The sequence below is a fragment of the Nicotiana tabacum genome, chromosome 7 (assembly GCF_000715075.1).
Source record: "Nicotiana tabacum cultivar K326 chromosome 7, ASM71507v2, whole genome shotgun sequence".
NCBI lineage: Eukaryota > Viridiplantae > Streptophyta > Magnoliopsida > Solanales > Solanaceae > Nicotiana > Nicotiana tabacum.
Window position 1 is genome coordinate 36,514,608 of NC_134086.1, and position 72,034 is coordinate 36,586,641.

Genomic DNA, 72,034 nt, shown 5'->3' on the forward strand with positions numbered 1-72,034 from the left:
AAGTCAAACGTTAGTTCAAGGGGCAATTTTGATACTAAAGAAAACGTTAGTGGCATTTTTGGATCAAAAGGTGGATGTGGGGCATTTTTTAGCCATTTTTAATAAGTTAGGGGCATTTTTGGCCCCTTTCCGTTAGTTTAATAGGTAGCCAGTGAACTGCTTCTGCCGTTAATTTATGAGTAGATTAAATTGTGAAATCAAAAGCTAATTAGGGAGATTTCAGTCATGTTTTCACCAGCGGATAAACATAGAATATACTTGGATTCACGATACTATTTCTTGAAGTTTTTATGTATGTTTAATGTCGATAAAAACTTCATACGTCGATTTCGAAATCTTGCTATCATACTAATCTAACATAATAGTAAAAGAAATTATCACGATGCTATTTCTTGGAGTTTTATATGTATGTTTAATGCCGATGAAAAATTTATACGTCGATTTCGTTTAGAAATCTTGCTAGCATACTAATTAACAATTTAACATACTAGTAATAGTAAAAGAAATTATTTAAAATAGTGGATTAGCTTAAGATTGATTGGGGAATAGCACTTCTATAGAACTTGTAATTGAAAAAATTGTAAATTAAAAGTTTATTCTTTAGAACAAATAATTTGTACATGTTAATAGGTGTTCATTGCCCTGTGACACATATGAAATCACAATATTGATAAACAAATGTCTACAATTTTGAAAAAAGAAAAAGAAAATTGTAAATTCTTTTGGTTCAAGACACTTTGTACTGCGGTTTTATTTGTGTTTAAACAAATCAAAATTTTCCATAAAAATAAATTCAATATCTCATTGAAAATTAAATTATTTCTCTCTGGTATTCTATACATTTTCACGGAATTGAGTAGTATTAGATATATATATCTATATTATTATAAAAGCACGAATAAAATATTGGATTACAAAAATAATCTTTTAATATTAAGCATAATAACTCACAATAAAAGGACATAATCAGAATTCTTGACATTAGTCTTGTAATCCTATTAGTTTTAGGACATAATATACTACACATTAGGAATCCTTCATGATTACCTTTAGGAATTCTATTAGTATAATTAATTTCGGTCATAGATATATAATACTACATGTTAGATTTTCAATTAGTATAATTACTTTCCGTATATGGACATATCATTAGTCATGTAATCCTATGACTTTTAGTATATACTTCTGAAAAAATTCATATTACTAATTTGATTTGAAAACGTATTATATTGTCCAAATCCATTTAGAAACATGAGAGCCTATATCTATCTATACTATATTAAAAGTACGAAAGCCTTTAGCGAAATATCGTTCGCCTTTTTTACCCTTTAAAATAGATTTCATAGTGAACAAAGTTGTCATTTAACATAATTCCCTAATATTTAGGACTTTGAAATCAATATGAAATCCTAAAATTTAGGAAGTCAAAATCAATTAAAATTTTACCTCTTAACTACTTTCTTATTCGAATAATGTAACATACCGTTAGATTAATTTTCTTAATTTCTGCATCTAATAAAATACCTATAGCAGGCTAACAGACCATAATTTAAAAGTTAACTAACACTTTCTTTTGTCGTTTCCAAATATCATTATAAAAAATTATTTTCTTAAATCCTTAAATAACATGTTAATTGCTATGAGAAATATTTCACTTGATTCTCATTGTACACTTCTTTTATTATTCTAATTTTAAAAAGTTGTTTCTATTAAACTAATTCTAACAAAATGCAAAGAAACATGAACATATTTTATCCCAGGATGAAAGGAAGAAGTACTTGACTAACACAAATTATAAAATAAAAAAACAAACAAACTATGTTTAGTTTTACAGTTATTGCATAATTATAGTCTTAAAGAAAAATTCCTAAATATAAGTAGGATCTTTATAGCCAAAATTTTAGTTAATTCTAAATTCCTAAATCTTGTGGACTATATGATAGTTTTGTCCATTGTAAAATCTATTTTTAAAAAGTAAAAAGGTTGGATAACATTTCCTAAAATCTATTTTTATCGATCCTCCAACATAAAACGTTAGTTGATTTTTTTATCCTTTAAAAATATGTCATCTTAAATAAAAATAATATTTAATTACTTTTTTAATATTTAGTAGTTTGAAATAAATTAATTTTTTTATTTATTTAATCTTTTCTTATTTTAGATATATAGTCAGCCCTACTATTTACTCCATCTATCCCAACTTATGTGATAATGTTTGACTGACCATAAAATTTAAGTAAAAAAGATAATTTATGGTCTAAAGCAAATTATAAATATTTGTGTGGCTATAAACAATCTCAATCCAAAGTAAATTGAGAAGCTTAAAAGTTAAGTATTTTTAAATAAGAAAGTATAATGTTCTTTTCGGTACAAACTAGGCGAGAAAAGTGGCATATATATTGGGGTAGAGACAGTATAATTTTAAAATCAATTTAGATTTTATCTTATATTAAATTATTCATTAAATGAACTAAGGTAATATAACTATAATTCTTTTTAAAATAATATAGTAAGCCAAAGCATATAAACTTCTTATCTAAAAATCATTAGAAATTTATGGGTGCAATATATATTTTCCTAATTGCCTTCACACACAACTAAATCATACAATTTTCTATAGCATTAACGAACAAAGATAACCACTAAAATTAAGTTTCTAATTTTATGACAAAGCAAATACCATAGACAGAAGAAATTATTATTCATTTAATTAAATATGATCAACATTCATCGTTTTCAAGAATTTACACTTTTTCACAATTTTTTATTTCATAACTCTATTATATTTATTTCTAATAATTATATAATTTTAATAAATCTCTATTCTTATTAATATAGGTACACGCGCATCGCGCGTACCCTAAAGACTAGTACTATATTAAAACTCTTAGCAAATTACTGTTCGTCTTTTTTACCCCTTTAAAATAGAGTTCACACTAGACAAAATAGTCATTTGATTATTTTTCTAATATTTAAAAATAGTCATTTAATTAATTTCCTACTATTTAGGAATTATCATTTAATTATTCTCTCAAATTTAGAACTTTTATATTTAGTTCCTTTTAGATCTAAATTTCAAGCACTTTCAACTAAAACTAGGAAAGTTTTATGTCATTCAACTAAAACTAGAAAAAATACGTCTTTCAACTAAACTAGAAAAATTTTATTCACTTTCAAAGAAAAGTGTTGTAGGATTTTTCTTTAGTTAATACTTAATAAACTTTTGAAAAATTAATTCTTCATCAAATACTAGGTAAAAGCGAGCAATTCAATTTTTTTGTTTTGGTTTATGAGTTTTTATTATCTAATAAACTATTAAACTATAAATAAATTTACTTCGCATAAATTATTTTCTGTTTCAAATTATATACCCAAAAATTTCTATAAAAGAAGTTACAATTCCACGTTTTCATCATAAAAAATATGCCTTATTCGAGTAGTAATTATAAATTAAGGATTTTTAGGTTCTTCTTTGAGCAAAAATATTTTATAGCAGTTGAATTTTGCATTCACATATTTATATTAATAGTTAAATTTTGCAATCACGTATTCAACAAATACATTTTTACTTTGGTGTTCATAACTGTGAACCTTGATTGAGCATGGCAATCGTTAATACAACTCAAATAGTTTATAATTATTTCAAATTATATGGTTGAAGATATAGTTTGCACTATGATCATATTTGTTTCTAACACAAACCAATCTAAATATTTATAAAACTTAAAGCGAAAACGACAAAGCCAAAATTTTTAAAATAATGAGGATTTTATCTTTGGAAGCATTGGTTAGTGTGGTTTCGAAGAATTATTTTTTTAAATTACCTATTTGGTTATTAATTATATGTTAATTTTGAAAAAACATAATTACTGAAGTTCTTGAAATAAACCTCACAAAAATAGAATTACTTAAGGTATCTAACTGTTAGGGATATAGTAGATATGCCCTAGATCCAATATCATATTTGATGTTTTGAACATATTTTTATAAAATATATATGACATTTGATATTCTTTTATCATTGTTATTAATTGCTTGATTAATTTGATAAGGTCCTTGATTAAATTTTGAGACTTAACATTGTGATGAAGATCATGATAATGAGAGTAAAGTTTCTTATAATTTAATCTAAATTTGTTCTTGATCGTAGGATTATTAATTTGGACATTAGTAATCCGATTAGATCAATATTTATGTGATCGTCTTTATGGGATAAAGATTAGTTGATCTCATTAACTAAATTACATAGATAGATGATGCATATAGAGATATGATCATTGAACCGACTCATTGGATAATTCCTAATGGTTAGAATTACCATAAACTGTCAATAGGATATTCTCTTGAAGAATGTGATGTAACTGTTTCCTTTGACCTGAGATCGTCATAGTAATTGACAAGTTATTTATTGTGTTTTGATACTAGACACCTATGGCCCTAGGGCGATAGTTGAAAGGATATTGGGTATGATTAAATACTTGTAGAATTAGTGATTGTTCAAGATGGAATCTGTCAACTCTTGGTAATGAGTTTAAGCTCCATGTTGTCATGAATTATAAACGACCAAATTAAGACCTTGGCCAGGGCAATTGAATGAAAGAAGAAATGAGTTTCTTAGGTCATTCAATGGTCGATTATATTTGACATGAGCACATAGTTGGTCGCCTATTAGGATTTGACAGTTGAACCATATCCTAGGGTGATCCAGAGCTATAAGGACAGAAGGAATTACTACATTATTCTTCTACTGGTTCTTGAGAGTAAATTGTATACTTCATATTATCCAGTCGTTAAGGAGTGTTGCTAGACGCCACCCTTGATTAGTATATTGATGTGATCAATTTACTACCGGTTTAGTATTGAACCTATGGGGTCGCACACTAACGAGTGTTGTGATCTTTGCTAAAGGAAATTAACTTATTATTTGATAACTAAATTAAAGAATTTAATTAGTCAAATAAATTTAGTTAGTTAGTCCAAATGAAATATTATTATATTCTTTGCTAGCACAGAGGATATAATTAATATTGTGAACGAATTGAAGTTTTCTATTTGGAATAGAAAATTAATTTATATCTCTTGGTTGAAATATATATATATATATATATATATATATATTTCTATTTGGAATAGAAAATTAATTTATATCTCTTGGTTGAAATATATATATGTGATATATATAATTAATATTTATTTGTACAAAGTATACATAAAATATATTAATGAAAACTTATTTGGTAAATCCAATATAGAATTGGACTGAAACAAAAGTCCAAAAAGGACGTGAGACTAATTCAAACCCATTAAGAATGGGATTGATATTATATAAAATATACTAACTAATTCTCATAATCCAATTCAACTGGAATTGAATTGGAACGTCCTAGCTAATGGCGGCAGATGTTATCTCATTAGGAATGGGATACGTTTTCCCAATCGGAAAAATTCGAAAAGTTTATTTTGGAATAAATTTTTGCCCTAAATAAATTATGACCTCAACCAAATAGGAAAAGGGTTTATAGGTGATGCTATATAAAGGGTGATGGAACAAAAATTTGCACAATTTTTTTTTCTTGAGAAGAAAACCCACTTTGTGAAAGTGAGAGTGCAATACAAAGCCAAGAGAGAAAATACAATTGCAAGAAAAGTGTTTCTTGTTCTTCTAACATTGAGTTGAGATTTTTGTGAAAAATTTCAATACAATATTTCGTTCAATTCATTGATCAAAGAGTTGATAGCAAGGGTCGGTCTCGGTGTGGATACGCATAGAGTCTTCGCACTATCGAAGAATTTAAACGAGACTTTCTTCACCAGGTACTTCTTAGATCCGATCTATTGACATGTAAATAAATTTTAAACATAAAAAGATCTGCCTAGGATTGTTATTGTCTTCCGCTGCGTGTTACGAACACCTATACGCAATCCTTCACTAACAACCAAATCTAAATTTATAAAACAACGAGGATTTTAGCTTGGGAAGCATTAGTTAGTATGATTTTGAAGAATTGTTTTTGAAAACTACCTATTTAGTTATTTATTATATGTTAATTTTGAAATAGAAATAATCTATATTAAAAAAACTACTGAAGTTCTAGAAATAAACCTCAAAAAAAGTAAAATAATTAAGTTACCTAACAATTTAAAAATTTATGAAATAATTTATATGAAGTTAATTGCAACAAAGTTGAAGTTGGTCGACATATTCACTTTTATACCCTTAAAAACTAAACTATTCCTTAGACAAATAAATCAATGTTAAAAAATTAAATTAATATTTAAAATTTCTTTTAATATTTAAAACTCTAATTCAAGTAATTAAATATTACCATAAATTTGATGGAATGTGATTTAAGGATCAATATCAGCATCGATTTTTTTTGATAGATGAGTCTAATGTATCTATCTATTTATATTTGTACTATTTAGCATATGAAATTCTAATAAAATGTTGATCAATTTTTGGATAAAATCAAAGCTACAATTAATAGTTTATTTTTAGCAGAATTAAAATTTAGATTTTTGAGGACTTCTATAGGGTAGAGCTTCTTCCTTTATTCAACAACAACAACAACAACAACAACCTAGTTTTCCAAATAGACTCCGGCATTCTTCCCTCCAATAACTTCTCACCTTACTCTTGGGGAGACTCGAACTTCCCACCTTCCAACCTAGTTTTACTCTAAATTTATAAAACAACGAGGATTTTAGCTTGGGAAGCATTAGTTAGTATGATTTTGAAGAATTGTTTTTGAAAACTACCTATTTAGTTATTTATTATATGTTAATTTTGAAATAGAAATAATCTATATTAAAAAAACTACTGAAGTTCTAGAAATAAACCTCAAAAAAAGTAAAATAATTAAGTTACCTAACAATTTAAAAATTTATGAAATAATTTATATGAAGTTAATTGCAACAAAGTTGAAGTTGGTCGACATATTCACTTTTATACCCTTAAAAACTAAACTATTCCTTAGACAAATAAATCAATGTTAAAAAATTAAATTAATATTTAAAATTTCTTTTAATATTTAAAACTCTAATTCAAGTAATTAAATATTACCATAAATTTGATGGAATGTGATTTAAGGATCAATATCAGCATCGATTTTTTTTGATAGATGAGTCTAATGTATCTATCTATTTATATTTGTACTATTTAGCATATGAAATTCTAATAAAATGTTGATCAATTTTTGGATAAAATCAAAGCTACCATTAATAGTTTATTTTTAGCAGAATTAAAATTTAGATTTTTGAGGATTTCTATAGGGTAGAGCTTCTTCCTTTATTCAACAACAACAACAACAACAACCTAGTTTTCCAAATAGACTCCAGCATCCTTACCTCCAAGAACTTCCACCTTACTCTTGGGGAGACTCGAACTCACAACCTCTTGGTTGGAAGTGGAGGTTGATTACCATCAGAGCAACTCCTCTTGTCTAGCTTCTTCCTTTATTGAGTTAACTAAAGAGGGTCAACAATTGTTAGTTTTATGATTTATAGTTTTTATTTAACTTTAATTTAATAACTTAAATATTATTTTTTTTTAGAGAAATTCATAATTTAATTATTTTTCTAATATTTAAGACTTTAAAATCAACTAAATATTTATTATTAAATATTTTCTAATTTAAATTATGCCAAAAGTCCTAACGTTTAAAATTCTAGAATAAATATTATTCGGGAGAAATAAGAGTATTACGTATTCTTTTTCGTATATTTTTGCTAACGACAATTTCCATAGTTTGACATTCATTCTTCTTATAGGCTCTTATCTAAGGGGATGTTTTTATATTGTTACTATTAGGTTAGAGGTTTGTACTTAATTAAATACTTATTCTGATTATTCGATGTAGTTTCAAATATTACACAAAAAATCGATGAAGAGAAAAACATTCTTCGATGACAAAGAAGTTCAAAATTATCTAAATCTTCTATATTATTATAAAATCACGAAGCCCGAAAGCAAGATTTTTTAAGTATTAAGAAAAAATAATTAAATATTTGAATTAACTAAGAATTAAATTCATTTTTTTTCAAATCTTCATATAAGTAAAATTATTTTTCAAAATGATAAAACTTGGATACATAAATTTGTTTCCACAAGAAAAGTATTTGCAATGACAGAAATACAAAAACTAAGCAAAACCAATTACAACATAGCATTAAAAGTTAAAGTGCTAAAAATGCAAACTTGAAGCTATAAGAATATGACAAATAATACAAAAAAGTACTAAAAATATATTACTACTACTACTACTACTACTACTATTATTATTATTATTATTATTATTATTATTATTCTTTTCTTTATAATTAACCATTTCAATATAACAGACCCCTATGCTTATGTTATTCTTTATAAAGTATTAACTCATATTAGTTTTCTAAAGATTTTACTTTATTATTTATTTATCGAGATATAAATGGGATTAACCTCCTACATGTTTAATAACTTATATATTTTGTTGTTGTTCAATAATTCAATACAACAACAATAATAATATATCAAAAGTGATTTTACAAGTGGGGTCTGCGAAAGATAGTGTATGTAGACCTTATATCTATCTCGTGTGAAGTAGATAAGTTGCTTCTGATGGATCCACGACTCTCAATAACTCTAATACATTTTTAATGATATATACGTATTTTTTCAAATTATATACTCACCAATTTAGGGTACACGCGCAAAGCGCGTACCCTTAAACTAGTTATATTAAAAGTATGAACGCCCTTAGCGAAATGTCGTTCGTCTTTTTTACCCTTTAAAAACATATTTTGCACAAGACAAAATAGTCATTTAATTATTTTTTTTCTTATTTAGGAATAGTTATTGAATTTATTTTCCTAATGTTTCAGAATTCGAAATGGACTAAATATTTTTATATAAAATCTTTCCTTATTTGAATTATTTAATTTAACAAATATGTTAAAAAAGGCTAATAACAATTTCAATCACGTAAGTCTTTTTTACATATTTTAGGTAAAAGTTTGAGTACTTCAATTAATATGAAGAAGAAAAAGATTGAAACTGAGGTATAAATTGATATGATAATTATTTTATAGGCATCAATTAATGTGTATCCATTTATAGATTAAACACAAAGTCCTAAATATTTTTGGTTAAAATTTCGATAACTTTTCAACCCCTTTTAGGTCTAGGAGTTGATTATTCCAATTCGCCTTCACCGGTAGATACTTGATCATTCCTCAAATTTTCTCCTTTTAATGTACATTTAATTTGTTTTGGTTTTCAATTTATGAGTTTTTTGCGTTTTATATTAGATTAATTGTTGTTTGATACTTTTATTGTTTCTTGAAAAAAAACTGATTTTGTTCTTTAGTGTCCAAACAGATATATTTTAATTGTCGGGTTATGTTCGTTGTTTAGGTAGACAGAATGCCTTATTGTTTCTTTCTTTGAAACTTTATTTGGATCATAATTATGAATTTCAAATTGCTAATTCTATGTTTATGTATGTTTTCTTGAAAGTGATCGGTCGGAAACTATTCTGGATAGCAAGACGAATTATAGAGCAGTAAGTCTCTCTAGTTGGTCTAATTTATTTCATATATATTTTTTACTTTCAGTCTCTGCCGCCACGATACATTATGTCATTTATCTACTAATTGATAATTATATTGTTATAAATATTATTTTTCATAATTAGTGACAATCAATAGGAGGTTTCGTGTTACTTCAATGTTGAAGTCTATGTTTATGTTATGTGGCTCCTCAATTCACTGTCATTCTTAAAGTAATATGCAAGGAAGAAGTGATCATCAAAGTCTTGAAATAATAAAAATAACATGAGATAAGGGGCACTGAAAGTTTCAACATTTGCTATTTGCCGATATTTGTGAAGCAAAAAGCTTTAATGGGGTGAAAATTCTAATTTTCTTGATTTTTCGAATATATGTATATATTTGTGAGGTAAAATCATAAAAGTGATAGAAAAATAGAAAATAAAAGTATACTCAACATTGTAGAAAATAGAAACTAAACGAGATACTAAAGGACAAAGAAGCTAGACCAACAACAACAACAACCCAGTGGAATCCCACAAGTAAAATCTGGGGAGGTTAGTGTGTATGCATACCTTACCCCTACTCCGGAGGAGTAGAAAAGCTGTTTTAGATATACCCTCGGCACAAGAAGATGAAAAGAGACACAAATATATAAGCTATACCATTATTGTAAAAAGTATTTACCAATGAAAGAATTAAAAAAAAAAAAAAAATTTAGTAGCTATTTCAATTTATTTATGGTGTTTGTAACCCGATGATCATATTTTTTTGTTGTTGTTGTTGTATTTAGAATAGAATTTACAATAGGATCTGTTGGTGTCAACATGTCATGTTTATTTTTGATGTTGCATCTCGATTTTTCAATAGCGAGAACAATTTGGGCTAAGTGATTGTTGGCATAATACTTTATCTCTCTCTCTCTCAATATTTTCATGTAATGGATAATAGTTTGAGGTGTTACATATAAAAAAAGTCATCCCTAATTTACTCCTGACATTTTGTTTCGATGGATGATTTTAATTTTTTTTCTTTTTTGGTTCTTTATATTAAGATTTTAGAACATAACAACTTCTTAGGACATATATGCTAAGCGAGCAAAGTTCAAAATCACTACAGAATTCTTTCTTTATTTGGGTAAATTAAATTTTTTTGACAAGATTTTAAGTGTTTTTAGAGTGAAAAAATCATTTGTCGTTGAAAAATATCGAAAAACCATTTTTAAAAAATGACCAAAACTTCTTAAAAGAAATTTAAACAGACACGCCTTCTCAAAAAAGGGGAAATTTAAATAAAAACATTAATTCGAGCTACAAAGATATATAAAAGTTATTCACATATTTATGAGATAGCTGACATTTTGCTTTGTTGTCAGTATTTCCTATGGTTGCTTCTAAACCTCTATATCATTGTAGTGTCATATATATTTAAGTCATCATTCTCTTTGTTGAGTTTGGTGTAATTTGTATTTAAATGGTGTGTTATTTGTTTTCATATTTTGAACTTGAGATGATTTATTATAATAGTTTTGTTTCCCGACCTTCCAATCCGAAATTTTGATTTTGACAGTAATAACATTTAACAAGTTGTGATAGCACAACACGTAATATTGAGTTCATATTTTGCTAATTCATCTTACATTTTTAACCTTCAATCTTTATATATACTTCATACACATGCTTTATTAAAATTTATGTATTTTTTTAAAAATTTGTACTATAAAATATAACTAGTATTAGAACTCGCACGATATGCGGATACTATTGTAATCCCATAAAATTTTATAAATTTTATATACATAAATGAATAACTATTGGCTGAAACTCAAATATTATAACCTCACATATATGGAGTAATATTATATGGAGTAATAGTTAAAAAAAATATTTAGTAATAACTTAATTTAAATTATAAAAAATATATTCTATTGTTGTCGCAACATAAGTACCTCTCACCACAACATCAACTTCTACCAACCTAAGTCACACAATTTATTACCTTTAGGGTTCGTATGATAGGAAGTATAAGAATAATGTTGAATAGGGTGTATTAGTAATGCCGAGATTAGTTATGCTGACATTATTTCTTATCCACTTTTGGTTTGGTATACTAAAACATTGCATAATTTTTTTAAAAAAATTGATTGTTTACAAAAATACCTTTCACATTCTTTAACTTTGTACACTATTTATATTGCAACATTTTTATTACCCTCTTCATTCTTTACTCCCTCTAAAGTCATCTTCGTTTATACGAGAGCAAAATTAAAATAGAAAACTAATTTAAATATTGGAGTTAAAAGAGAAGAAAAATTTAATTGCTATGACATATAATACAACATAACAATTATTAAAAAATGGGTAGCTTTTAACAAATAAAAAAAAACGTCAGTTTATACTTTGAACGAATTCAAAATCAAATGTAGGATTACATATGATATTATTTTGATTATAGTAGAATACTAAAAAAAATTAATTAAAAGATTACAATATAAAAATATACAAAATATATATACAAAGAATTTGGAGGGGTAATTACATCTTTAACCATTTTTATGCAAGTATAAAATTCTTGCATTGCTAATATCATAATTTGCTATGTATTAGTTATACATAGAATAATACCATATAGGATATATAATTAATATTTGTATTAGTTATACATACGTTGACAAAATATAGTACCAAATAAATGATTAGTAATACACAAAGCTAATGTTTGTAATACACAAGTAGCTTCATTTTTTAAAATATTATTCCCATAAAATACATTGACGTATAGCTTGATAGACCTTCCTGTCCGAAATATTGATTTTGACAGTAATAACATTTAATAATTTTTTTTGGTTCAAAAGATAAACATATATTATGATTAAGTGATGCGTACAGAGGGTGAATGTGTATACTGCATCCTATTACACGATAACCTACTAATACTGGATACCAAACTATTATACAGACCCACAGTAATACTATTATCTACTATGTTACTATTGCATCTACTAGGAATAGCATCAGACGTCGTTGAATCAGTCCTAAAATCCTCCAAAACATGTCCTTGCACTGTAGTTTGAGCTTGCATGCCATTCTTATCTCCTTCAAAAACTTGCCATGCAAAATCTAGGATGTTTACCAAAATACGCACCGCTGAGTTATGTCCAAAATTACATCCTACCTTTGCTAGGTGATCTGCAACCCTATTCTGCTCTCTGTACGCATGTTGTACTACTGGCTTATCTAACCTGTCCAGGAAGTACCTACAGTCAGTTAACAAATTATCAAATGATGAGGCATTATTAGATAGGAGCAGTCTGATAATCTCTTGTGCATCCACTTCCACCTCTAGTGGAGTGAAATTGTAGTCATATGCCATCCTAAGACCCTGTAACAAAGCATGCAATTCTGCTAAAGTAGATGAATCTCTTGGGACTACTGCTGTAAAACCCAACATCCATTCAGCCTTTGAGTTTCAAATTATTCCACAAATGCCAAGAGTTGTTGCTGTATGAGCTCCATCTGTATTTAGTTTATAAAAATTTTCTTTTGGAGGTTTCCATTTTAGATTTTATTGTCTTTTTTAACACATTTGTGTTTTTTATCTACTAGGTAGGTGTATTCCGCCGCTTGCTGAGTGGTATGTTTGACTGAAGCAGTATCCCTAGTATGCTTATAAATATTATTATTGCGAGCTAGCCAGATATTCCATAGGCTTAGAGGTAAGTATGTGGCTGTGTTCATATGATAAGGAAGCTGAAAATCCTTACAAGTTATGAGGTCCTGTAACCAATTGATTGTGTTTATGTTAGGTATTTTTTGGTTAATAAACTGCAGTATTTCCAGTTCCTGCCGACATGTTTTAGCGTTTGTGCAATCAAGAAACAAGTGTCTTATAGTTTCATCCTCTTGGTGGCAATATTGACGAATAACATCTTGAATTAGATTAATATGCTTAAGGAATTCTTTGGTAGGGAGCCTTTTCCGATGTAAAAGCCAAATGAACCTTTTGATTTTGGGTTGTACTCCAGATCCAATTATATTTTGTATAGCTATTAGTAGGTTCAGTTAACTGAGCTTCCAAAGCCGTATACATAGATCTAGTTGTGAAGTGACCCATTGGAGTTAGACCCCAGTAAATATTATCTTCCTTATTATCATATTTGGAGATATATGTAGCTAGAATTATTTGGGTAATATTGGTTGGTAATTCAAATGGGAAACTATTCCAATCCCATCTGATATCATTTACTAGAGAAGATATTGTGATATTATGATGGCCTAATGGAAGTGGTCCTTGAATTTGAGATCTAATCGTTGTGCCAGGCCTAATCCAGGGATCTTCCCAAAATTTGATATGTGAGCCTTCTCCTACTTTCCATTCTATTCTTAGCTAACAGTGATGCCAACCATTGATAATATTAGTCCAGATTTTTGAGTGAGAATATTTGGGGGATATATTGAGATATTTGTTAAGAAGGATGTGAGCCCACATTGCTTGTGGTGATTTAAAGATTCTCCAAGCTAGACTTGCTAGTAAAGCGAAGTTCTTTTGACGTAGTTTTTGAATTCATAATCCTCCTACTTCCTTTGAAATAGTTATCTCATTACATCTAACAAGGTGTAATTTCTTCCTTTCTGAAGTAGTACCCCATAAAAAATTTCATTGATATTGTTCCATTTTATTAATTATGTAGGCAGGAATACGTGTGTACTGCATAATATGGTTTGCTTGGAACATAGAAAATCCCAACTATTTACCGAAAGAGGTTCCTTCTTTAATATTGAAAGAGCTGATTGCAAAAGCTTTGTCAGAAGAGTTACAGTTATTAGAGAAGAAAATTTTTTATTTTTCAAAATTGATTTTTTGTCCCGAGTGTTGTGAAAAGTTATTCAAAACATCAATAATAGTATGACAACTTTTGATAGTAATCTTGGAGAATAGGATAATATCATCTGCAAAAAAGAGGTGTGAAAGATCTGGACCCTTCTTAGACAGTCTTTTCCACCTTAGATAGTCTATAGAGAGGGATATACTAAGTAAAAATAATTCTATGCACATTATAAACAAGTAGGGTAATAGTGGATCTCCCTGACGAATGCCTCTTGCTGGTGAAAAATACTGTATTTTTGAACCGTTGATTAATATAAAAATGAAAGTTGTTGTAACGCATGACATTATTAAGGAAATCATAGAGGGAGGTATGTTAAAATAAAACAAGGTTTGCCTTATGAAAGACCATTCCAACCTATTGAAGGCTTTTTCGAGATCAAGTTTTAATAACATTGATGAACATTTGCCTTTCATTTTAGCAAAGTAATTTAAGGTTTCTTGCACTATTATAGCATTATCAGAGGCTCTTTTACCTTGTTGGAAACTAGTTTGTGTAGGACCTATAACTTTACTAATGATTGGCTTGAGCCTATTAATAATTATCTTTGTAATAAGCTTATAAACTATATTACAAAGACTAATAGGTTTGAATTGTAGTAGGATGCTTCACTTTAGGAACAAGGCATATAAGAGTTTTATTTAGTTCCGGAGGAATGATCTTTGAATAAAAGATATCTTCACAGAAGGAAGTGACTTTGTCACCTACATTCGACCAATATTTTTGGTAGAAGAATGGGTGTAACCGATCTGGGCCTAGAGCCTTAAATGGTTTAAAACTCTGTAACGCAAAAATAATTTCATCTTGATGTAGAGGTGAATCTATCCTAAGTATATCATTGGAAGAGTGCTGACAACTATATGAATCCTTGCTAGTTTTGCTCGAAATCAACTGATCAGTTTCAAAAAGCTTATTGTAGTAATTAAGAATTAGGTTTTGTAGTTCAGTAGGGCTTGAAATCCAGTTGCCTACATTATCTTGTAAGGCATTTATTCTATTTCTACGATGTCTATGAAGTGTAGACAAGTGATAGAATTTAGTATTAGCGTCCCAGTCATTTAACCAATTTATTCGAGATTTTAGTTGCCAAAATTCTTCTTCCATACTCAGTATGTGACTGTATTCTAAGGTCAATTGTGTTTCTAAATTTTGAAGAAACATACTAGTAGGATAATGGATAGAAGATTGTATTCTTGTCAGTCTAGCCAAAATCTTTCTTTTTTTGGAATATATTACCAAAAGTATTTTGGTTCCATCTTATGGCAACTTTGTTAATAGTAGATAAAAAAGGAAGCTCATCCGACCAAGTGTCATGGACAATTTGTTGAAACTGTGGATGAGATGCCCACATAGATTCAAATCTAAATATCTTATGTCATATAAATTGAGGAGGTTCTAAGCTGATTAAGATCAGGCAGTGATCTGAATGAGTACGAGGTAGATGCGTCATAGTTGTTTCTGGATATAGACTTAGCCAATCATAATTAGCTAGAAAACGATCAAGCCGTTCTAATATTGTACGACCATGCCTTTGTTTATTAGTCCATGTAAAACGACTACCTTGATAACCAAAATGAATAAGTTTACAGTAATGCAGGCAATTTGCAAATTTATCGACTCTATTATTTTTTATAGGTAGTCCGCCAAATATTTCCCTAGATTCTAAAACCTCATTAAAATCTCCCCTATTAACCAGGGCATACTGGTAGTATCATACAAATTAGTTAAGTTTTGCCAAAGAACATCACGTAACTAATAATGACGACTAGTATATACTGCAGATAATATCCAAGGAGGTTTAGTGGGACAAACTTGGACCATGCAGTGTATCTCCTGGCCAGAGATCCTCATTCTCGTCACGTTAATACAATCTGCATTCCACAGTACTACTAAACCACCTATAAGACCATTTGCAGGGGCTTGTGACATATTACCAAAATTAAAGTCTTCACACAAACTTGTATGATGTTATATGTGTGTTTCAAGTAAGATAGTGTCACGATCTCATAACCAACCCGGTCATGATGACGCCTATCATGGAACTAGGCCAGTCGACACAATCCCAAAACCCATCAATATTCTCATTCTTAGGGCAAACCAAGCTATTTAACAATAAACCTTTATAAAGTATTTAAACAAAGCAACTGTGCAGAAAGAAAGCCTGACATCGGGGTATCACTAATCATGAGCATCTACTACAACTGTCTGACATATCAAGACCAACATGGCCGGGAAATCACAAAAAAATACACTAAGGAAGAATAAGGAGGGAGAAAAGTAGGGCTGCGATCGCCAGGCAACTACCTTGCTAACTCTGATGAACCTTCCACTGAGTAATCAACACCCGCCACCGGGTTCAGAAATACCTAAATTTGCACACAAGGTGCAGGGAGTAATGTGAGTACACCAACTCAGTAATTAATAAAAGTAAATAAAGACTGAGCAGTAAGAAATCATGTAATCCACGTCATAGCACCACAGTAGGTACAATATGCTTCCAAAATAGGATAAAAATCAAATCATCTCATTAACTCCAATTTCAGCAAAATCCTTTGAAAAATATCTTTCTAACAATTTCAATAGAGGTTCAATGTAGTTTATAGTGAAAGTGATGAAAATCGTAATCGGTCCCTCGAGCAAAATATAGTTGTATGCAGCCCCTCGGGCAAACATAAATCATAAACAGCCCTTCGGGCTAACCTCTCGGTCATCTATGTATATCACATAACATGAAAATCTCAGTGAAAATAACAAAACCAAATCAGTAATTTAATTCCAAACATCTCGTAAAAACTCCAGTTTTAATGAAAGTTGTTCAAAATATTTGTTTAACATTTTCAATAGAGGCTCAGGATAAAGATGAGTGAAAACAGTAATTTCACAAAACAAGCCCCTCGGGCAAAGCATCACTCGTATGTATGTATATATAGCCCCTCGGGCAAGCCTCTTAATCACTCATGACTCAACTCTTATCAATCAACACTCACACTCCGCACTCACGCTCAACAGGTACCTTACAATAACCGTTGCGGCATGTAGCCCGATCCATATATTGCTGCAGCGTGCAGCCCGATCCATATATATAGTCAACTGTGCTCACTTGGGGTGTGCAGACTCTGGAGGGGCTCCTACATCCCAAGCGCTATATTGCTGCGGCGTACAACCCGATCCAATATTGTTGCGGCGTGCAGCCCGATCCATATATATACTGCTGCGGTGTGCAACCCGATCCATAAATATATAATCAGCCCAAAGGCTCATTGCGGCGTGCAACCCAATCCATATAAACTCACATAGCTCACTGCTCGACACTTAGGCCCTATCTCAATCATCAATCTCACAAGCCACTCGGGCTATTAGTAAAACAGGGTGCTCAACCCAAAATATTATTTTATGCACAAAAAAAGAGTAATAGAGACTGAGTTATGAAATCAGTAAAACGTAGCATGATTGAGTGTAGATATTACACCAAAACGGTGAGGAAAACAGTAGTATAAAGCCCCTAAGGGTCCAAACAGTTGGCACAAGGCCCAAATATGGCATTCAACCCAAAACATAATAATATTTTCCAAAATACAATGATATCAAACAATTTTCAATCAAATACGCGACTTAACAGTCGCACGGGACAGACCAAGTCACAATCTCCAACAGGGCACGACCCCACGCTCCTCATCTAGCGTGTGTGTCACCTCAAAGTAGCACCACAAAGTGAAATCCGGGGTTTCATACCCTCAGGACAAGATTTACAATCATTACTTACCTCAATCCGAGCAAAATCCTACTCCGTAATGTCTTTGCCTCTCAAATTAGACTCCATACATCCTGAATCTAGTCACAATTAATTTGTTTTAGTCAATACAATTTATAGGAAATAATTCCCTATGAAATTCTATATTTTTCAATAAAAATATGAAATTTAACTAAAAAATTACCCGTGTGGCCCATGTCTTGGAGCCCGACAAAAATCACAGAATATCAACCCACATCCAACCACGAGTCCAACCATACCAATTTTGCTAAATTCCGAAATCAACTCGACCCTCAAATCTTCAATTAAAATCTTGAAAGATTTCTACTATTTTCAACCCAAAAATAAGTAATCTAGTCAGAATATTCGATGATAATACCATATTATTGACTAACAATGACCACAAGTAACGTATCTCAAGTTTCTCATGAAATCTTGCTAAAAAATCATCCAAAAACGAAATTGAAGACTAAGGTATAGAACCTTATCTCTTTGATGAAAAACTTGTGATTGAGTTCTTTGATTCTTGAAGATTGATGTAAGATTGGATGATTTAAATGTCGAGTTCCTCCTTTTCTCTCTAATATGATCTCACATCTCTTTAAAATGTTCAGAAAATCACCCCAAAATGAACCCCAAAGCCTATTTATCAAATATGGGTCGGGTTATGAAAATTGAAAGATTGAACCTCCGAAACAAGGTTTGCGATCACATAATGCATTGCAAAATGGGTATGCGGGCCACAAACCCATCGCAAACTCAGTACCCAAAACTGGGCAGTTCTGGTCCATTTTGCGACCTATTTTGTGGTCGCATATCAAGTATGCGGACCGCATAATTGATATGCTATCGCTTAAAATTTCCCACAGGATCGCATTTTTCCAGTCTTAGGTAATTTGTTCATAACTTTGTGTAGGAATGTTCAAATAATGAACGGTTTGAAGCGTTGAAAACTAGACTTAAAGATCTTTAATTTGATAAGTTTCGCACCACACAACACCATATATATATATGTAGATATGCTCGTCCAAAGTAGGGTCTTGTGCACATTCTTTTGAAATTTTAGCCTATTATGAAATTTTCCAACTTGGTTTAGACTTAGGACTTTCCTTAGACCTCATATATCTTGTAATATGCCTCGTACACTTATTATCATATTCAATTGATATCCATCATATTAATAGTCCTTATATGCACTCAAAATAATATAATTAGAACGCACCGACTTCTTATTGATGCTTAATGAAACTAAGAACTTCCAACTTCTATATCCGATGCCGAAACCTATCAAATCAAGTCCGATTGACCTCAAATTTTGCACACAAGTCATTAGGATATAATGGAGCTATTCAAATTTTCAGAATCAGATTTTGATCCCGATATCAAAAAGTCAACCTCTCGGTTAAACTTATAAACTTAAATTTCCATTTTTAGCCATTTCAAGCCTAAATTTACCACGGACCTCCAAAATACATTCCAAACACGCTCCTAATTCCAAAATCACCCAACGGAGCTAATCAAATCATAAAAATTCAAAGTCGAGATCGAGTACTAAAAGTCAAATACTTGGTCAAACCTCTCAAATTTTAAGCCTTAAGCTGAGAACCATTCTTCCATATCTGTTCTGTTCCACCTGAAAACCAAAATCGACGATTTACACAAGTCATAATATCTCGTACGAAGTTATTCAAGACTACAAATAGTTGAAAGGAGCGTAAATGCTCAAAATGACCGGTCGGGTCGTTACAATCTCCCTCACTTAAACATAAGTTCATCCTCGAACGTGCCAAGAGTTGTTCTTAACCTTCAAATCTCTATTCCACCTTACCACGCACATACCCGGGGGTGATCTCACATCACCCTATTCTATATAGGCCTCACAACATAACATAACTTAAAGTCATTAATTTAACCTTAGCCCAAAATCTTTAGAATCAAATTTCCACTTCCGAAATCATCTATAGGATCAGAATCTCATATCTATACACCGTATAAGTTTGATAAGATGTATTAAACCATATCTGCAACTCAAGATGAAATCACATTATATACCACACAACTCAAACGTTCATAGCGATAACTTCTAATCAAACAGCTGCCCATACAACCCAATACCGGTAATAAACCTCTTATCCAATAAAACCTCATCTCAACACTTTCGTATATTGCCAATGATGAAAGAAACACGCAGAAATCATAACCATTCCTCATATCAACCACTCATAGAGCTCCCTCTCCTTCGGCAAGGACTATAGTGAATTGCTTGAGTCGGGCTTCGATATTATCCTTCTAACATGATGAAATCTAATACGATAATATACATTCTAGGCCCAATGATCTTATCTCATCCAACACGACTACTCTGGTGACATGACACATCAATACAATCTAAATCCACAACCCGTGCAATCCGCGCACCAATAAGCAAGCATTCAAATGTACTCAAATCATGAAAAAATGGACTCAAACGAGAGAGTTGTACCGCAAACTCACCAGTACCACCACAACACGATGCTAAGAACCCATCACACACCGTAGAACTAGAACACACGAATCTAACCCGAAGGATCATACCTCTACTTAACTTTGCTGCAATGAGCACTGGCCACACAAAACACCTCAAGTCACCATGCTCAAAATCAATAACCACGCACAATTTGATGTCTGGTAGCAAGAGTGAATCACCGTAACCACGGAGAAGAAAATTACGCAATGCCATACCGACCCGAAAGAACATAACCAATGCGAAATCAATCGTGCAATACCCAGATACCCATCACACTCAGATTCCGCTATAAGCCCAAATAAAACCCTATCATTTGTGCATGTAACCAACGAATCCCAATCCCGCATAGCATATAAGAGTAGCTCACAAATAACTCATAACACTAATAAGCTCAAGGACAACCGAATGACACCTCCCTCAATAATAGTAGTTCAGAGTTAACATATCCAACTCGATGCAGAACACATACCCATGTTGGGCCTACCAATGAACCCCAAATTAACTTTAGTCACCCACAATAGATGAATAATTCTTCGAAAGTTCATAATGGCTAGCACAACTATCATCTGACTAGGTTTCCCACATCTTCACAGTCCACAACCACGAAATAACTTGCTTATGAGACCTCCCATTCTCCAGATCCATAAAGCACACTAATCATCATATCCGATCCCAACTCCACCGCCCAAATATCTAACACATTTCTAATACTCGATCATTCCACGAGGGGTAATTCTAAAAAATCTTTTGTGCCACCAAGCAAACTTTGAATATCAGCAGTTGATTAGACAAGATAGTGCCGCAATACCAATGAAGCATCCATAACTCAAAAATATTGCCTTTTCTGAAATGTATACCCTCATCAATTCACACCAATCAATGATCTCATTTATCTAGTTATCTAAATCTGTCCATGCTGCCTAAGAATTTATAACCTTCCTTTCAAAACTGAACCATGACCTTACACCTGCAATTCTCAACCTCACACAACATACCACATCTACCACACCATCCTATGATAAATGTGAGAACTTCATAATCCACTCCGAGCTACAAACAACTACATACTCAACTAGCCAAGAACTTTCCATTGATCCCATCTAGAAGAAAATTGCTATACATCACATGCTCCTCGTGCCAGTAGAAATGTACGCCTCCAACCATGGTAGAAATCATCAAGAACTCCCTGGATCCCCTTTGCACAAAACCGAATCCTCAAGACTGAATCCTTTTATCTCAACCAAGCTACGCAAGTCATCAAAACCTAAGAGCTTTTCCACAAAACACCTGTAGAAACTCATTATCTCATCAACACCCAAAGAACTAATCATATTCCTTACTATGTCGATCTGACCTACTACCAAGCTATCCTATTTGTCCAAGTTCCTTCCGAATTACCTTCAATTTGATACTTCTCCTTGCCATAATACCGCAAATCCTCAAGTCAGACTCACCACACAAGACCTAAGCATAAGACTACACCGCCCTAAGGCTCATAAACTGTTGTGATCTTCTGAACCACCCCCAAGAGTACCACAACCGAGATACCCGCTATGAAGATACCTTCTGCGAATCTAAAGTCATTACCTTCACTTTCCTTATACTGGTATGTAGAATCTATGATGATACAAAAATGCCACAAGTCTTGAAATCCTCCCACAGAAATCTCAATTTCTAGCCTACACACATCCTGAAGATTCCCAATTGCCATGTATAAATCTTGAATTCATTAGAACCGTTCTCGAGAGTCATCCACTCTGCTCAAACCTCAATTAGACTAATCAAATAGACCGAACGTCATGTGCCCCATTAGAACTCTAACACCCAAGGAATTAACCCTACTTTAATGCATCCAGATAAACTCTTGCCCCACGCACATTACATTCTTTACCAATAACAACTCAATTCATTCCATGTTTCTCATATACCCATAAAGCATAATATAACCCTTATCCTGAATTTCCTTCACTCAAGTCATCCTCGATTTTAGCCTCTATAAGCCATAACTGATTCACTAGTATGCCTCAAATTGAAGCCAATCACAACACATAACTATGCAATCGACTGATCAATAGCAGACTCCCTCACTTGGCTCAAAGCCATAGATCAAAACACAAAATAACTCACAATGCCCATAATTTATCACTTCCATAATACCATAGTGAGACTCAACTAAACCCCTTCATAAGCTCGTGCAACACAAACCATCTAGTACTTCTAATCATCTACAAAAATCTCGCATTCACCCTCGTAACAGTCAAGCCTATTCTCATAAGCGATCCAAACTCAAATTGTACTACATATGGTTCACTGGTAAAAGAAAACTCACTACTAAACAACATAGGGATCACACACCCTCAGGACACCCTACAGGAGATAACCCACTTGCATAGCCTTGAACCGGTATCTCTCTATACTCTTTCATAATCATAACTATTACACAATCACTTAATCTTTCTAAGTCTGAACTAATATCACAACATGAAATTTACTTCACTTCCCAACTAAACAACATGAAAAGGTCGTCCTTCAACACACACACAACTCGGGGCTATGCGTCAAAATACGATGGAATTCAAGCACCAGATAGTTCTTTCTACCCTCAAGCAGACTCTTCTCGTCACATTCAAATTATTTATTAACATATCTCGCAGTTACATAATACTCACCACGTAGCTATCCAGACATCATTTTCCCTAATAGGGACACTATCGAACATTTAAATCCAAAAACACGTGCTCACACAATCAACACATCAGTGCTCAAGCTACAAGCAAAACCCGACCTCAAGTCCTCAAGACTGGCCCAACATCAATACACAGAAATTACATCTCGCTCCTCGATCAGGGAATCACAAGTCGTCGATGCACAACTGATATCGAGCGCTCATGTGCGCATACGAACGTGTGGAAGCAATTCAAAGAGTTACACTTCATGCTGACTCAATGACGGATGATAAGAATTCAAGAATGTGGAATTTTTCTAAAGGTTCTGCAGCCTCTCGAAGATAAGTACAGACGTCTCCGTACCGATCCGCAAGACTCTACTAAACCCGCTCATGACTCATGAGACCTATGTAACCTAGGCTCTGATACCAACTTGTCACGACCCAAAATCTAACCAGGTTGTGATGGCGCCTATCATGGAACTATGCCAGACAACACAATACCAAAACCCATCAATATTCTCATTCTTAGGGCAAAACCAAGCCATTTAACAATAAACCTTTATAAAGTGTTTAAACAAAACAACTATGCAGAAAGAAAGCCAGACATCAGGAAGTCACTAGTCATGAAAATTTACTACAAATGTCTGACACATCAAGACCAACATAGCCGGGAAATCACACACAAAAAAATATATTAAGGAAGAATAAGAAGGGAGAAAAGCAGGGCTGTGATCGCTAGGCAGCTACCTTGCTAACTCCGATGAACCTGCCACTGTACCCGCCATCGTGTTCAGAAATACCTGAATCTTCACACAAGGTGCAGGGAGTAATGTGAGTATGTTAACTCAGTAAGTAATAAAAGTAAATAAAGACTGAGAAGTAAGAAATCATGTAATCCACGTCATAGCACCACAGTGGGTACAATATGCTTCCAAAACAGGATACAAATCAAATCATCTCGTTAACTCCAATTTCAGTAAACTCCTTTGAAAAATATCTTTCTGACAGTTTCAATAGAGGTTCAATGTAGTTTATAGTGAAAGTGATAAAAATCGTAATCGGCCCCTCGGGCAAAACATAGTTCTTATACAGCTCCTCGGGCAAATATAAATCATAAACAGCCATTTGGGCTAACCTCTCGGTCATCCATGTACATCACATAACATGAAAATTTCAGTGGAAATAACAAAACCAAATCAGTAATTTAATTCCAAACTTCTCGTAAAAACTCCAGTTTCAATAAAAGTTGTTCAAAACATTTGTTTAACATTTTCAATAGAGGCTCAATATAAAGATGAGTGATAACTGTAATTTCACAAAATAAGCCCCTCGAGCAAAGCATCACTCGTATATATGTATATATAGCCCCTTAGGCAAGCCTTTTAATCACTCATGACTCAACTCTCATCAATCAACATTCACACTCAACACTCACACTCAACATGTACCTTACAATAACCGCTGCGACATGTGGCCTGATCCATATATCGCTGCGGCGTGTAGTTCGATCCATATATATAGTCGACTGCGCTCACTGGGGGTGTACAGACTCCGGAGGGGCTCCTACAGCCCAAGTTCCCGATCTATATATATATATATATATATATATACCGTTGCGGCATGCAGCCCGATCCATAAATATATAATCAGCCCAAAGGCTTGTTGCGACATGCAACCTGGTCCATATAATCTCACATAGCTCACAGCTCGGCACTTAGGCCCTATCTCAGTCATCAACCTCATAAGCCACTCGGGCTATCAGTAAAACAGGGTGCTCGACCCAAAATATCATTTTATGCATAAAAATAGAGTAATAGAGACTGAGTTATGAAATCAGTAAAACGTAGCATGACTGAGTGTAGATATTACACCAAAACAGTAAGGAAAACAGTAGTAAAAAGCCCCTAAGGATCCAAACAGTTGGCACAAGGCCCAAATATGGCATTCAGCCCAAAACATAATACTCCTTCCGCTTCAATTTATGTGAACCCATTTGACTGGGCACGGAGTTTAAGAAAATAGAGAATACTTTTGAACTTGTGGTGTAAAATGAAGCACATATATTTTGTGTAGCTATAAGTCATTGCATAAAGGTAAATTATTTCCAAATCGGAAAATAGGTCATTCTTTTTGGCACAGACTAAAAAGAAAATAGGTTCACATAAATTGAAATGGAGGGAGTAATATTTTCCAAAACACAATGATATCAAACAGTTTTCAATCAAATACGTGACTTAAGAGTCGCACGGGATGGACCAAGTCACAATCTCCAACAGGGCATGTCCCCACGCTCGTCATCTAGCATGTGTGTCACCTCAGAGTAGCACCACGAAGTGAAATCCGGGATTTCATACCCTCAGGATAAGATTTACAATCATTACTTACCTCTATCCGAGTAAAATCCTACTCCGTAATGTTTTTGCCTCTCAAATCGGCCTCCAAACGTCCCGAATCTAGTCACAATTAATTCGTTTAGTCAATACAATTTATAGGAATTAATTCCCTATGAAATTCTACATTTTTCAATAAAAATCCGAAATTTAACCCAAAAATCGCCCGTGGGGCCCACGTCTCGAAGCCCGACAAAAATCACAGAATGTCAACCCCCATCCAACCACGAGTCCAACCATACCAATTTTGCTAAATTACGACATCAACTCGACCCTCAAATCTTCAATTAAAGTCTTGAAAGATTTTTACTATTTTTAACCCAAAAATAAGTAATCTAGTCGGAATATTCGATGATAATCCCATATTATTGACTAACAATGACCACAAGTGACTTATCTCAAGTTTTCCATGAATTCTTGCTTAAAAGTCATCCAAAAACGAAATTGAAAACTAGGGTGTAGAACCTTACCTCTTTGATGAAGAACTTGTGATTAGGTTCTTTGATTCTTGAAGATTGATGCAAGATTGGATGATTTGAATTTTGGGTTCCTCTTTCTCTCTCTAATATGCTCTCACCTCTATCTAAAATTCTCAAAAAATCACCCCAAAATGAACCCCAAAGCCTATTTATCAAAAAAGGGGTCGGGTTATGAAAATTGGAAGATTGAGCCTCCGAAACAAGGTCTGCGATCGCATAATGTGTCGCAAAATGGGTATGCAGGCCTCAAACCCATCGCATAACTCGGTGCCCAAAATTGGGCAGTTATGGTCCATTCTGCGACCTGTTTTGCGGTCACATATCAAGTATGCGGACCGCATAATTGATATGCTATCGCATAAAATTCCCCACAGGATCGCATTTTTCCAGCCTTTGGTAATTTGATCACAACTTTGTGTAGGAATCTTCAAATAATGAACGGTTTGAAGAGTTGGAAACTAGACTCAAAGATCTTTAATTTGATAAGTTTTGCACCAGCGTTGAAAACTAGACTTAAAGATCTTTAATTTGATAAGTTTCGCACCACACAACACCATATATATATATGTAGATATGCTCGTCCAAAGTAGGGTCTTGTGCACATTCTTTTGAAATTTTAGCCTATTATGAAATTTTCCAACTTGGTTTAGACTTAGGACTTTCCTTAGACCCATATATCTTGTAATGTGCCTTGTACACTTATTATCATACCCAATTGATATCCATCATATTAATAGTCCTTATATGCACTCAAAATAATATAATTAGAATGCGCTGACTTCTTATTGACGCTTAATGAAACTAAGAACTTTCAACTTCTATATCCGATGCCGAAACCTATCAAATCAAGTCCGATTGGCCTCAAATTTTGCACACAAGTCATAAGTAACATAATGGAGCTATTCAGATTTTCGGAATCAGATTTTGATCCCGATATCAAAAAGTCAACCTCTCGGTCAAACTTACAAACTTAAATTTTCGTTTTTAGCCATTTCAAGTCTAAATTTACTACGGACCTCCAAAATACATTCCGAACACGATCCTAAGTCCAAAATCACCCAACGGAGCTAATCAAATCATAAAAATTCAAATCCGAGATTGAGTACTAAAAGTCAATGACTTGGCCAAACCTCTCAAATTTTAAGTCTTAAGGTGAGAACCATTTTCCATATCTGTTCTGTTCCACCTGAAAACCAAAACCAACAATTTACATAAGTCATAATACATCATACGAGGCTAGTCATGTTGAGAACTGGCGAGCGAAATACAAATGCTCAAAACGACCGGTCGGGTCGTTACAGATAGCTAGAGTTAGCCTGTGATTATCCAATAAAGACCTAAAGTGCCTTCTAAATTCTGGATTATGAGAGCCTCTATAGTTCTAGACTAGGAAATTTATATATGAATTAGGGTTTTTGGCTGCACTATAGGAACTTGAGTCATTGGATGGACAACTTGAAATATCGTCGGATCCAGACTTATGAGAAGCTGAAGAAACGTCGGAATGATCACCATAGCATATTTCCCTAACTCTGGATTGGTGGTTTGGTAAAAATTGAGACTGTATGTTACCATTTTCGGTGGACACCTTAGAATAAACTTTTTTTCGAACTGTTCTTTGAGGTTGTAGAATTGAATGCCCTTTAACCACCAAAATTCCGTTTGTGTCTCCCTCATCTCTGCAAGTATTGCTGCCCGCTCTTCTCTTGTGTCCATGTCTAGTTTGTGTGAAGATTGAGGAGGTGATTGTGGTGTACTTTCCTGTAAAGTGAAAATCTCTAGAGGACTCAGTGGACTCGAGTAGGGGGTTTGTCGATTGAAGGTATCTAGTAATTGGAACCAAGGTGCATAAACCAGACCCATGTGATAAGGTGCGTAGAAAGGAAGGAGGTTGACTGTTTGGTCCCAAGTCGGGCTCATCTGAGTCATTGGATAGGGCCACTGCTGATGAGTGGAACTGGATGCATGTTGCTCCAAAGGAAGGGGTGTCTGAGACATATACCATTATTGTTGATTGTAAGCTTCCATTCCTAGTCTCATTCCTTCTGTCACTATTTCTGCTAAGTGAGTTGGATTTTGGACTAGTAAGACCACCTCTTGGTTGTTCAATTGCAGATTGAATATTAGAGCATACCCCTGTAATCTCATCTCCAACCAAGATTGGAGTGGGAGGTCGTAGACATCAGTTGGGATGTGTAAATTAGGGGTTATGAGAAATTAGGTAGCTGAGGTCCCACCATAGTTAACTGTGGGAAATGGAAGAACTGGTTGTTGGTTTATATGTTCTCCCTCAGAAACTGACTTTGGCTGCTGCCTAGAAAGGTTGGTCTCTGCATTGTGCATATGGCTGCATAATTTTTGTGGTTCAGAAGATAAAAGAATAGTATTGGTGTTGGTTGTTTTGACAGAGTGGGAGGATATATTAAGCATTGAGAGAAACGGGGTAGTGGTTGATTCATAATGGTCTTCATATGGAAATTCATCATACTGTTTGCATGGGATTTGGGGAAGCCTGGTTTTAGGACTAGTAGGGGTTACTGTAGCGTGCAAAGTTGGTGTTGTAGTGGCTTGAGTTGGAACCAACGTGTCTATAATATGAGGGTGCCATACTGAGTTGTCAATTATAGATTGGGTTGAGGGTGTCAGTTGATGGTTACATGGCAAACATAGCTGATGTGGTTTGTAGTCCTGAGAAAACGCGTGATAGCCAACTAAATGTTGGGATTTTGGTTCAGTTAATCTAGGCATAGGGTCATTAAGAATTGTATTGGGCAAGGAGGTCGGCGAGTTAATAATAAGCTGGGACTGGGCTTTTGAGTGCTGCTGAGTTAGCATATCTAAGTCGTGTATTACTTCTGCACTTAGATTTTGTGTTATTGGGATTATGTTAAAATGGCCAGGCTTTGTTTCAGAAGGCCCAACAGAAGAAAGTGAATGGAACTTGTTAGTAACCTATCTATTAGGCCTTTGTAGCATAAGGGGCTTTGTAGAATTTACCCGACCCAATATAGGTGTAGTAGGGTTAGAGATCTTACCTGGTAGGGATTGTTCTACTGGTGGCGCCGCTATTGTAGCCGCCTTTCCTTTATCGAGGTTGGGATGTTTGGGTGGGTATGTAGTTTTCTTTCTAAAGGTTACTATTTTCCATTCGTTTTCCGGTAATGGTCTAGGATCAAAGGTTAGATTAGATGCCAACTGTGGACTCTTCTTAGTTTATTCCTTGGGTGTATGGACAACTTCAGAACGACTGATAGTAGGGTGCTCAAATCTTCCACAATATGTGCACAGAAGATTAAGTCCTTCGTATAGAAGTGACTGCTTGTGGTTCCCTATAAAGAGGTGTGTTTTTAAAGGCTTTTCCAAAGGTAGTTCAATGCATATACGTGCATACCTTCCTCGTGTAGCAGTTGAGGTACATGTATCTATCTTTAATAGTCGTCCTAATTTCAAACCAACCCTACTTAGTATTTTCAAGTCGTAGAACTCTGTAGGCAGTTCAGGTAGCCTAGCCCAAAGAGCTGAGTATGTGAGCTGTGTAGAGGAGGCTTTAAATTTTGGCTCCCACTTTCGTACAGTTAGAAAATGGTTAAGGATGAACCATGGACCTCCTTGTAGAGCCTTAATCATATTTTCTTCTCTTTGAAACTTAATGAGAAAGAAATCAGAGCCCAAATCAATGATAGGCAGGTCCTCTGTTGGTTTCCATAAAGTCAGAAGTTTATCGCGCAGATTTGATGAGTAATCCGTCTACCAAATAGCTTGACTATCACAGAATATTTTCAGGGTTCATACAAACGTGATTTATCAGTCAATGTAATGGGATGAACATGTCATCATCAGTAGGGTTATGTATTATTTTGTCTGCTAAATCTGAGGTATTTAAGGAGGGTATTTGGTTGCTTAGTGTTGGCGATAGGTATTTGTCTGTGAGTAGAGTTTGTAGAAAAGTAGTCGGCTGTGTGTGCATGTTTGCATCGTCAATTTGCATGGATCCTATATCTGGAGGGTCATTAATTTGGTTTTGCTGTTGCAGGTGCTGCTGAGAATCAGTCATTTTGAGTGTGAAAGTGTTGAAGGGATTGAAGGCTAAGTATGGTGTGTTCTGCCGGAGCAGCGGGAGTTTGAAGAAGTTTTTACATTCTATTAGAGGAGTTTTTTTTACGTTTAACAAGTTGTGATAGCACAACACGTAATACTGTGTTCACATTTTGCTAATTCATCTTGCATTTTTTAACCTTCAATCTTTATATATACTTAATGCACATGTTTTATTAATATTTATGTTTTTTTTTTAAATTTTTACTACAAGATATAATACACACGTGCAACGCACGTACCCTAAACTAGTTTGATTGAAAAAGGAAAATCTACTATATCTGCCCTCCAAAATAATAACCGGTAAATATATATGTTTTGTATATTTATATCTATCTTTTATTTTATTATAATAACATCAATAATGTCGGTGAACGAAATTATCCTTAAAATATTAATTCCTATAATGTATAAGAATTCAAACCAGGGAAGTACATGCTTTGAATAAACATCTCTGCTGACACGTAATTCATTTATGTTCATTATGTATAAACATCCCTAAACAATATTTTAAATAGTTAAAAAGCCTATAGTCTGTGCGCTTAATTCATTTATGTTCATTATGTATAAAAATCCAAAAACAATATTTTTATACAGGAGGAATGTTGACACGAGGTTAGTGGAATTCTAAAAAGAAGGAACACATTCTATCATTTGCTTTCTCTGTATTTAGATTCTTATTTCTAATATTAGGTAATCAGATTAGATTATTTTCTAACTATGATGTCACAGAATATTTTTTCAAGCCAAGTGCATGATCTTTTTGTCTTTGCTTAGTAGATGAACAATAATTTCCTCAACGATAGCGAACTAATTGGGTGATTAGGCCGTATGTCATGATCCGCCACATCATCATGCCACGTAGGTGTTACTTGACATATATTTTTGTCATATGAAAAGGTTACATAAGTTAGAGACTAGATCTTGGTGAAATATTCTAGAACTATGGAGAATTTCCTTGGAAATGTTCTAGATATTTATGCATTTGTAGGAAGGTTCTAGAGAAATATATATGTTTCCTTAGGAAGACCCTAGAACCCTATAGAATTGTTAGAAAAGTCCTTAGAAGATTCTAGCTATGTAGAATATTCTAGAGAAGGACTTATTTGTAAATACGGAAGTGTGAACAGTGGGTTTTGGATGGTGCTCATTTTGTACCTGTGAGTGATTTTAAACCGATGACTTGGGACAGGAAGAACTTGCAGAACAATTATTATTTACATACTAACCCCTAGGTGATTAGTATAAATAGGGGGCATTCATTTATAATTCAGGAACCAAGCAAGACAATCAAGTTCTCTCTAGTACAAAAGCTTCCTTTGGCAATTCTCTTGTGTTCTAACATTCTCTTAGCGATCTTGAGTGTAGTAAGGTTGACTTGGCATAGCAAGAACGTGAGCAAGTTGTGCAAGATCGTGAGCGAGTTGCCAAGTGCCGCACGTGCGCTTAGTTTAAGACTAAGGACATGACACGTATCTAGGTATATAGGTTCACCTGAACCCATGCTCCTCTTTCTAAACTATGTATAAGTATATTAATATTATATTTCTTCAAAATTATTTGAATATTGCGCGCATCCATGCTCAAGGACTCTTATAGTATAATAATTATTGGGTGCACCTCTACAAGTGAAATTAGTGGTGGAAAACACACACACACACACACACACACACACACACACACACACACACACACACACACACACACACACACACACACACACACACATATATATATATATATATATATATATATATATATATATATATATATATATATATATATATATATATGTGTGTGTGTGTGTGTGTGTGTGTGTGTGTGTGCGCGCGCGCGCAAAGGCGGATCCAGAGATTGAAGTTTATGAGTTCCTGTCGCAATCTCAAATTAATATACCGTAATAACTGGGTTCACAGTTAGATATTTATAGATGTTTAATAATTTTTTTAATAAAAATAAAGGGTCTATGCAAAAGTTACTGGGTTCCAAGGAACCCATACACAATATTCTAGATACGCCTCTGTGTGTGTGGAAATCAGTAAAATTTCAAAAAGTATAATCTTAAACTTATTATTTCAAAAGTGTAGTGGGTTCAGGATAAGCTAATATTAAACCCGTCAAATGTGAACTTTAAATTTACCTTTTTACGATAGTACATCCATTCTCTTGAAATTCTCGATCCGTCTCGGTTTCACAATTCGATCGGGGCACGTTACAGTGACTATGACGCGCCTCTATATTATGTGTTTTCAGGAAAATGGTCTATCACTTTTTGTAGCGAAACTCAGATGAGAAATCGCTTGTCTTTTTGAAAGGAAATTTGCGTTTTCAGCCCCAAAGAATTCGACAATTTTTTATTTTGATCCTTGTGATATTTGGCTAAGTACATATACCATTCAATTAACTAAAATGATCACTTTTGATCTCTCTGCTCATGAATTTTCACAAAATTAATAAATTATTTAATAACCATTATATCATTTAGTTGTTCATGCATCGTGTTATAAGGGTAATATAATTCTTAAATTTTTTAACATAACACATTTTCTAGATAAAAGGACAACAAACCTTCATACTAAGCAAGAGCTGTTATTAATTGGAATATGCATTTTTGCCTTGAGTTTGTTGCTAAGTATTTAACCAAATAGAATCGTCTTGTTCTTATCGAACCTATCACTAAAATACCATTTTCCACTGGCCAATTCTTATCTCTTAATCCCCATAATCAACAAAAGTTCCACTTCCTCTATTCTTGAGTATAAGTTTCACTAACACAAAACAGAAGTATTATATTCTTGATGAATGTATTTCCATCTTCTGTGTGTATTTACAAAAACTAAGAATGTTAATCAAAAGAAATTATGTTAACAGAGTTTCTCTTCATTTCAATGAACTGCTGATACTTTGTGGAGAATTCTCTAATCTCATTGATTCCAAATGATTCCTCTCTATTAACAAAAGAAAGACATTCTACCAGTTTGCCTGGATAGAGGTAAGTTAAAACTTTAACCTGAGGGAATTTCTTTCTAAACTGATTTGTTTGCTAAATGCAACATGCTTGGGAGTAACATATATGCGAGGCGACAAGCGTATATGCATGTATCCGGTTTATCCTAGTTTTAAACATCACCTATTCACCTTATAATAAGCTTTGGTTAGTGAGTGATTGTCCTTGTTCTTTCTTTCTTGATTTCTTTGACTAACAGTTTTAAAACTTGAACAAATCAAACAAACATTATCATAAATATAAGTAGCAGATCAATCTACATTTGATACTATCTACAAACATTCAAGGGAAGCTTGTTAAACATTTGTCACGATTAACCTTCAAGGCAAAATTCTCGCAGAATACGTAAAACCAATAAGCAAGTGGAAATACGATTATCACAAGTATATGTCTTGCTCTCTGGGCATAGAAATAACATTATAGCACATCACATGACCTAAAATCGAGCTTCATCATTTTGCGCGTGCCATCAGTAGAGGGTCGATTATTTGTTCCTAACATCAGTTTTCACCTCCTGAAAGTACATAAGAGTTAACAAAGCACCTCACTGATGCAACATGACAAGTAAAAAAAAATGCGTAGATTTATAAAGCACAGCAAAAGATACTTCCGTTAGCAACTACTTGTCTTGTTTAATCAAGGAAGACAAGCTCCTATTCTTTACCAACTACAGTTAAGACACTTAAGAGGTGCTTCCGTTCTAAATTTAAGATTCAAACAAGAACAAATTTAATTTATCTGAATGTCCAGCTTCAAAGGGGTATACGTAGTTAAGAATAATGATATGTGTGCAACATATTATGCTGCGAAACGTGGGTGTTAAGTTGATTTAGGCCTCATTTGTTGGCACTTAATTAAGGTCTAAATCTTAATGATTCAGATCTCAGACATTAAGTGCGTTTGTTTTTTAAAGTATGAATCTTAATTATTCAAATCTTAATAATTAAGTATGTTTGTTTTTTACTTCACAATCACTTAATGGGTCTGAATAGATCTGTATGATTAAGATTTATAATAGAGACTTAATTTCATTAAGATACTATCATCCATATTATTTATTAACTGCTGCCACTGCCTACCATTATCAACTACCACCACCATCCTCAATCATAGCCGCCAACATTATCGACTACCACCACTCACCATCCCCACCACTCCACCACTATCATTCTCAACCATAACCAACATTCATCTACCTCAACTACCATAACTAACTATCTAATCACCATCAACAATCATAGCTAGTACCACTGATCGCGGCGAACTCAACCTTACACAATGGTAGGAGGAGCGGGCGCTAATACTTTTACCCGAATAGTGGTATCGGGGTCAATTTCCACAGGGAGCTTGGAATGTAGTTGCGTATTTGTTTAGACTAGGAATGTGTGTTTGCTCCTAATTGTACTTCTACCATTTTTTGGGTTTTTGTTTAATCACTACTATTATCAACTACAAGCTTAAGCTAATTTATGCAAAAAGGGTATGTTCTAAGTTGTGATTAATATAGAGAAAGACACTAGGGTCGTGGCATCACCTAGGTGGTTAACTAACAGGTAGAGGTTACTAATAATAGATTGACATATTTGGGATCAATGTTATAACCGTGCACATTTATACTCACTCTCACACCTCTCGGTAGAGAGAGCGATTTTGCCCAATTGACTCTCTCGAGATTAATTGGGTAGGCCAATTAGACCAAGCAACTAGGGTTCAAGTGGGGTGATTACTCTCTCGAGGTTTAACCCGTTAATTGGGACTACAATTTCTCATGGATCCACCCCAATCCCTTGTTGGGTCAATTCTGGGGTCATAGACTCTCTTTCTCAAGAAAGGTCTAAGACCCACTAAGCTAGAATCAATGTTTGCAACCATCAATCCTTAATTAAACCATAAAATTAACCCAAATAACAAACACCCAATATCAATCTATCAGTAAGAAGCAACACCCATTAATTATCCACACTAGGGTTGAGCCACAACCCTAGCTAATGGGTTTAGCTAGACATAATTAAAGCAGAAAATGAAGAAATAGAGGATGAAACAACCATATTAATTAATTGTTAATGCTAAACTACAATAATCTATGATGAAACTAAGGTAAAAATGCCCAAGATAGGTTAAAACATAAGTCTCACGAGTGCAGCAGCTGTCAGTTGTACAAAACTTGACCTAAAAATGGTAAAATGTTCTATTTATAGTGGGCTGAAAAAACTGGACAAAAATGCCCCTGCGAGGTTAGTGCGGACCGCACAAAAATGGCACGCGGCCGCACTGGGTTGCTTGACCTCTGAATCTTGCTCTCTGAAAATGGTGATGCGGACCGCACAAAGTTGGGGTGCAGCCCCATGGAAACTGGTGCGGACCGCACAAAGTTGTTGTGAGGCCGCATGAAAGGTTTTGCAGCTTCTCTGAACTTCACTGATGCGGGCCGCGTGACCATAGAGTGCGGCCGCATGGGGGGAGCGCGGGTCGCATGAAGTTGGACGCGGCCGCGTGGTTTGCTTCTGGAATATAATACTCTCTGAACTTATTGGACGCGACCGCATAGCAAAATTGTGCGGCCGCATGAGTGAGACGCGGGCCGCATGAATTGGGACGCGGCCGCATGGGGCATGGCTTGTAAGTTCACAGTCTCTGAACTTCTATGGTGCGGCCGCATGACATGATGGTGCGGTCCGCACCAAGTTCTGAATGTCTTCACTCTACTGATCTTTGGCACTTGAGCAGGTTTCACTCCAATTTGAGCCGATCTTTGACGATTTGTCACTTTATAGCTCAAACCTGCAATCAAGCGCAATCTGTAAGCTTTTTGGGACTATTTTGTAGCAATTTACACTCAAAGCGCAGGCAAGTATGGGTATAAAACATGTTAAAATCCTACTTATCAACCACCCATCGTTATAAAATACCACCACCCAACACCACCTTCCTCAATCACAACTACCACCACCACTAGCCATTATTAGCTATCACCACCCACCACCACTATCCTCAATAATAATCGCCACCACTACACCACTAGCTACTACCCTGAACCACCACCATCAACCAAAATTATCACCAACCACCGCCTCTAGTCGGCATTCACAAGCACCACAGTTAGCCATCACCATCCGCAACTACCATATTTTAAAAAACTATATATTTTACTTATAGAATATTGTATTAATTAGTATTTCATTTGAATTTTTATATTTTTTAATTTTTAAATAAAGATAAATTTTATACATTCAGATTTTAAAAATCAAACAGTCTTAATCATTTAGTATTCAGATTTTTATACACATTTTATTATTCAGATGTGTATTCAGATTCATATATCTTAATCTTAATATGCATCTTAATATTCAGATGTGTATTTAAATTCAAACGTCTTAATCTTAAAAAAAAACAAATCAGGCCTTAGCGCTGGAAGCTTTACATATAACCATGCCCTCTCTTGATACAACAAATCTAACTTGCGACAACTTCCAAATGCACACCTCTCAGGTTTCATTTTCTTTCTCCATCATATTGCTCCACTAATGTACAATAAGCTAGTTTGGCCTACTCCTCATATCTCTACTGCTTCCTTGGTTTAATGGCTTAGATAGATGCAAAACAACAAATAAAACCACAATATAAGTCAAGACTAGTGTGTCAAACTCTTGACAATGTTTTCCTACAATGATTAGTTATTCCTTGTTTGAATTGCTTGACTACACTGAAAGGTCAAATTCCCGAAATAACAATAGACAGTTGATGACATAACAAATAGAGTTGTACACTTATACTCAGAGGCGGATCGAGACTTGAACTTTATAGGTTCGAGCTCGGAATTCTTCCAAAAATCATTAGATTTACTGGGTTCAAAATTAGTTATTTGTACTTATTTAGTGATTTTGTCAATGCATACACAACGTCCGAGCCAAAGCTACTAGGTTCAAATGAAGTCAGAAACTAGGGTTTTCAACTTTTCATCTCATACTTGGTGATTACCGTGGCACCTAATTATTCTCCCTTCCAATATTTTGAAAGACAAAACAGAATATACAAATATTCTTTAAAAAAAGTCAATATTTAGACACAAATTGCCTCTCCATTTCGAAACAAGACACGGATTTACTATATAGTAGGAACAATACTTGTTTGAAATAACAACGATGAAAAAGCTCAACTTTTATCAATTTAAGAATAGCATGGCCCTCTTAAACAAAGCTCATTCTAGATATCTTTCTCCAATATCACCTTGGTCTTTGATACTCTTACCACGCTCTCGTGATCACTGGTAGCTAAATTCACTTCCTAAAATGCTTTCTCCTACAGGCTCATGTCTACACCTAGGCACTATTGGCGCAATTACCAACCACAATTTCCATGTCTCTGATGCTCCTCATTTTTACTGCCTAGAGGCACATCCCTATTAAAACACAGCTCCAGAAGAGAAACAACATTTAGAACCATCTAGATTGAAGTCAAAGACATCATGGACTACAACCAAATTAACAGTTCTTGCAAGTAATATCGTTTCATGAAAATACTGCAAAAAGGGAAATGATTAACAAGATCACAAGCGGATGGTTAAAAGATGTCCTTTTACACATGCAGTGTCTTGTTCTCCGTCTGAAAGGAAAAGAAATACTCCCACCATTCCAATTTATGTGAACTTGTTTGACCGGGCACGGAGTTTAAGTAAAAAATGAAGACTTTTGGAATTTGTGGTCCTAAACAAGTCCAAATGGGGCTCAGAGTATTTGTGTGGTTATAAAAGTTTCTCATTAAGGGTAAAGTTGTAACTTTAAGCTAAATTGTTACCAAATTTAGAAAGGGTTCATTCTTTTTGGAACGGATCAAAAAGGAAATAGGTTCACATAAACTGAAACAGAGGGAGTAGAATTTAATAGCATTAGTAAAAAATGCACAGAATTGGAACTCTTACATGTCATTAGCTACACAATTGTCATTCACCTGAGTGCTTTTAGCCTTCATTGTTGGTTCATTTTGTAAAAATGGACAAACTAGGCTTTCGACGTAGATTCCATTAGAAAAAGAGAAATAACTTTCAGAAATCTTTGGGTATTGTAACGAGTTAGCCTTTGGATTGTATATCATGAATCTTGATCCAAGCGCAAGCAAAATTTCACCTTTATTTGACTTGCAAAACAATGGAGACCGCACACGCTTAGGAAAATCCTCATCAAATTTGATGGTATAAATTTTTGCCCAAGACTCTTTGACCCCATATTCCTTCATAACCCACACATCGGCCCAAGCACTTTGATAAGTACGAAATATGGAAAGATCACTTCCCAACACTCCAAGCTTAAAATAGAACTCACCTTCTCCATGGCAAGGCTGCTCCAACATTCCCCATTTCTCGTCAGCCAAATCAATAAAAATGATGTCCCCGTCATTACTACCAGGATGAGCACCAGACGTAATCCAATGAAGCTTCCCATTCACCAACTTACCCAAACAAGAGTGTATCTTCCCACATTGGAAACCATCAATTTCCTTACAAGAATCACTCTTTAAACTATATATTTCGACATTAACATCACATGAATTGCCACCATTAACAGCATAGAACATACGCACTACCTTATAATCATCATGAACCTCATCATATCCAAAACCCCAGAGGTAGAAGACACCCTTTGGTGCAGCTATAAAAGCAGTACAATTTTTTAACTTCCTCATAGATGGATTCCATAGAAGCAAATTATTTGGCCCAGTTCTAAGACAGATCAACCCATTTACAGAACCCACAATACTGAAGTAGCCTTTCGTTGGAAAATCCAAGTTGGTCGCCTCCACAGACTCATCCTCATAAAGTAAAGACCTAACAGAATAGACCTTAAGACCTTTATCTAAACCCAACATAAGCCTGTGGTGGGTGTATTCAGTGTTATTAACACATATACTGAGATGGGTATTGACAAATTCAGGGCTAGAGATTAAGGAAAGCCAAGACTTGGAAACAGACCTGAATTTCAAGAGTGATTTCACAGTAAGCCTTAAAGTATTTCAGTAATGAGTTCTGGTGGCAGAATGATGACTCTGTTAAACCTTGAATTTTGTATTGAAAATGATGAAAGTTGAGAATGGTTCGTGGGTTTGCTATGTTCTTCATTTCCTTTGGATTCCATTTGGATTGCACAAAATTGAGAGTTCAGAGAAGTCTATCTTACTATTTATACAGTTGAGAGTTCCTTATAAAATCTAAAATGAACCTATACTCCTATTTCTTTGGGAAAGTTTGCGTGGTATACCCATTTATAATACCCACTTTCTTGATTTACCGAAAAAATTGAAATTATACCAGGTGTCCAAAAAAAACTTAAAACTCCATATGACTATGCGAGTGTGTTTGGTTTGTTCCAATTTTCCCATATTTGGTTAACTTAAATATTTTAAAAAATATTTTCCTTATGAATTTATTTTTCTCTAAAAATGCTTTCCGGAAAACATTTTCCAACACTCCTGCTTAACCTTCCTCACCCGCACCAACCCACCCCACCCCCTCTCTCCAACTTTTTTTTTTTAAATTTCAGTTTTTCCGTTACCACCCACCCTACTATCTCTCCACTCCACCCCCACCCCCCGCCCTCACAAAAAAATTATTTTTACCTTAATTTTTTTTTTTTTTGCAATTTCAAATTTCTGTCTCCCCGCCCCTGCCCCTCCCCCCAACCCCGAAAAAATATTTTTTTAATATATTTTTTCAGTTTTAGTTTTTTTATTTATCGGTTTAAAGGTTCAAAATTTTACAAGTTTCAAAGTTATGAGTTAAGAGGTTTATGTGTTTGGAAGTTTACGGGTTTAGAAATTATAAAGGTTACGGGTTCGAAATTCCGCGGTTTCGAAAGTTTAGCGGTTCGAAAGTTTATGAAAAAATGTGGGTTCGGAAGGTTGTTGGTTTAAAAGTTTATGGCTTCATGTTTATTATATCTAAATTATTTATGAATACTCTTGATAAGTCATTTTCCTTAATTTACGTACCAAACACCAAAAAATGAATAAGATTACTACTTGTTTTCCAAAAAATTATTTTCTTGGAAAATATTTTCCGTTATACCAAACACACCCTATATCTATAACTTACCAACCCATTTGCAAGGCTGGAAACACGAAGCCTGAAAAATAGGAGTATTCTCAAGATCACGCATATTAAAAAAGAAAACTTATTAATTACAATCCCTATAAATCTCTTTTTCAATAGGCGAGTTCTTCATTTTTTCAGTAATTGAGATTCCTAAGTTTCGGATGAGATTTCTAACAAAAAGTTACCAAAATATATTTGTATTCCAATATATCTATACGTATTCTGATAGAAGTGACCACATATCTACCGATATTCCAATCAGAAATTAATTATATTTCAAATTATAGACTAATATAGTATTCCAATCCAATTGAATACATTAAAATTGAATATTGTAGTTTCCAATATAAAAAATGTATTACAGTATGTCTACCAATATTCCAGTCGAACTAACATTATATCTACATCCAATCAGAAATTAATTGTATACGAACATACTAGTATTCCATTAAAACTAACTAGTATTAGAACTCGCGCGATGCACGGATAATTTAGCAGAATATTAATCATATAATATTATGATATAATATATCATATTATTGCTCCGAAGAAGAAGGTTTGGATCTTTCAATCTTATATCCTGACGTATGTGACCAGTGACCTATGTTAGGTCCATAAGATACCACAGCTTTTGGTGTTCTATGATTCACCTCCTAATAATGAATAAGTAGTTCGATCCTTTTTATTTTGATCTTTTTAGTAAATTAAGAAATATTAGTTGTTATTTTGTTATTTATTGTAATGTACAGAAATATAACAAATATATACAAAATCAAATGATACACATCATATAGTAATCAAATAAATTTATCAATAATATTTTTGAGTATTATTTATTTACTTAATTTTATCAAATAAATTTAAAGCGTGGATAGAATCACAGTATATCTATTATATATCGAGAAATCTACTAATAATTGTAATACTTATTATTTTCAAAAATAAAGTAAATTGAACTTCTTCCTGTTTATTTAATGTGAAATTTTATTTTTGTTTAATTAAAATTACTACATAATAAGTTAAATTATATCTATATGCTATAGTTTGAGCATTCTTATCATAATTTTAAAAACTTCCTAATCTCAAATTCAAATAGTCTTTCCCTTTCATTTCTAATAGTAATTTTTTAATAATTTTCTTTATTTTTGCTATTTTTTATCTAATATATAGTCTTATTACGTTTTTGTGGCTCATTAACTTGTAACTTTATTTAGTATCATTATCAACTACTATTCGGTTTATGTAACGACCCAACCGTTCATTTTGAGAATTTACGTCTCGTCGGCGGCATAAGGTCTCGAGCAGCTCCGTATTATGTGTTATGACTTGCGTGTGTGGTCGAGTTCGATTTTCGGGTGATTCAGGATCAATTCGGAAGAATGATTCTAGTTTTGGAAGCTTAAGCTGTAAGAGTTGACCGGAGTTTTTAAATTTGGGAAAATGACTCCGAAATGGTATTTTGAAAATTTTAATAGCTTCGTATGGTGATTTTGGACTTAGGCGCGCGTCCGAATTCGGATTTGGAAGTCCGTATGATAATTTGAAGCATTTTTGGTTTAAATTGGAAAGTTAAAGTTTTTGAAGGTTAAGAGGTTTAACCGGGAGTTGACTTTGTTGATATGGGGCTCGGATTGCGATTCCGAGAGTTGGATTAGCTCCATTATGTCAATTGAGTCTTGCATGCAAAATTTGACGTCATTCTGGGTCGATTTGATATGTTCGACACGAGTTGTAGAAGTTGAAAGTTCATAAGTTCATTATGTTCGATTTGAGGTTCATAGTTTTGATGTTATTTGATGTGATTTGAGGCTATGAGTAGATCGGCGTTATATTTTGGGACTTATTGGTATGTTCGGAAGGGATCCCGAGGGGCTCGGGTGAGTTTCGAATAGTTTTAGGTTGTATTGCGCTCGTTTTTTATGTTTCGACTTCGTTTCTTCAAGCATAAATGGTACCATATTAATCTAATGAGCTCCAATTTCTATTTTAATTAAAGCATTAGATCTGTATCGTAATTATGGAGCCATAGAAAAAGAATCATCGAATTTGGACATCGTATGAGGGAGTTATGTTCATTTTAGTATTGGAGAAGAGAGCTGGTGCTGGTGCTTCACAGATGCAAAGTTGAGTCCGCATCTGCAACCCCGCAGGTGGAAAAAATGGTCCGCAAAAGTGGAAATGACAGTTGAAAATGCGCAGATGCGGATATTTTTTGTCGCAAAAGCGAAAATCTCTGAATATAAAAAATCAGACAGCATTATTTTGGTATTTTGATCATATCTTGAGTTTTAGAGCTCCGATTGAGGTAATTTTCATGGAGTTCTTCTCGTCTTTTCATAAGGGTCAGTATCTAACTATAATTTTTTTAATTTTAATATGATTACAGAAGTTTATTTTTGAATTAATCCATATTTTGATTGGAGAATTAGGGGGGTTTTATCAAAAACTTTTCTAAAGATAATTATTGGGTTTTGAACATCGATTCAGAGTAGGAATTGGATGAAATTAGTATGGTTAGACTTACAATTTAATGGGTGTTTGGATTTTATGAATTTTGTCGGGTTCCGAGGTGCGGGTCTGGGGTCGAATTTTGGGTTGATTTTTAGTTTTTGAAAAAGATTGAAGCTTTATTATCCGGAACAATTTCTTATGAGTTTTATTTATGCTTTGAAGTTATTTTGGCTAGATTTGAACCGTCCGGAGGTTGTTTCACTTGAGAGGGCCATCTTAGAGTATCGATCTAGCTTCTTTGAGGTAAGTATCTTGCCTCACTTTGTGAGGGGAAACTACCCTTTAGGATTTGAGTCTTTAATGCTAATTGTGTCATGTGAAGTCCATGTACGTGAGGTGATGAGTACATGTTCGGGCTTATTTGTGGAAGGTTGACCTTTTAGGGCTCTTAGGTTCTTATGTTCATTAGATATGAAGTTGTTTTGCTATGTTAAGTTTTTCCATTTACCAGTTTCACCTCTGCGTGTCTTTATTGGAATTTATTTACTTCATATTCCACCCTTATCGCCTATTTGACTCTTGTGTGCTTTAATTGAAACTGTTGCCTCTTCGATTGCCATGCTATCCTTTTTCCTAATTGCTTATCCTAATTGAAATTATTGTTATTTCTTTTGTAGTTGTTTATCCTTATTTGAGGTTATGATTATCCTTTCCGTTGCCTATCCTTAATTGAATTTGTTGTATCTCTTCGTAATTTATCAATCCTAAATGAAGTTTAGTTATCCTTTATCGTAGTTGCCTTATCCTTGTTTTGGATCATTTGTTACATATAATTTCTCCCTTGTGGAGCCGTTCTTATTGAGACTAGTATTCCCTATTGTGTTTATAAAGTGTGAGCTCGTTCAACCGCTTCCTTATGATCCAAAGCTCTTGAGTTGATTTACTTGTCGTATTCTCGTGCTATTGTTATTGTTGTTGTTGTTGTTGTAATCAGTTTGTTGAGTCGATGGTTATTATGATGTTGTGATCTTGGCACATGATATTGTTGGGTGGTTTTGTCGGGTGTTTGCACGAGGTTTTCTGCAGTGCTATTGTTACTATTGATATTTTCACATGCGTCGTGACAAGGCGGGCTATATATGTGGGTTTGCGCATGTGGCGAGACAAGGCGGGCATTTATTTTATTACTTCACACGTGGCGATAAAAGGTGGGCTATGTCGGCAATAATTTATGATGACTTGTGATGGCCTGGGGGCATTGTTATTGTCATTATTTGCGTAGTGGTATACCTACCTTGTGTGAGTTATACCATGTATATTTCGTGGTGATTATTTTTTATGTATCATTCATTGTCTTTACTCTTAATTGTCAACTTGAATTGTGGTAGAACACTTGCAGAAGCATACACATAAATAAATTACCCATATCGGTTAAGAAGATGAATCCTGATGTTGTTGACCATTTACATGTACTCCCGTGTACTTGCCTTCTATGTGAGAATTATCCTGTTGGCACGTGAGTTGTTCATGGAGTCATTGTTATTGTTGGCATGTGAGTGGTCCATGCGGATATTAGATATTGTCACTTTCTTGGCAAGTGAGTCGGCTGTGCGGTTATAAATTTGTAATGTAGCCACAAGAGGCCAAGTGATTAGGGTTCAAGAATTGGGAGCCATGATTTGTGATTACGAGGTTTGATACCTCGTGGAAATTCCTGAATAGATCTGGTGTAAAAGCGGTTGTTCTTGTTGAGTTGTTACTTGTTTCCTTTATTTGTTCTCATCGGATTTAGACTGTGTCCACCCTACTCTACAACATTACTATCTGTTTGCTTCTTGTTGTTTCTAGTGTTTCATTGCGAGTATTGTTTTGTCTTCCTTACTATGCTTAGATTTATATTAACATTGTTTCCCCGTTAGTTCACATTCATACTTGTTCAGATTGCTTAGTCCAGTAGGTGTCTTGAATGTCCCTCGTCACTACTCCACCGAGGTTAGTCTTGATACTTACTAGGTACCACTATGGTATACTCATGCTACACTTTCTGCATATTTTTGTGCAGATCCAGGTATTTCGGAGTTGGTTGATCAATAGGTAGCTGTTCGGGTTTTGCTGTGGAGACTCAAGGTAAATCTGTCGTCGCATTTGCAGGCCTCAGAGACACCTTATGATATTGTACCTGTATTGTTTATTTCTATTCCGAAACAGTTGTATTTAGGGATTTTTCTAGAAAACTCAGTAGAGCTTATGACTTGTACTACCGGTTTTTGGATCGTAAGTCTTGTATAGAGATTTCTACTTCGTATTTGTCAGTCGTTATTTAATATTGTTATTATTTCAGTAAATGTTAAATTTACCTAGTCCCTAAGACTAGGTGCAATCACGACATCCTACGGAGGGAGATTTGAGTCGTGACATAAAATTGCCAAGTGGCTTCATTATAGCTTGCCACTTGGCTTAACCACAATGCATACTACCCAACTTTTAATATAATATAGATAGTATGCATACAATTATTTTGGTAAAAAAAAATTAACAGCATTCATGCTAATATCTATCTATATATAATAGGAGAGGTAAAGACATCATAGTAAGCCAAGTGACAATATAATAAAAACCACTTCAGAATTTTAGGACTAAGAAGTTAGGTTGGGTAATAATTAGTTTATTTTTGGAATTTAAATTTTAATAAAATTAAATTATGCATTATTTATCATTAATAATGAGTTACTCCTTTTGAATTTGAATTTAATAAGAAAAGTCTAAATGTTAAAATTTGAATTTAAAAAATCACTTGGCAATTTTAGAACAAAGATAGTTAGGTTAGGTAATAATTAATTTCTTTTTTAATTTAAATTTTTTAAAAAATAAAATTGTGCATTATTGATTATTAATAATTAGTTACTCTTTTTGACTTTGATTTAAATATAGAAGAAAATTTTAATTTTGAATTTGAAATAATTACAAGCAACATAGTAAAAACACATAAAAATTAAAACTTTATATTAAAAATAAAATAGAAGAAAAGTCTAATTGCTTATTTCATATAGTCTATCTATATATAATAGGAGAGGTAAAGGTACCATAATAAGCCAAGTAACAACATAATAAAAAGCTACTTCGTAATTTTAGCACAAAGTTAGTTAGGTTAGGTAATAATTGATTTCTTTTTTTGAATTTAAATTTTAAAAATAAATAAATTATGCATTATTTATTTTATTAATTAGTTACTCTTTTTGAATTTGAAATTAAATATAGATGAAAAGTCTAATTTGAATTTGAAATTAGTATAAGCTACGTAGTAAAAAATATACAAATCAAAATTTTATATCAAAAATAAATAGAAGAAAAGTCTAATTGTTTATTTCATATAATGTAGAAAAAAATTCTAAAAACATTGATACATTTTATACAAAATAATAAAAGAACATATATTTTGGGCAAGTAAAAAATGTAAAAATCAAAACTTTATATTGAAAAAATAAAATAGAAGAAAAGTCTAATTGCTTATTCCATATAACGTAGAAAAAAATAATTAAAATATTGATACATTTTATACAAAATAATAATAAAAAATATATATTTGGATGAAGTGTGTGTGTGTATATAAAATAGAAGAAAAGTCTAATTGCTTATTCCATATAACGTAGAAAAAAATAATTAAAATATTGATACATTTTATACAAAATAATAATAAAAAATATATATTTTGGATGAAGTGTGTGTGTGTATATATATGTATATATATAATAAGAGAGGCAAAGACATCATAATTGTAACGACCCGGCCGGTCATATTGAGAGTTTCAGCCCCGATCCCCTATTAACTGCTTCCCTCGTATCTATATAGCTATTGTGACTTACCGGGAGGTTTCGTTTTGGTTTCCAAAGTATTTTGGGACACTTAGTCCCTAAACGGAGGCTTAAGTCTTAGACGACTTCGGAATGGAGTTCCATCGATTCCGTTAGCTCCGTTTGGTGATTTTGGACTTAGGAGCGTGTTCGAATTATGTTTTGGAGGCCCGTAGTTTATTTAGGCTTGAAATGACGAAAGTCAAATTTTTTGGAGTTTTGGACCGGTCGTGAATTTTTTTGATATCGGGGTCGGAATCTGAATTTCGAAGTTGGAGTAGGTCCGTAATGTTGATTATGACTTGTGTGCAAAAATTAGGGTCAATCGGACATGGTTTAATAGGTTTCATCATCAATTGTGGAAATTTAAAGTTTCAAATTCTTTAAGTTTGAATTGGAGGGTGATTCGTGAATCTCGACTAAGTTCGTATGGTATTTTAGGATTGGTTGGTATATTTGGTGGAGGTCCCGGAGGCCTCGGGTGAGTTTCGGGTCCTTAAAAGATCATTTTTGGACTTTGAGAGTTGATAGATTTTCTGGTGTTTTGTTGTAGGCAATTCCTTCATCGCGCTCGTTGTTGATACCCAATATTTCCCTCATATATTTTAAAATATGCATAAATACTTTCAAAATATTGTACATGTATTTACAAACATGCACATGTGTTTTTATAATTTTTCTATAATTTTTAAAGGCTCTAAATCAATTTATTTCTGTATTTTTAATTATATAAATATTCTATAATTATCCCTCATATTATTACAATGCTTTAGTCATCGAAATTCATCATTTCTGCTCATATAAGTGTTTAAATATTTTAATTGCATTTTTTACAATTACATTCGTATTTTTAAGACTATAATTGCTTATTTTGCAAAAATAGCCCCTACATATGCATAACTACATTATCTATACAGAAAATAATTTTTTATATTTTTATAATGTTAAGTAATTATTTTAAATCACCTTCATGCATAAAAATATTTTTGTATCATTTAATTAGCTATTTGTAAAATTATTTTATTTAGTAAATTGGGTATTTAACAAATAGCCCCTAATTATACCCAAAATCGTACCTTCCCCAGCCCAGTTTAATTTAACCAAAGCCCAAACCACCCTAGCCCAAAAACCTAACGACCTCTACCGGACCCAAACCCCTTCTAATTTCGGCTGTTGATCTCTGAGATCAACGACCCCCATTCCTCCTTTCCTTTTTTAACTCAAATGACCCCCTAACCCTAGCCATTATCCAAAGATAGCTGCCCTTGAATCCCTCTTCTTCTCCGGTTCTCTTTGAAACTAACCCTAACCCTAGCGTCGTCACCTAAATCTACCCCAAACCCTTCGATTATTACCTGTTCCATGGGGTTCCCTGATGATTTGAGGCCCCTACCGGCCTCTTACCTCTTATCTGGTTGATCGATTTTGTGGTTTCATGAAGGGATCTCGAAGAGATCTAACCCAGATTTTGTTCGAAACCGTTTAAGAATCTACCTATGGCCATCTCCGTGAGTACTATTATCTTGTGTTTATGGCTCGAATCTCTGGTTCCAAACCAAATTTTCTTTTATCTCTGTCACTTTCTCAAAACCCTCATCTCTTACAATTTGAATCTGTTCAGATCCTTGTAGATCTGAAATATTTTCGAGTTTATATGGTAGTTTTCTTTAAATTTTTTTGTTCTCTTTATCATCAACTGATTTTAATGTTCCTCCAGATTAGGGTTTTGATTCTTTATTATTTGCTGTAGATCTGAGTTTCGAGTTCCTATAGCATTTTTCTCTAAAGGTTTTCTGATTTCCTTACTGTTAATCGATCTTTATGTTTCTCTAAAACTAGGGTTCCACTTTTCTTGTTTCTGCAAAATTTTTCTAAAGTTTCTAAGTGTTTGAATTTGATTATCTTTACTAGTTTTACCGACTCTTTCATGCCTATGTTCTAGTCCTTTGTTTGTTCATTTGTCTCACTGTCCGCTTCAATTTTTCCCGTTATTGTTTATCTTTGTCAATTAAAATAGATTGACTGATTTTACTTAGGGTTCGAATTATATTTTTCCTGTTAAAATTAGTACTTCTTCGTGATTTTACTTGTTTTCATCATTTATGACTTTTAATTGGCACTACTTGCCTTATTTAGACTAATTAGTCTAATCTATGGTCTTTAGACTTATTGCTTACCTTATTTAACTTCAATCATGCATGCTGACTGATTTCGTATGAGATTCTCCCTAATTTAAATGTTATTTCCCAGATTCTATCTTATTATTTGATTAGGTTTAGCCCTAACTGACTGGTTATTGATTTGCATACTTTATTTATGTGCCGTTAATCTTCCTTACCTTATTTGTTTACTATGCTCAATGCTATATAAGCTTCACCCCTTTTCTTTAAAACACACACATGGACATAGTTCAAAATACACATACACATACAAAACTTTGCTCTCAAAACCTTTCTGCTACTTGTGTTCATTGCATTGCCTAGCCGGCTGAAAGCCAAGGCTAGACCACTGAGTTTTGTATCTCTCTCATCTTCTGTTTACCATCTGTAACTGGTATGCCTCCACTACTACTATTCAATTAAACTATGTGTTCCTGCATGTCTACTTTTATTATATCCATGTGCTTTATGTTTATTATTCCTAATAAGCATGTTCTCTGCTATTCTATTAAACCTATGTGTTTCTCTAATCAGCATGTTTACTGCTATTCAATTAAACGTATGTGTTTCCTTGTAGTCAATATGTCTACTTCTGTTTAACCTATGTGTTTACTGCAATAGCATATCTACTTCTGTTATTAAACCTATGTGTGTCCTGCTTTCAGCATGTTTACTTCTGTTTTAACTAGACCTATGAGTTTCTGCTTTCAGCAAGTCTGCATGCTTGCTCATATCTAAACTGGACCTATTTCTGTTTACTTCTCCACTAGCATGTCTTTCTACCTTGTTTTTAGTGCTCACCTCTCACAGACTTCTGACCATCATTCCTCCAATCCCTGCTACCCCTTTGTATGTGAATGTTTGATTGATCCCAGCATGACATGTCTTTTTTCAGTGTTTGTCCATATGCTCACCTAGTAACAATTAGTAAACTAAGTTGAAACTTTAAGTAATCATGTTTCTGTATACTGTTTGATTCTTGGACCTTTGTTTGAGTTCCAAGAGTTGAATGACCCTGTTTGCTCCTTACTTCCTGAGAATACAAAACTATTTTCTTAAAACTATCTCCTGTTTTCAACTCCTACTCTTAGAATACCTAGGGTCCTGCCCTCTAGTGTGAGCATTGCCTAGGAGTCCACGAGACTCCTCTGAACTTTGACACACTAGGGGTGGTTGTCCAAAACTGGCTTACAAAAGGGTTGCTTTGAAAAGTTTTCTGGTGTGAGCATTGCCCAGGGTCCCTGAGGCCCTTGGGAACTTGGACACACCAAGATACCATTGGTGCACTCTGAGAGTATTGGCATGTTCATACTTGGTTGAAGGCCTGGCTTTTCAGGTTTACTGTTTGGGCCTGTTTAGGCTCCCTATAGTTTTAGCAGTTTCACTTCTGTAATTCATTATTTATGTCTGGTTTGTAATAATAATTTCTTTGTAAATAGATATTGGGGATATTAGTAAAATTGGGAGGGATTCTTATATATATTATGTTGGAAAAGGGTAGATACCATGCCTATAATATTTAAAATCAGTTTTGCATTCTAGATACCATGCCTATAGGTTGATGCGATATTTGTTTGCTTATGTACATTCAGATACTATGCCTATATGGCTTAAAATCAGTCTTGCGAGGTGCCTTCTGCGTTCGGGAAGAAAGAATCACCGGGCAGTACTTAAAAATTTCAAAAATGAGGGTTAGCCATTTTTATCAAAACTTGAGTTTGAGAGCTTGGATTTGGACGAGATTTTGAGGGATTTTTAGAGATATCAATTGGGTAATGATTCTTAACTTGGTTCTGGTTATATCCCACTAATCTATCATTAATTTTATCATTTAATTTCGAATTTGTGGTGAAAATTTGGGAAAAGTTAGAAGAGTTCTTAGGCCGAATTTTGGGTTTTGATCGAGATTTTGGTATCGGATTTGAGTAAATTTGGTATGGTTAGACTCGTGAGTGAATGGGTGTTCGTAAATTGTGACTTTTACCCGATTTCGTGATGTGGGCCCGAGGAGGCTTTTTGGGCATTTCCCCAATTTCTTGCTTTAGCTTTGATTTCATTAGCTTGATTAGTTTCTTGTAGTTATATTTATGTTATGCAATTGATTTGGCTAGATTTGGGACATACGGAGCTAGATATTCATGGAAAAGCATTGTTACAAATTGATTGAGCTTGGTTCGAGGTAAGTGACTTGCCTAACCTTGTGCGGGGGAACTCTCATTAGGATTTGATACTGTTTTGATATGTGAGCGCCGTGTATGTGAGGTGACGAATACGTACACGGGCTATTTGTTGTAAAACTCCATTTTTTACTAAGTCGTAACCTGTTTCTCCTTATTGAAACTACACTAGCATATGTAACTATCCCGTTTAGTTTAGAATAACATGCCTACATGTTTTAACTGCTTATTTGAACTCCGTGCAACATGTTTAGTGAAATTACCTTCTTTCTTTGACTTGAACTTAGTCTAAACTGTAGGTTTTCTTGATGTAACTGTTACTTCTGTTGGTTGAGCTGCATATTTACTTTGGGACTACGGAATAGTATTCTAGGAGATCCCCTGGACTGCATATTTACTTTGGGACTACGGAACCGTATTCTGGGAGATCTCTCTGTTCTGCATATTTACTTTGGGACTACAGAATAGTATTTCGAGAGATCCCCCTGCACATTTACGTTTGGGACTACGAGACGGTATCTCGGGAGATCCCATGTTGTTATCTTAGTGTTCTAAGCTATTGTCTTTCATTGATTCTATTCCTATTCGATTTCCGTATTTACTTTTACTGCGATATTTCATTCCGTCTTATTTCATTATATTATTACTAGTAGGGCCCTGACCTGATCTCGTTACTACTCAACCGAGGTTAGACTTGGCACTTACTAGTTACCGTTGTGGTGTACCCATGCCATTCCCTGCATATATTTTTCGTGTGCAGATCCAGGTACCGCTTATCAACTGCATTACTAGTGAGGCGAGATAGTTGTAGAGATTTCAAGGTATATCTGCCGCATCCGTAGACCTCGGAGTCTCTATCTACTCCTCCCCATGTCAAACACTTCTTGTATTTTCTTCTTTTGTTAGACTTTGGAGTATAGAAGTACTATTTCTTTCTGTAGCTTGTGACTTATGATATTTCAGGTTTTGGGAGAGTTTATGTACACTTCGAGAGTGGTTATTGTATATGTCGAGTGGCATCTTAACTTCTTGTTAAAAATTTACCTGTTAGTTGTTAGTTTTTTATGGTTTTTTTCATTTTTCCGCAAATGTTAGGCTTACCTAGTCGTAGAGACTAGGTGCCATCAGATGGTTCACGGAGGGAGAACTTGGATTGTGATAAGTTAGTATCAGAGCTCTAGGTTCATAGGAGTTGTGAGTCAAAATCCGATTTATTAGAGTCTCGCGGATCGGTACGGAGATGTCCGTACTTATCTTTGGGAGGCTATGGAACTGTTAGGAAAAATCCACTTCAATTGATTCCTTGTAGTGAGAGATTGTTGACTTCAAAATTCTAAACTTCTATCTTCTATTCTCTCACAGATGGTGAGGACACGTGCAACCGGAGATGACCAGGCACCTGCGCTCCCTACTAACGCCGCCAGAGATGGGGCCGGGGTAGAGGCTGGGGTCGTTCATCTGCTACTGCTACTGCTACTGCTACTGCTACTGCTACTGCTACTGCTACTGCTACTGCTACTGCTACTGCTACTGCTACTGCTACTGCTACTGCTACTGCTACTGCTACTGCTACTGCTACTGCTACTGCTACTGCTACTGCTACTGCTACTGCTACTGCTACTGCTACTGCTACTGCTACTGCTACTGCTACTGCTACTGCTACTGCTACTGCTACTGCTACTGCTACTGCTACTGCTACTGCTACTGCTACTGCTACTGCTACTGCTACTGCTACTGCTACTGCTACTGCTACTGCTACTGCTACTGCTACTGCTACTGCTACTGCTACTGCTACTGCTACTGCTACTGCTACTGCTACTGCTACTGCTACTGCTACTGCTACTGCTGCTGCTGCTGCTGCTGCTGCTGCTGCTGCTGCTGCTGCTGCTGCTGCTGCTGCTGCTGCTGCTGCTGCTGCTGCTGCTGCTGCTGCTGCTGCTGCTGCTGCTGCTGCTGCTGCTGCTGCTGCTGCTGCTGCTGCTGCTGCTGCTGCTGCTGCTGCTGCTGCTGCTGCTGCTGCTGCTGCTGCTGCTGCTGCTGCTGCTGCTGCTGCTGCTGCTGCTGCTGCTGCTGCTGCTGCTGCTGCTGCTGCTGCTGCTGCTGCTGCTGCTGCTGCTGCTGCTGCTGCTGCTGCTGCTGCTGCTGCTGCTGCTGCTGCTGCTGCTGCTGCTGCTGCTGCTGCTGCTGCTGCTGCTGCTGCTGCTGCTGCTGCTGCTGCTGCTGCTGCTGCTGCTGCTGCTGCTGCTGCTGCTGCTGCTGCTGCTGCTGCTGCTGCTGCTGCTGCTGCTGCTGCTGCTGCTGCTGCTGCTGCTGCTGCTGCTGCTGCTGCTGCTGCTGCTGCTGCTGCTGCTGCTGCTGCTGCTGCTGCTGCTGCTGCTGCTGCTGCTGCTGCTGCTGCTGCTGCTGCTGCTGCTGCTGCTGCTGCTGCTGCTGCTGCTGCTGCTGCTGCTGCTGCTGCTGCTGCTGCTGCTGCTGCTGCTGCTGCTGCTGCTGCTGCTGCTGCTGCTGCTGCTGCTGCTGCTGCTGCTGCTGCTGCTGCTGCTGCTGCTGCTGCTGCTGCTGCTGCTGCTGCTGCTGCTGCTGCTGCTACTACTACTGCTACTACTACTGCTACTACTACTGCTACTACTACTGCTACTACTACTGCTACTACTACTGCTACTACTACTGCTACTACTACTGCTACTACTACTGCTACTACTACTGCTACTACTACTGCTACTACTACTGCTACTACTACTGCTACTACTACTGCTACTACTACTGCTACTACTACTGCTACTACTACTGCTACTACTACTGCTACTACTACTGCTACTACTACTGCTACTACTACTGCTACTACTACTGCTACTACTACTGCTACTACTACTGCTACTACTACTGCTACTACTACTGCTACTACTACTGCTACTACTACTGCTACTACTACTGCTACTACTACTGCTACTACTACTGCTACTACTACTGCTACTACTACTGCTACTACTACTGCTACTACTACTGCTACTACTACTGCTACTACTACTGCTACTACTACTGCTACTACTACTGCTACTACTACTGCTACTACTACTGCTACTACTACTGCTACTACTACTGCTACTACTACTGCTACTACTACTGCTACTACTACTGCTACTACTACTGCTACTACTACTGCTACTACTACTGCTACTACTACTGCTACTACTACTGCTACTACTACTGCTACTACTACTGCTACTACTACTGCTACTACTACTGCTACTACTACTGCTACTACTACTGCTACTACTACTGCTACTACTACTGCTACTACTACTGCTACTACTACTGCTACTACTACTGCTACTACTACTGCTACTACTACTGCTACTACTACTGCTACTACTACTGCTACTACTACTGCTACTACTACTGCTACTACTACTGCTACTACTACTGCTACTACCCCTTGCTCCAGCCACATCTCAGGCTGGGGGAGAGCACAGACTCCCGCAGCCCGCACCCCAAAGAATCGGGTTCAGGTTGATCAGATTCCAGAGATTATGCCGGTAACACCTGTAGCCCTAGTTCCACCCGAGGGTAGGGCAACAACTTCAGAGGAGGAGCAGCGTAGGCTCGAGAGGTACAAAAAGTACGACCCTCCTACATTTAGTGGTCTAGCGTCAGAGGATGCTCAGGGATTTCTGGAAGAGTACCACCATATCCTCCGTACTATGGGCATAGCAGAGTCGAGTGGGGTTTCTTTCACTACTTTTCAGCTTCTAGGAGCAGCCTATTAGTGGTGGCGTACTTATGAGTTGGACAGTCCACTAAGGCAGCTTCCCTTACATGAACTCAGTTCTCGGACATGTTTTTGAGAGAGTATGTCCCTTAAAGCCTCAAGGACGCATAGCGCCCGAAGTTTGAGCAGTCGCGCCAGGGTGCTATGACTGTTTCAGAATATGCAGTTCGTTTTAGTGACTTGGTTAGACATGCACCGGCGCTGGTTTCTACAGTTCGAGAGAGGGTCTGCCAGTTTATTGAGGGACTCATTCCCAGCATCAGGACTAGCATGTCCCGGGAGTTAGAGATGGATATCTCATATCAGCAGGTGGTGAGTATTTCTAGGAGAGTGGAGGGTATGTTTGCTCGGGATAGGGAGGAGAGAGAGGCCAAGAAGTCTCGAGAGTCTGGCCATTATTCTGGTGCCAGTGTCCCAACTGCAGTTCGTCATGGTAGGGGTTATGTGAGTCATCCTATTCATTCATCTCTTCCAACTACTAGTGGTATTCCATCTCCTCCTAGACCTTAGGAGTCTTATTATACACCTCCAGTACCTAGTGTGCCTCCTACACGTGGTATTATCAACAACCAGTCCAACAGACTTGGCCCGAGTTAGACACAGTAGCCACACCCTCCTAGAGCTTGTTTCGAGTGTGACGACACTCGTCATATGGTAAGGGATTTCCCCAGACTTAGGAGGGGTGCACCTCCACAGACTTCTCAGCTACAGCGTGCTCCGCAGGGTTCCCAGGCTATGATTATGGCATCAGCTGCCACTCCACCTGCTCAGCCAGCTCGAGATGGAGGTCGGGGAAGTAGAGGTCGCCCTAGAGGGGGATGCCAGGCCAAACTATGTGTTGCATTACCTAGTCGGCTGAAAGCCAAGGCTAGACCACTAAGTTATGTACATCTCTCAACTTCTGTTTACAATCTGTAACTGGTATGCCTCCACTACTATAGTTCAATTAAACTATGTGTTTCTTGCATGTCTACTTTTATTAGATCCATGTGCTTTATGTTTATTATTCCTAATCAACATGTTCCTTGCTATTCAATTAAACCTATGTGTTTCCTTGTAATCAACATGTCTACTTCTGTTTAACCTATGTGTTTACTACAATATTATGTCTACTTCTGTTTGATTAAACCTATGTGTGTCCTGCTTTCAGCCTGTTTACTTCTAATTTAACTAAACCTATGTGTTTCTGCTTTCAGCAAAGTGTGCATGCTTGCTCATATCTAAATTGGACCTATGTATGTTTACTTCTCCACTAGCATGTTCTTTCTATCTTGTTTTAAGTGCTCACCTCTCACAGACTTATGACCAGCATTGCTCCCAATCCCTGCTACCCCCTTTGTATGTGAATACCTAATTGATCCCAGCATGCCATGTCTTTGTTCAGTGTTTGTCCATATGCTCACCTAGTAACAGCTAGTAAACTAAGTTGAAACTTTAATTAATCCTGTTTCTGTAAACTTTTTGATTGCTGGACCCTTGTTTGAGTTCCAAGAGTTGAATGACCCTATTTGCTCCTTACTTCCTGAGAATCCAAAACTATTTTCTTAAAATTATCTCCTGTTTTCAACTCCTACTCTTAGAACACCTAGGGTCCTGCCCCTCCAGTGTGAGCATTGCCTAGGAGTCCATGAGATTCCTCTAAACTTTGACACACTGGGGTTGGCTCTCCAAAACTGGCTCAAAAAAGGGTTACTTCGAAAAGTTTTCTGGTGTGAACATTGCCCGGGGTCCCGGAGGCCCTTGGGAACTTGGACACACCAGGATACCCTTGGGTGCACTATGAGAGTATTGTAATGTTCATACTTGCTTGAAGGTATGGCTTTTCAGGTTTACTGTTTGGGCCTGTTCAGGCTCCCTATAGTTTTAGCAGTTTCACTTCTGTAATTCATTATTTATGTCTGGTTTGTAATAATAATTTCTTTGTAAATGGATATTAGGGATATTAGTAAAATTGGGAGGGATTCTTATATATATTATGTTGGGAAAGGGTAGATACCATTCCTATAGGATTTAAAATCAGTCTTGCATTCTAGATACCATGCCTATAGGTTGCTGCGGTGTTTGTTTGCTTATGTATATTCAGATACTATGCCTATAGGGTTTAAAATCAGTCCTGCATTCTAGATACCATGCATATAGGTTACTGCGATGTTTGTTTATTTAGACATCATGCCTGTAAGTTTAGAATCAATCCCTGTATGCCAATAAGGTCTAAATCAGTTTCTGCATGCAAGTAAGGTTCAAATCAACTTCTACGTTTAGATACCATGTCTATTAGGTTTTAAAACCAATTTTTGCATTTAGATACCATGTCTATAAGTTTAAATCAGTTTCTACACCTAGACTGCATGCCTATAGGACCTAATGAACTAAACAGCCTATTTAAAATTGTTTACTGGTTTATTGCGATTCTGATTAACGATTAGATATCATGTTCATCGGACATCTCTTATCCACGCCTAGGCAAGCTTGTAGGGCGATAAAAATCTGGAAATTATAAAATTATGTTTGTGAATTGCCCGTATTCAGCTAGTCCTAAAGTTAGTAGGCAACTGATTAAGTACCTTCTCTGCATATGTTCTGCTTGTGCTCACCTAGATATCCTGCTATAGGACTTCTAAAGTGCCTGAAATACTGTTATTTGAGACATGCAATTGCCTGCTTATTTGTGGAGGTAAAATGTGAGACTTTAATTGTGTCACGACCTAAATCTACGTGACTGACACCCGGCACACTACCCAACCCAAGTGAACCAACCCATATGATGCACCCAAATCATATGCATGAAAACCAATTTGACTGCGGAAGCTCCTCCAAAACCATATATATTTTCAAGTTAAATGATAAAATATTTTCCAATTCAAAATCACACATGACGCCCTTTGATGATAATAACAATGAGAGTAAGTAAAATAAATATACTTTCATGAATGTCATGTACAACTCCGTTACTACAACCTTTCACAACCATCTATGGAGCCTCTATAACAAAGAATAGAACCAACTGTTGGAGAAATTCCAACAAAATGAAATAAGAAAGAACATGATAGCTACCACGAAATAAAAATGGTGCTTCATAATACCTTGGAAAGAGAGTCATCCTGGCCTGGCCGCATGCCATGTATCATATATCATCCTGAAACATGTAAAGTAAGCAGGGCCCTGGAGAGAGGCCCCTAAGGGCTGAGTACACCACAACGGTACTCAATAAGTGTCATAGACTCTCTCTACTTAAGTTCTTGGAACAAACTTTATAAAAATTAATGCACCAATATTTGATATAAAACGATAAGAAATTTTATCAATTCATGACCCTTGTTATTTTAAACAACAATCAAGTGAAATATAACTCGCAATATAAACTTTTAAATCATTTACATCAATCCAAGATTTTGGATAAATCGTACAAAATCATTTCATATGCTTTAAGTCATCGAAATCGCTTTCGGCTCCTTAGGCCTAAACATAAGAAAATCATACTTACCTTTCACTGGGAGTACTATACTATCACCGACATAAGAAGGTCAACTAGGTTATGTACCTAGCGGCAAGTATCATATACCCTACTTGCTCAGGTCGTCTCATCGTAGTGCCGTACGAATCGACTCAGCCATGCTAATTATAGCACAAAATAGTACTCTCTCGAGGGTGAGCACTCTGCCGTAGTCTATACCACAAAGTGGCCATCTACGCCTATACCGACACGTGTAGTTTCATGACAACGAACACAATATATCCGAAGTCAATCTCGGTGAACACAAGTAACTCCCAAAATATTTGATACTCCAAAAATAGATTCATAGCATAGTAGCTTCAAAGGATCTATTTTATCAAATCTTAGCATTTATAGAAAATCTAAATCATTTGAACAAAAATTTAATAAACAACCTTTTTCATGCTAAAGCCTTTAGCAATTTAACATCAAACTCCAAAAGAAATACTTTCCATGAAAACTTATCTCTAGCACTCAAATATGTATATCTTGTCAATACGTAAGTTTTGATAAGAACTTATAACATTTACCTTGAGTCATCTTGTCAATAAGATTTAAAATAAAATTTTACAAAACGGCATGACACTACATATGCAATATAATATTTAGTATATGGAGACATCCGTACTTGATTGTCCCCACAAGCACGAAAGCACATTTGCAAATAACTTAAGTATTAACTTAAAATATGCTTTTAGAAAAAGTGCCTCAAGAAGAGTAAGTTTTAATCAACTTACTCGCTTTCTCTTTATTAATATTCACAAGCTTTCAATCCTCTTTCATCATTCCAATGTTGATTAAAAAGCTCAACATCACCAACAAGTTGATATCTACAATTAGATATCCTAATTATATTAAAATATGACCTAAGATATCAAGCAATATCCATATATATGGCTCATAAAGTGGCTACAAGCCTCCAACAACTCAAATCACAAAATAAATTTATAAGCTAGATCATTCAACTTCATCCTTATATTTTAATACCCATTCGAAGTCATTAATGTTCCTACATCCATTGCCCAATGCCACCAAGTTACTATTCATCATCTTCCATGATCAAAACTTGCACCGTAGGTTTATTATATTCAATCAATTTCATCCCCAAGATTCACCATTCATCTTCTCTCTTATTTCCTCAAAAGTACTATTCATGTCATGAATTAGATTTTTATAATCCAATATTTCAACCAATAAAACTTGTAACAAATACTTCTAACTACTCATAATAAACAAGTTTGAAGCATTGTAATTACCTCTAGTAGATCAATCTTGAAAAATCACAACTTTGGTAATTTTGTAATCTTGAGAATTTGATGATGAAATCTAGAATTTGGATGTTAAAATGATGTTAGAACTCATGTATATTGAGTAATATCAACCCAAAATATCATTAAAAACTTACCCGGTTGATTGGACTTGATTTGAGCTCAAAATCGCCCCTTCACCTCAAGAACCCAAACCCCCAATACTCAAAATACTCTCTCCCCCAACTTGGTATTTATAGGCCCAGATTTCTGGGCTTCGGACGCGGCCTTGGACACTATGGCAGCACTTCACTGCTAGTCATTCTTTCGGACGCGGCTCCGGATGCTTCGCATCCGCAGGCTCCTCCGCCAGCCTTTGATAATTTGATCATAACTTCTTGTACGAATGTCCAAATGACAAACAGTTTGAAGCATTAGAAACTACACTCAAAGATATTTTATTTGATAGGTTGTAATCCACATAAATCGTTATATATATCTACATATACTCATCCAAAGTTAGGTCTTGTGCGTACTCATTTGGAACTTTACTCTATCATGCAATTTCCATTTTGATTTGCCCCAAAGGCTCTCCTTATGACCTATATTACTTCAAATACACCTCGTACACTTATTATCATATCCAATTAATGTCCACCATATTAATAGTCCTCGTCTGCATACAAAATAATATAATTGCACACGTCAACTTTCTTAATAGCGCTTAAGTACTTCAAAATTTTCCGGGGTGCTACAAATTGTTCCTTTATCTGATAGTCCTATTTGTTTTGGTTGTCGCTTAGATTTTCTCCTTTTAAACACTATTGGAGATTCTAGATCCACCTTAATTAGAAGTCCTAAACACCTCCACGACCATAAGTAAGGGATGGGTAATGCACGCATAGAGTACGTTTAGTTAGAATCGCTTAGATAACCACTAAGGGAAGGGTAATTGGGTAGTAAAGGATATGATGACCTATGCGCTAATGATATGTGTAGCACCCCAACTTGGAGAAAATTACCAAGCATTGCACAGAAGTGATCCTATAGGCTAAAAAACCTAGGACCCCCTTTACTCCTTGTTTTAAATGTAATATCCATTTGTCTAAATTCTTTGTTTGTTTATAAGACTAATTCACCTAATTCGAGTTTGGCCGGGACCCATCGCTGTGGACCTCGAGGGGTGCCTAAACACCTTCCCCTCAAGGTTATTTCAAGCCCTTACCCAATCTCCGGTAATGCAGACTGGTTTTATGAGTTATTTGCTTTAGGTGCCCTAACGTACCTTAAATCCGTTATGTGGCATCTCTTCAAATTTCATACCCAATTCCCAAAAGGAAATGAGTTGTTCCCAATGAATGTCGAAACCCGGACCTCCACGAGGAAAAAAGGGGCACGACAGCATGGCGACTGTTGGGGATATTTTAGGCTCTTACCATAACAAACTTGTTTTTGTGAATTAGTATTAAGCATACTTTATTCTGTTAATACATGTGCACCCTTTTCCCTTCCCCCTTATTTGGATTTAATTGCCTACTTCTCAAGCATTCATGAATTCTTTTATTTCCTGAAACTGACTTGTCTCCTTGTTTTCTTTCTTAACTGTCTTTCAATTATTTAAATACCGCATTTTATGATTTTTAATGTGCAAATACATGACAACATGCTATTTATTATTGCATAAATCATTCTTAATATCATATTCCACTCGTGCATAATTAATCTTATAGCAGCGCTTGATGAGTGTTTGCGCTCTTCCTATATATATCACCCACTACATGTGGAAAGGCGTATTTGCGGTAAAACTAGTCGATCAGCAGTGCACTCGATGGTTCCGTGCCTTTCCCCCTCAAGTTGTCCGCTTGAGGGTCCCAGTCTAGACCTCTATAGCAACCTTACTCTGATTAATTGTGCATGCATCATGGTCAAACCTAGTCGGGTTAATATGTTGTCTACATAATAACCCTTTAAGACAAGCCTTATCCAAAAGTTCATCGGGTTTTCCATAATCCCAACGGACACAACCACGATTGTGTGCATTAATTTTGGAGAAATAAGTGCCAAGTGCTAATCATTGTTGTATAAATTGACGAACCTGGAGGGGGAAAGGGCCTAACCATATTTGTTTTGCAGAAATGAGGCACAAAGTCCCCAGGTTAGGCATGGTCGGTAATATACCATTACCGTTGCTAGATTGGTGGAGGGATCTTCCATCAAGCGACCAAAATCATGTGAAAAGGGTCTTAGGAAATTTGCCTTATTTGTTGAACCTGCAACCAAACAAAATGTTGATCGAGACTGCCACCATATTCTGGGACAAAGAAAGGGTTATGTTCCACTTTGGAAACATAGAAATGACCCCTCTATTGGAAGAAATAGGAGGATTCGCTGGGTTGCCTTGGGATAGCCCTGGTTTATTGGTACTTGAAAATTGCACCATTAGGGGATTTCTTAAGATAATGGGGTTAAAGAAGAATGCTGACTTGGAGTACCTGAAAAAATCCTACATACCCTTCGACTTCCTCTATGAACGATATGGTCACAACAAGTCTTAACATATTTTCGATGATGAATTCTTCATCACCTCCTTGAATTGGATTCACCGCAAGGCCTTTGTGTTCATTGTGTGTTTCTTGGGTATGCTAGTGTTCCCAATCCAAGGGGACAGAATCCACACTAGGCTAGCCATGGTGGCCAAAACTTTGATGGACGGGATCGAGGGGCAGACATACACCATTGTCCCTATGATCATTGCATATATGTATCAGGCCTTGGAGCACTATCAGAAGGGGTTCAGATACTTCGAGGGTTGCAATTTGCTGCTGCAAGTTTGGCTATTAGAACATCTTTAGAAGGGTCAATACCGTTAGGAATTTCCACGAAGGTCGTGGAATGATCATATGGCCTTCCATCATCCCAAGAAAATGACCTATATCCTACACAGGTTTGCTCAACCAGAGGATGTTGTAGGATGGGTGCAGTTTTTTAACAATTTGACCGAGGAGCAGGTTCAATGGATGTTCGAGTGGTTCCCTACCGACGAGTTCATCATCAGATCCAGGGATGTTTCACACTTGATATCGATTGGGTTAAGGGGCATATACCCTTATGCTCCCATCAGGGTTATGAGCAAGCTGGTAGGAGGCAGGTCATACCACGAGTTGCTAAAATGAGTCACTACAGGGCAGATTTTCAGGATGACAACGTCCCATACAAATATGAAGCTCAACATATGCGGCATTTGAAAATTATCGTGAAAAAGGATACCATCGAGCCAGATCGATATCATGATGGTCATGTGTACTTTAACCCGTCATGGTTAGAGGATAACATAGTAGGAATATTCGAGCCAAGGGTTGGTCTAGGAAACAGGGTCATAGACGAAGTTGCTGAAGCGCAGGTGAAATATAACAAAATGCGCAAAAAATTTTGTGAGTCTGAATCCAAGAATATGGAGCAACAGAAGGCCGATATGAAGATGATCTATTAGTGGAAAGAGAGGGCTGTTAAATCCAGCGAAAGGCTGGAATATTTGGAGTACATTCTGATGGAATTGGAAGGAAGAATGAGGAAGAGAGTCACCGATTGCCAGAACGCTGAGGAAAACGAGGGAGGACATTTGGCAAGAGCATTCTTAATGCTGAACCTACGCAAACTGGGGGAACTGATTGACAAGAGCATCCAGCCTGGAGAGGGTCCTTCTAGGACCAAATAGGTTTAGGTTTACTTGCTTTTCAAATGTAATAAGGCCAAGTGTCATTAGTGACATTATCTTATTTAGTGTAGTTTTGGGTCGTCTATCTTTACATTAATAAAATGAGGCAATTATTGGCACTGAATTTCTCCAAATCTATCTGTCGCTAGAGCTACCTTGGGCACAATAAGGCTCCCCAAATTAGGATGCGAATTTACATTCCCACAATATGTGTTTAAATACTGCAATCTTTTTAGAACCCTTACTAACTTGTTTACCTTTTGTTTTTCTTTATTTTTATTATTATTCCCATCCCTTAGGGTTAGTTCGCACATACTGGCGTCATCATCATATCACACCAAATCTAGAGGCCCTCCACCTCCTTCTCCTCCAAGTAATACGAAAAGTGGAGGAAAAGCTAAGATGGATGACTTGAGTGGTATTCAAAAAGTAAATGCTGAGAATGCGAAAACTTCAGACGGTCGGAGTACTTCGGCACAAAATGACTTGGTTTTGCGATTGGAACAAAAGATACTGGAGTTACAAGGAGAACTTGAGCAGGTCTGCAACTTAGCAAACCTCTCCTTCACTCTGAATGTCCCAGACGTTAACCAACAAAATATCAAAAACCTAGCACCTCCCCAAAATACACCAAACCACCATCCACAAAATCCTCTCGCACCCCATCAATATGCAACTCCACCTCCAAACCCCAATCTTTTACCGATACCAATCCTCCACAACACCATCATCAACCAACCCAGGACCCACAAACCACTACCTATCACACTCCTCAGAACACACCACAACCCATTCCAGATCCTCAAAACTCAACCAACGACCACCACTACACCCAAATCCCTGGCACTCACTAAAACAACCCCATATATGTGGAAATCGTACCTCACTCCACTCAACTAATCTCCTATACACCAGAATTCACTGAGAAGGACTTGCTCATCAAGAACGTGGCCGAGGAACTCAAGAAATTGACAAGTCGAGTTCAGGGTGTTCAAGGAGGTAAAATTATAGAAGGTCTGAATTATGAGAATCTATGCATGAAACCAGACGTGGAACTACCGGAGGGTTACAAACTTTCCAAGTTCGAAATGTTTGAAGAAATAGGTGATCCCAAGGTTCATGTGAGAACTTACTGTGACAAGCCCATGGGGGTCGGAAAAGATGAAAGGATCCGAATGAAGCTCTTCATGAGAGGTCTTACTGGAGATGACCTATCCTAGTACATAAGCCAGAACCCTAAAAAGTAGGCCGATTGGGTGAGCATGGCATCAAAATATATGAACCGATTTAGGTTCAATACGGAGAATGCACCAGATGTCTTCTATATCCAGAATCTAAAAAAGAAGCCAACTGAGACTTTCCGCGAGTATGCTACTCGATGGAGGTCGGAAGCAGCCAAGGTCAGACCAGACCTAGAAGAAGAACAAATGAACAAGTTCTTTGTCAGGGCACAGGACCCACAGTATTATGAAAGACTAATGGTCATTGAGAATCACAAGTTCTCCGATATCATCAAACTCGGAGAAAGGATTGAAGAGGGTATCAAAAGCGGGATGGTGACAAATTTCAAGGCACTGCAGGCCACGAACAAAGCATTGCAACCAGGTGGCATATCAAAGAACAAAGAAGTAGGGGCAATAATGGTGGCCCAAGGCCCAAAATCTCCGCTCACATACCAAACACCTCCACCCACATACAAACCCTCATCTCCCGGATATTCTCAACCCACCACTACCTATCACACTTATAACACCCAACTAGCCTACTATCATCCACCTCCAACTCGTCCAAATTACCTAAACCCTGACCTAATTTTGATCACAAAACACCCAGACAATACACCGCTATTGTTGAACCCATTGACCAACTGTACGAAAGATTGAAGGCCACCGGTTATGTCACCCATATTCCTGCTGTGGCAATGGAGAACTCATCTCAATGGGTCAACCCAAATAAAACATGTGCATACCATTCCGGTATAAAGGGGCACATCGTTGATGACTGCCGAACATTGAAAGATAAAATCCAGACATTTATTGATAACAAGGTTATACAGGCAAAGGAAGTTGCGCCCAACGTCCGCAACAATCCTCTCCCGGATCATTGGGGTGATGGGGTCCATATGTTAAAGACAGATGAAGAATGGGATCCTGAGGGGTCAATCGGGCTTATTCGGGAAGGCGATGACTTTAAACCCTGCAGTCACACTCACTCATGTTATGGTACAACACAACAGTCATTCGAAGTCGAGGTAACCGCATCGGTTCCATTTGAGGTTGAGGTAGCGCCATATACAACCACACCTATTCAATTTGAGGTAGAGGTGGCCACACCTTTCACAGTGATAGTAGCAACCACACCTCCTTTCAACTCCAACGCCATACCTTGGGATTATGTTGCCGAATCTAGGGAAAAAGGAAAAACAAAGATGGAAGAATCTGGTGCTGCATAGGGAGTGACCAAAACTGAAAGGATCTATACACCCAAACTTTTGGGAGGATCCAACAAGGAGGCTGTTACCAATCAACCTGTCATTGAAACAGGACCGGATGATCTTTAGAGGAAAGTACAAGCGAGGGAATACTCCGTCATCGATCATTTAAACAAGAACCCTGCCCAGATCTCCATCCTGTCATTATTGTAAAATTCGGAGATGCACAAGAATGCTTTGATGAGGTGTTAAATGAAGCTTATGTGGCCAACAATATCACCTGCGGCGAAATGGCCAACATGGTAGGGCAAGTGTTGGAGATTCATAAGATCACCTTCCATGAGGATGAATTCCCGCCTGAAGGGTTAAGTCACAACCGGGTACTGCATATCACGGTACAATTTGAAGACAAATTCATTGCCAGGGTCCTAATAGATGGAGATTAAAGCCTCAACATTTGTCCGTTGACTACTCTGAAAAGACTGGGCAAAGATTTCCACGAGATACAGGCAGGAAGTATGAACATGGAAGCCTTTGATGGGTCTCAAAGGGCCACGATCGGGGAGATTAGCCTTTTTCTGCAAATGGGCCGACTTGGTTCGATGTTGAATTCCAAGTGCTTGACATATCAGCTACATACAATCTTCTGTTTGGTCGACCTTGGATACACGCTGCTGGGGCCGTGGCTTCCACACTACACCAAGCTATGAAGTTCGAATGGAATCATCAGGAGGTGATCATTCCCGGAGACGGGAGTAACCCCATTTATACCAGTCAAACTATCCCGGTTATCGAAAATAGAAGAAGGCTAGAGGGGGAAACTTATCACCACATTGAACATGTCAATGCAAGTGAGAAAGACAAATGGTGGAATAACAAAATAGAAAGCATACTAGCATGGTCTGGGTATAAACCTGGCAAAGGGCTTAGGAAGAAACTCCAAGGCATTATCAAGCCGATACAGTTGAAACGCCATGGCACAACCTTCGGGCTGGGATACCCATACACTTGGCAGGAGTACAATGATTGGTCGCCGCCATGGCGTGGTCCTTATTACCCTCTCGAGCAACCAGTGCCACATCTGGGCCAGACTTTTCACAAGGCTGATATAATATGGGGAACTACAGAGGAAGAAGCTTTAGCTGGGCTGAGGAATTTGTTCCTAGAGGACGAGGATATGGATTGCAATGCGATAATTGAGGAGGAGGAGGAGGAAGAAGGCCTTACAATTCAGACAGTGGAGAAGGGAGCTGTTCTCATGAATTGGACTGCCACACCATCCCGGGCCCGCCGATTCCCTGGGTAGCTTGGAACTTAGCCTAAATTTATTTCTATAGCCATGCTAGGCATTTCAGATGTTTTCAGTGATTTTGTTTTAAAGACGCATTTTGTTTCAAAATAATTGCTTGATTCATCGAGCCGTACTTGCTTTGGATATTTTCAAAATTTAATCGATGCATTGCTATTTATTATTCATTATTATCTTTTATATTTTCTTTCTACAGCGTTATTATTAATTTTCCTGATGAACCGATAACTATGAGATGTAATGAGACAACGCAACATAAGGATAGTGACTCAAAAGAAGAGCATGAAATACATGAGGAAGTTGTCAGGGAAGTCGAGAATTTTGAGAACAAACCTAAGTCCAATATGGACGAGACTGAAGCAATCAATCTGGGAAATTCCGAAACCGTCAAAGAGACTCGCATAAGCATTCACTTATCACCGCCAGAGAACGAAGAATACATTTGTTTCCTAAGGGAATATGATGACATCTTTACATGGTCATATGATGACATGACCGATTTGAGCACATCCACAGTGGCTCACAAGTTGCCTACCAATCCAATGTGTCCGCCAGTAAAGCAGAAACTCAAAAAGTTCAAACCAGACAAGAGCTTAAAAATCAAGGAGGAAGTCACTAAGCAAATCAAAGCCAAAGTCCTCAGGGTAGTTGAGTACCCAACCTAGCTAGCCAATATTGTACCAGTTCCAAAGAAAGATGGGAAAGTTAGAGTATGTGTTGACTATCGAGATTTAAACAGAGCAAGTCCCAAGGACGACTTTCCACTACCAAATATACACATCCCTAATCGACAATTGCACCAAGCATGAACTCCAATCCTTTGTAGGCTGCTTCGCGGGTTATCACCAAATCTGGTAGGATGAAGAAGACGCAAAGAAAATAGCCTTCATCACGTGAGGGATATACTGCTACAAGATGATGTCATTTGGTCTAAAGAACGCTGGGGCTACTTACATGAGAGCCATAACAACCATCTTTCATGATATGATACACAAGGAAATAGAGGTGTATGTTGACGACGTCATCATCAAATCCAAGAGGACCGCAGATCACATAGCGAGAAAGTTCTTTGACAGGTTAAGGAGGTACAATCTAAAATTGAACACCACAAAATGTGCATTCGGGGTTCCCGCAGGGAAGTTGTTGGGATTCATTGTCAGCCGCTGGGGAATCGAGTTGGACCCATCCAAAGTTAAGGCTATTCAAGAGCTACCACTACCAAAGATCAAGAAGGACGTGATGAGCTTTCTAGGATGTCTCAACTATATCAATTGCTTCATAGCACATACCACAATTATATGTGAGCCCATCTTCAAAATGTTGAGGAAAGATGTTGAAACGAGTTGGACTGAAGATTGTTAGAAGGCTTTTGACAAAATCAAGGAATACCTGTCCACACCATCAGTCCTAGTCCCGCCATAACCTGGAAGAACTTTACTACTCTATCTATCTGTATTAGATGGAGCTTTTGGATGTGTTTTGGGACAACATGACGAGACAGGAAGAAAGGAGCAAGCCATATACTACTTGAGTAAGAAGTTCACACCTTATGAAGCACGATACTCTCTACTGGAACGCACTTGCTGTGCTTTAACCTGGACAACTCAGAAATTGAGGCATTACTTCTATGCCTATACCACGTACCTCATATCCAGGATGGACCCTCTGAAGTACATCTTTTAGAAGACCATGCCAACCGGGAAGTTAGCCAAGTGGCAGATACTATTAAGTGAGTTCGATATCGTCTATGTAACTCAAAAGACAGTCAAAGGACAAGCATTGGCAGACCACCTTGCCAAAAATCCTGTGGGAGGAGAATACGAACCCTTAAAAAGTATTTCCCCGATGAAGAAGTATCATTTGTAGGAGAAGACATTGCTGAAGCCTACGATGGTTGGAGAATGTTCTTCGATAGAGCTGCAAACTTCAAAGGAGTGGGCATCAGAGCAGTTTTGGTATCAGAAATAGGCCAACATTACCCGGTATCCGCACAGCTTAGGTTCCCGTGCACCAACAATATGGCAGAATACGAAGCTTACATCATGGGGCTCAATCTGGCCATCGATATGAATATACAAAGACTGTTGGTAATTGGTGATTCGGATCGTCTGGTACACCAGGTTTAAGGGGAATGGGCTACGAAAAACACCAAGATATTGCCATACTTGTATCATGTGCAGGAGTTAATGAAGAGATTCACAAAGATAGAATTCAAACACGTGCCCATAATTCAAAATGAGTTCGCAGACGCATTGGCCACCTTATCATCAATGATACAACATCCAGACAAGAATTTCATCGATCCCATCACGGTGAAAATCCACAACCAGGAAACTTACTGTGCTCATGTTGAAGAAGAAACAGATGGAAACCCTTGGTTCCACGACATCAAAGAATATTTGTCTAGAGGAGAATATCCAAAGTAGGCAAACCATACTTAGAAACGCACGCTGCGGAGGCTATCCAATCACTTCTTCCTAAGCGGAGGGACCCTGTATAGAAGAACTCATGATCTGGGGTTGTTAAGGTGTGTTGATGCAAAGGAAGCTTCCAGACTGCTCGAGGAGATACATGTCGGAACTTGTGGACCACATATGAATGGTTTTGTTCTAGCTAAAAAGATACTCAGAGCTGGATATTTTTGGATGACCATGGAGACGGATTGCATACGGTACGTACAGAAATGCCACCAATGTTAGGTACATACAGACATGATAAGGGTACCACCTAATGATCTCAACGCAACCAGTGCACCTTGGCCTTTTGCTGCTTGGAGAATAGATGTCATCGGTCCAATTGAGCCCACCGCTTCTAACGAACTTTGGTTTATTCTAGTGGCTATTGACTACTTCACGAAATGGGTAGAAGCTGCATCTTACAAGGCTGTAACCAAAAAGGTCGTCATAGATTTTATCAAAGATTGTATTGTTTGTCGATTCGGGGTTCCCGAGTCCATTATCACTGATAATGCCGCCAATTTCAACAGTGACCTGATGAAAGCCATGTGTGAAGCCTTCAAAATCAAGCACAAAAACTTATAGCAAACAGGCCTCAAATGAACGGAGCTATGGAAGCTGCCAACAAGAACATCAAGAAGATACTAAGGAAGATGGTAGAAAACCACAAACAATGACACGAGAAGTTACCCTTTGCCCTATTGGGATACTGCACTACGGTCCGCATATTAATTGGGGCAACCCCCTATTTACTGGTTTATGGTATCAAAGTTGTCATTCCAGCCGAGGTAGAAATTCCTTCTTTAAGGATCATACAGGAAGCCGAACTCAGTGATGCAGAACGGATAAGAAGCCGCTATGAGCAACTAGCCCTTATAGATGGAAAAAGAATGAATGCAGTATGTCACGGTCAGCTTTATCAGAACAGAATATCTAGAGCTTTCAACAAAAGGGTCAAACCAAGACAGTTCGCACCGGGACAGTTGGTGCTGAAAAAAATCTTCCCGCATCAAGATGAAGCCAAAGGGAAATTCTCTCCCAACTGGAAAGGTCCTTACATGGTTCACCGGATGCTAACAGGAGGAGCACTCATACTCATAGAAATGGACAGAGAAGTTTGGCCAAAACCAATCAATTCAGATGCTGTCAAGAGATACTATATTTAGATTGTTTACATTCCTTCATATGATGTAACTAAACTACGATTGACCTAATTCCCGTTTAAGAGGGGATACATAGGCAACCATGTGGGTTCGGTCATATCATAATAAAATTTTTATTTTCCCTCAGAACCAGAAATCGGGGCATGAATTTTGAGGAGGACCCTCAAAATTCTGGAGCAAGTCCAGCCGACGCCATCATATGCCAGACAGTCAGAAATTGGTTAAGAAACTAGGGTAGAATTTTGAGAAGGATTCTCAAAATTCCGGAGAAGTTTTAGCAAATTTCATCGCACGCAAATGGTCAAAGGATCATTTACCAAACTGGGGCAGAATTTTGAGGAGGACCCTCAAAATTCTAATACAAAAGCTGCAATGTCTCTAAAATGTATTATAGTCATTGGTTCATCTAAAATTACTTGATATTTCACAATGTTTTCTAGAAAAAAAATAACTCCATTTTAATCAATAAATGCAATTTTTGAAAACTCTATTTCTGTAACAGTCACGTGTTACCTAGGGCAACTCAAATAGGGCCTCCAAAACGGAGCAAAGCAAAGCCAGCAGACGAAGGCATGAACCAACCTCCCCTTACAAAACTTACAATTTTTCTTTGGGTGCAGGTGTGGTGAACATAACAGAAGTATTCACAAACATACACATATCAAAGTCACTATCAATCAAGCCACCAAACGCAAATATATCTCCAGCTAAGAAATATTCTACTCCTATTTGCTACCTGTTCACTGAATAAGGCTAAGCACTTGCCTTCTCCTTGCATGAGACTAAGCCTTGTCTCAAATCTTGCATGAGGCTAAGCCCTGCCTCCATATTTGCATAAGGCTAAGCACTACCTTCTTCTTGCATGAGGCTAAGTCTTACCTCCATATTTGTATAAAGCTAAGAACTACCTTCTCCTTACATGAGACTAAGCCTTGTCTCAAATCTTGCATGAGGCTAAGCTCTGCCTCCGTATTTGCATAAGGCTAAGCACTACCTTCTCTCTGTATGAGGCTAAAGCCTTGTCTTAACTCTTACATTAGGTTAAGCCCTGCCTCCACATTTGCATAAGGCTAAGCATTACCTTCTCTCTGCATGAGACTAAGCCTTGTCTCAAATCTTGCATGAGGCTAAGCCCTGCCTCCACATTTGCATAAGGCTAAGCATTGTCTTCCCCTTGCATGAGACTAAGCCCTATCTCCAATCTTGCATGAGGCTAAGCCCTGCCTCCATATTTGCATGAGGCTAAACATTGCCTTCTCTTTGCATGAGACTAAGCTCTGTCTCAAATCTCGCATAAGGCTAAGCATTGCCTTCTCTTTGCATGAGACTAAGATCTATCTCAAATCTTGCATGAGGCTAAGCCCTGCCTCCATATCTGCATAAGGCTAAACATTGCCTTCTCTTTGCATGAGACTAAGCT

At 36.2% G+C, this 72,034-nt stretch overlaps 1 protein-coding gene across 1 annotated transcript; it reads right to left on the reverse strand.

Moving 5' to 3' along the window:
- Positions 1 to 37,711: 37,711 nt before the first annotated feature.
- Positions 37,712 to 39,171, reverse strand: LOC142162051 (F-box protein CPR1-like). The gene is made up of 2 exons (XM_075218352.1): positions 38,257 to 39,171; positions 37,712 to 37,828 (listed from the first exon to the last, which is right to left on the reverse strand). Exons 1-2 carry the CDS (start codon positions 39,169 to 39,171, stop codon positions 37,712 to 37,714), a joined length of 1,032 nt encoding a protein of 343 aa, XP_075074453.1.
- Between the last annotated feature and the right edge of the window lie 32,863 nt (positions 39,172 to 72,034).

What these genes read in the sequence shown, in the direction of transcription:
- LOC142162051 (XM_075218352.1), bottom strand. Translation starts at nt 39,171, where the DNA reads ATGTTGGGTTTAGATAAAGGTCTTAAGGTCTATTCTGTTAGGTCTTTA. An exon ending in TGAAGGCTAAAAGCACTCAG is followed by an intron (nt 37,829 to 38,256) that starts GTGAATGACAAT and finishes CCCTTTTTGCAG; the next exon opens with TATTTTCATGAAACGATATT.